The 72,089-nt window shown below is 41.6% G+C and overlaps 1 protein-coding gene across 1 annotated transcript; it reads right to left on the reverse strand.

The window, feature by feature from the left end:
• Nucleotides 1-14,611: 14,611 nt before the first annotated feature.
• Nucleotides 14,612-15,562, reverse strand: LOC311195706 (transcription factor SOX-3-like; the record flags this gene model as incomplete). The annotated part of the gene is made up of 1 exon (XM_084269132.1): nt 14,612-15,562. The coding sequence occupies one exon, from the start codon at nt 15,560-15,562 to the stop codon at nt 14,612-14,614; it is 951 nt and encodes a 316-aa protein (XP_084125258.1).
• Between the last annotated feature and the right edge of the window lie 56,527 nt (nt 15,563-72,089).

Raw genomic sequence — 72,089 nt, forward strand, 5'->3', positions numbered from 1 at the left:
TTGAAGATGAACTTTTAAGTTACATAAATCAGTTCAGGGATGCCTCCATCAGTTGCCCAGCTCTCAGGGATGAGAAAAAAAAAGACACATAGCAACTGTAGAAAAAGAGGGAAAAAAATAAGTTCAGTGACTGGCTTTGGTGAAACAGAACCCAAACAGGTTTTTTTTTGTGTTCTAACACTTTGGCTTCACCACCTGTAGGCCTGTGCACATTTCTAATCTCTAGCCAACCCAGGATGTTGTAAGATGGCTAGGAACCCGGGCACCAGGGTGTATTTGTACCTGAACTAACCGAAGCCTACACAGTGATTTGAGGTCATTCCTGGGTGGAATGTGGTGTGGGAAACCAAAGCCTGTTAAGATATGAATGCAGATGCAGGATGCTCCCGGTAGTCTCCAGTCCCTGGGTGGCTCGATCGTTTACTATGACTGATGGGGCACTCTGGCACCCTCGAGGTTAACTGGGTGATAAATAGGGCATTGTGCATTTCTATCACCTTGTGTGATCTGCCATTTTAACCCAGAAATGTTAAAAATTCATATAGGGATGAAAAACAGCTAATCTCACAAGGTCTCTTCTGAGCCTACTTCATGTTGCAAAGGTGCTCTTCAACGCTGTACCATGAGCCAGGCTGACCACCAACTAGTATAGGATTGAAGTATTAGAAAAGAGTAACTTCAAAACACGTGTCCAGAGTTCCCTTTAGCTTAATGGAGGGGGTGGTGGTGGTGTTACAGCACTGTTGGCCCTGTGCTGTTCCTTTTCCCCCTTTCAGCTACAGCTAATTGTCTCTGATGGACCATTAACACTGTTCTTTACACCCCTGGGATCAGAAGACTGGGAAGGATGTATGGTGCTGTGTGGCAGCATTCAGGAAGCCTTGGACACGAACAAGCCTTTCTATATGGCACATTGTGCAATATTCTAGTTTTCTCAAGCCAGCGAGCACACCCTCACATGGAGTATGGGTAACTGTGAGCAATCCATCACAGAGGCTTCAGACTGAGCCTGAAGGGTTAAAGGTGCTCTTTTTAACGAGGAATTTGGATCCATTGACACCAACATAATACTTTTCTCTGTTGTGTTGGCTACCAGAGTAGTTACAGAGCTGTTCAACTGTCCTACTAGAGACCTAAGCCAAGCTCTCCTTGCCATTCTCCACCCATGTACTACACAGCAGCCATTGCTCACTGGGACACACATACTGCTTCTTCAGCTAACTGGCACAATCACTTTTCACCTTCTCCAAATTAAGTCAGCAACAACTGGTATAGGATGAGCTTTACTTCTCTGGGAATGAATGAATGGATGAATAAATAAATAAATAAATACATAAAATCAGACTTCATTTAAGAAAGAAAACCTAGTTTCCAGACAACTTTTTTCTACCTTTAATAAGAGCAGCATTTTAAGGTACTCTTTCCCCCCTTCTTTCCTGAAAAAACCTACAACAACTTTAATTCTCAAGTATAAAAGATGCTCTTGGTGGTCTCTTAGAGTTCTCCTGGATGATACTGCAGTTTTAAACCTGACAGGCTACAGACCTCGGAAGTGAAACCTACAGTAATTTTTTATTTCAGCCACACCTTTGTAAAACTAGTTATTCCACACCAAAGCCAACACCAGAGATTGAAATCTTGACCATTAGTGCTCCAAGCAACAGCTCTCACACAGATGATAACCTCTGGTTAGGCCTCCAGTTGTGACCCGCTGCTTAAAGCTGCCTTACTAAAGATGTGCATCGTGCATGGGGAAGCATTCCAAAACCATATAATGGAAATTACATAAATTACATATATATTTCCAATATATGTTCTGCCTCCATTCCCACCAGTGCCTATCGGTGCAGCAGCTGACCTCCCCCCACTGATCTTTTCCAGGCACATCAGCACTCAAGTTAGCAACTCCAAACACAGCAGAGGGGAGATGAAGAGATAAGCACCCAATCCTGCATTCCTCCCACACCCAGAGCTCCCAGCCAGAGGGCAGATAAAGACAATCCGGCTCCCAAGAGTATGTTTGAAACTGCTCAAATAGAGTTGCTAAAATGCTTAAGTCACAGTATTTTAAGACTTCTGCGGGATGGGGGCCAAGTATGTGCTTGACACGTGCTTGTGTCCACTCCTGATGGTCAGTTTAACAACTGGCTTGCAGAAATATCTGATGGTGGCAGCACCCAAAGCAGCACCCAAAGCAGATGCAGAGAACAAATCCAATACCCTTTGCTGACAGAGGCCCTGTTCTGTATCTTTTAAAGCCAGGATGTGTAGTTCCAGCTGTAACAACGATGCAGACAAGCAGGCAGTCATTATTATGATATTTTATCTGGATATATATGCAAGGAAGATGATAGATTCTAAACAGTGAGCCGTGTTCATTCAGAATGCAGGACGTGAAGCCACAGCATTTAACCGGGACGTTTGGGTAGGATGCTGTACGGAAGGGTCACACAGAATGAAAGGACTGAATAAATCCCATGGCCAATTACATGGTCACTGAATCATGAAAAGGCCAGGCTCCAGGAATTTTGCAGCTGCTAGTAGATTCAACGGATGCATCAAACCAGCAGCAAACTCAGCTACAAGTTAGCTATCCACAGAATTGATGTGAAACAACATGAATTTATATAAAATCACCATAATTTTGAAATGGAATACTCATAGACTTGGATTTCCCCTGTCTTTAGGATTCACCTGTATACTCTACTGCAAAACATATAAAACATCTTTTATGTTTAATGAAAAACATGATATACATTTCAAGAGATTCTATTTTTAGTGAAGTTAAGCCCAGCATTAAAGCATGGGTTTTTATTGGGAGGAGGAAGGATATCTTTAAATTAAAATTCTTGATTTAATTTGTATCCCCTGGTTTCTGAAGTTCCTCCTTGCTTGTAGCACACAGCACCTCCTGCAAATCAGAGACACACACAGGGCCTTGTAGCACCGGGGATGGAGTACAGATCCTTCAGATCTCCAAAGCCATTACACAGAGCCTCCAAGAGGGCTCAGACAGTGGTGAATGACTGACTGGTCCTCACACACTACTAGTTTGGCTATCCCTACACAAGCTCTCACAACCCACACTGGGGAAATACAGGAAACAACTACATGACTGTTTGCTCTCCCTCTACCTGGTTGACAAGATTACCAGTCCTCTGTTACAGCTAGCCCAGCATACCTGAAAACACAGGTAGTTTAACCTAGTATGCAGTGGCTGAAGAGCTGCCCTGTATATATCCACCTCCTTCTCCAAGGCCAGTTAACCCTTCGCAGAGGTGTAAGGAGAAAATTAGGAGCAATTCCCTCCCGGGGCTGCTGGAGCTGTTCTGGAGCCATCATCAGCATAAGGAAATGTTGCAAACAGGACAATAATAAGACCAGCTCTGCGACCTAACACAAGGGGTGACTACTGGCTCTGTCACTGCCTTACTGGGTTTCTCTGGACTGTTTTCCTAACATAAGTAAACTGCACTGATTTCCCTTGCAAAGTGAGATCTAACAAGGAAAACCCAAATAAGGAATTTATTATCAAACCACGAGTTCTGTCCCAGCATAGGATGCCCGGGCTTCCGTGACATTCAGGAACGCACTTAATTGTTTATATTTCAATCAAAGCAAATCAATTCTTTTACAAATGACCGATTGCTGGAGCTCAGGCAGAGCCTGAGTTCACACGGGACAACAATACAAAGAAACTTAGTGGAAACACAAGTTAAACTGAGCAGCCTATGTTAACTGCCGGTGGTGACTCACAGGAACACAGAGAGCAGCCATGAAACATCCATCTCCCCTTGCTCCAATCCAAAATTAATCTCTGCACTTCACAAATATTTTATCCAGTCCTGCTTTAATATCTGAAACATTCTCCTGGAGAGATCCTTGTACATCTGATCTCTATTGTCGTGGCATTCCTTTCATAAAATCCTCCTTAAATCTAACCCATTTTTCTTGGCTGTGTCACAGGGCACCACCCAGCAGAACTAGTTTTTCTTTTTGCATCCTTCAGGTGTGATGCAGACTTCTTACTCCCTTCACTAGTCATCACATAGAGAATGCCTTCTAGACCTCCTGCCTCAAAGCCATTTTTTTAGCTGCAGTCTCAAACTTCTCCAACTGCTCTGCATGACAGACACTGTGGTGCAGACACACATGCTACAGCCCAGGTACTGACAGGTGGGAAGACTGCATCAACATCCTGGCCACCTTCCCTTTACCCAACTTAGCCTTCTTTAACTGAAAGCACATACTCTTTCTGCACATCTGTGCTATGCCTCTGTCATTGCGATGACACTTGAGAGGTTTCTTGACAGCAAAAGACAAACCATTTCTGGACTGTGAAATCCACCATCTCCTCTACCTGACAGCAAGGCCATAAATTCCTAGATCCCAAGGATCTCTGATATGCATGGGAATATCTACATAATCTAAATTTTCACAATAAAAATAGTTTCCTAGTCTGTTGGCTCTGAAGACACCTTGACAACACAATCATAACTAGTTCTCCAGTATTCAGCAATCAAAATCATTACCACTAGCTAGATGTTCTCTTCCCTCAGTAGCCTGTAAATGTTGAAGGAACTTGTGGTCACTGAAATGGAAACATCAAACATTTAGCAGTTGATCTTACTAACAAATATTCCAGTCTGAAGATGATGCACTTCACTGGACCAATGGAATTAGAATGTGCTCAGACAGATGTTTTGGGTGAAAAAGATGGTATTTTCAGTTTGTGATTAGTCACATTTCACCAGAGAACTATTACTGATGTCCCTCTTCAGATTAACAATGAATAGGAACAGTGCTATCAATCAAAGAAATGGGAATATGGCAGCACTATCTGTGGGACACTGGAAGGCTGCAATAAGGAGGAGTAAAGGGGGAGAATCCCCTCCCTCGACTTGCTGGTCACACTGCTTTTGATGCTATGCAGCTGTTTGCTGGTAGTATGCATCTGCTTTCTGTATTACCTGATCCAACAGTTAAGTAATGTTTATATCCTACACTTTAGCAAAAGTTCTTGCAGGGATACATGGGAATGTACACAAACATGTACACTCATCCATGATCTCCTGACACTTCCTGTGCCAATATGTTCATATATATATGCGATATGACACATCCAAGTAGCCCCAGGACCTTCTTTTAGGAGTTGCCCTATTGCCCCAAGCCATCTGTTGGGCTTCCTTAGCTTTTAGACTGCAACTTGTCAGGGAAGACACTTGTGGGGAGAATCTCTTGACTGTACTGTGGCCAGGATGCAGTCCTGCTATACACTTAGCTACTGTTATATACCTATATATTTTAAGGCCAGAAGAGACCATTATGATCCTTTACCCTGACCCCCCCCTGGGGCACAGCCACAACCATTACATGTCACTGAGCAGTTCCCATGGAAGAGAGAATTATTGTCGCCTCCTGCATAAGTGAACTCTACTGAGCCCAACAGCTTGTTATTCATACTGTAAGGCACGCAGCACCTACCACAATTTGAGTGATGAAATAAATAATAATGCAGACAACCAGAATGGGAGACAAACTAGAGAAATCCTCATCAAAATTCAGCAGATCTGGGCTAGCTCCCTCCCAAAGCTCCTCTGTCCTCCACTCCACACAGAGATTTTAAATACAAATGCCAGTAGATCTCTATTGTCCCTGTTCGTTCATTAGCTGCAGCTGATTTTTCCTGTTGTGTTCACAGTCCAAGGTAAAGATAAGGGAGACTCTGGTCATGTTGTGCTTATTGAAAAAGTAACTACGAGACACAGATGTATTTTAAGCACAAAGTAACATCACAGTGTTTTCTTCACAGTTTTAAATAATCCTCAGAAGTGAAACACACATTTGAAGGTGATAAACTCCTTTCCTCCCATCATCCTCGGGCCTTCCCCTTCCATCTCCATCAGTTTTATCATCCTCCTTTTGTTTTTTTCCATCTAACCTCCCTGCCCAGCCTTCACTAAATGGACTCAGGAAAAAAAAATCCCTTCTGGTACTATTTGTCACAATGCCTTTTCCTAGGTGTGCACATCTCATGTCCACAGCAAGGGAATGATATTTGTGATTAAATCATAAAAGCCTCCTTTTAAATTGGCACTGTGCCCCCAGTCCTCCCTTCCACATGCACCGCTGCAGATCGGGAACGCTGCCTTATAAGGCTTCAAAGAAAAGGAAAGGGCTCAGTTTAGCTGGAACAATGCATTTCACAGAGCCACAGCTTTCACTTACCTCCCATGCTGTGGGTTACTATTTGCTTTCCCACACTACCCTTTGGATCTGCCAGGCTTTGGAGCTGGAATTAAGACAGGCACAAATGGCGATTAAACCTGCTTAGGTATCTGAATGAGTGTGGTCATCAAAATCACACCTAATGCTTTAGAAATTGGAGAAAACAAGTCCTGTTCCTACAAAAAGCCTGCAGTCTAAAGCATATTAAAACGAGAAGTGTTCAAGAGTTTTTTCTGCAACAAAATTTGTGATGAAATTTATTAAAATCACCTGCTGCCCCTTTGAGTTCTTGTTTCTCCCAAATTAGGCAAGGCAAATCCACTCTCTCCCACCTGAGCTGCTCAGCCCTATGCTTATAACCCTGACTACCTCACCTCCCTGATGAAGGTCTGTTCCACTTGCTTCTTCTCTCCTCAGTGCTTCTGTGGACAAGGCAAGATAGAAACCTTAAACTCTACAACCAGTAGCTGTTCTTATTGGGAACTGGTCAGGAAGTTCTCTCATTGGTTGGTAACAATCTCAGCCATCACAGTTTTGGACCTCACCAGGGAGGTTACATCATGGACTGCTTCTCATTCAAAAACCACATTCACCCACTTCCTCATCACAAATCAAAGCAGACAATCTGGGGCTATAACTAAAAGAATTTTCAGAAAGGGTTAATATGCCCTTACTTCAGCATCATGTCGTCCTCCTGGCTTTCATCCAGAAACTCTGGTTTCACTTAGCAGTATGTTCAACCCAGACAGGCTCACCCATGGGGGACACAGACAGAAGAACATTGGCTACTCATCTACCTACCTTGCACCGAAGGGGAAGCAGATCAAGCACTGATGTCTGCCAGTTGCCTTCCCAACATGAATCCTGGGCAATACTTTCTCTTAGGTCCCCTTCCTCCTCTTGAAGCCCTCTACTGAGCCAGGTAGAGAGGAGCTCAACACCCACCTCTTCCAATATAACAATGTCAGCAATATCTTCCTGTCTTGTCAGCAACTGGCTGGGGCTACCAACAACCTTCTGGTGTGAAGCTGTTCGGAACTAGAATTTGAAGAAAACTGGAGGTCAGTAGTTCTGCTGGAAAGGAGAGATTTTCCCATGCTGAAACCTCAGTGTGAGGAGAAACAAATAATTGTGTGTAGCAGAGCAGCGTCTGAACTGACATTCTGACTGCCCAGTGAAAAAGTATTTGTCAAAAAAACAACAGGTCCATGTAGTCTGTACTGTCTTAGATGTAGAGGTTATGCTCATATCCAGGTTATGAATCTTGGCAGGATCAAAGAGGGAGGTAGAGACAAGAGGAACTGAAGCACAGGAATCAGAAATGGGACTGCAAGGTGTCTTCTAATGTTTATTTAGTGCTACTGAAATCTGCTCAGGCTGGCCTAAATTCTACTCCTCTCTTGAGTAATTAAAGAGAAAATGATTGTGGAGAAGTTTAATCTAACAGGAAATCCAAATGATCTGACAGATTTTGGCAGTGCCATGCTTCTCTCATTGAGTATCCTCCTATTCTTAATTGGACTGTCAGTCACTGAACAGCAAAGTCACTCCAGAGCACGGATGGACCAGTCCTCTGCTACAGGCCAAAACAATCCAGTTTCCAACTCCAGAATCTCCAGCAGATCTTTCAATGACAGCCTAAAGTCTTAAGTGGTCTTTTTGTTATACTACTGTCAAAACAAAACAAAAACCAAACAAGCCAACAAAAAAAAATCCTTATTTCCTGTAACAATTAATCTAAAATTATTAGTACCCACTTACATGGGACTTTTAAATGAAAACATCTTGTTCTTGGCTAGAATTGCTCCCCTGTAATGCAAGTACAGGCTGAAATCTATTGAGAGATGAAGACCAGAAAAGTTACTGGAAAAGGAAGCAAAATACTTCCAAGAAGTTAGTCGTCTTACTTTGAGAACAGTTTAAAATCCCCTTTTGTTATAACATTATTTGCTCTACACAAAATTGGCCAAGTCAGAAAAACTTCAACTAATCTTAGGATGCTCCTGGAGAGAACAGGCAGACAGGGTCAATCCTCACTGCGGGAACTCCAGCAGACCCTCTCAATGCCTGCAAAACCACACAGAATTACCTTGATGCATACAGCTGTTTGCATATGCAGCTCCTCTACTTCCTTTTACTTTAGGGGCATGACAATTAATTCAGTTGCTATCCCAGTAGCTATCTGGTACACTCATTTAAAAAAAAAAAAACCCAAACACTCCAGTTTCACAAATTTTCACCTGTTTACCAGCCTGCAGTTTAAAATTCAGGAACTTTTTCCTCAATAATGAGAGTATAACTTGCTTTTTAGAAGGAATTTGTATTATGACACTTGTGTTTACAAGCTGGGAAATTAAAACTGTCTGGTGATTCTTAAAGAAAAAAAAACAAAGAGAGGAAAAAAAAAGGAGGAAAAAGAATTATTTGGATTAAAATATCTTTTCTCAGCTTCGTGGAAGAGAAGCTTTTCTGGCTAGGCAGCACAGTACAATGAAAATGAAATCAATGCCAAGTGCCTTATCCTGAACTCTGAATGGGCAACGTTCCCATTGACTTTCAAGATTTCTTCCCTTGCAAATGGCATTCAAGAACAGTTGTTACATGCACCTAAGGCACGTCCACCACTATGTTCTGTCTCTCCCCTTTGTGTGAAGTAGATGTATAGAATTTTTGAAATCAGCACAGCAAGCTGTGAATGATGATGCATGAAATGAATAAGCTGAGTCTAGTACAAAGGGGAAATCCTGAAGGCTTGGTGCAATCACTGCTATACTATTTCCTATGGCCTGTATAGAAAAGATGCATAATATTCTTCATGGAGACAAAGAGAAAAGCTCGGCAAGGCCAGAAGTCTCAATCAGAAGCCCCAGAAGAGATAAATGACAGAAGCTCACAAGTTTTTAACATTGCTTAATTTCCCCCTTATTCCTGGGCCCTTCTCCCCATACTCCTGACTCCTTCCCAGCTCTGGGCCGCTGTGCACGTGATCCACACATCACAATCTGGGGCTCCGAGGACCTGGGTCACTTAGCATTTCTTTGGAAGCAGCACAGCTTATGCAGCAGTTTATGTTTCACACTTCTCCCCATCAGCCGAGGTGAGTTTGCACCAAGACACCAGCATGGGAACTGTGATGGCCAAAGCATAGAAAAAGCTGCAGTGATTTCCAGAAGATCAACTGAGCAAACAGCTCTGGGGCAGTAATGTGTTAACACCCCACAACTGCTTCATCATGTGGACAGGAATTGGAGACTTCAGCTACATTAGCACGAATATTTTTAAACCAGGGCAAATAATGCTCAAATTAATTTACTTTAATTTGATGAACTACTGAGTAAAAGTAACCTGGCATAAATATGGTGTAAGTGACCTCAGCTATGAGCATCCTGACCATAATGCTGAATTAAATGACACTTAAGTGGTGCAGACTTTTTTTTTTTCTAAATCACAGAGGAGGCATAAATGCATCTCTCTGGATTTACTGTGCTGTCCCCCTCACATCTTGCTCTCATACACACTCACAGGCACTGCAACCTCCCCTGCTGCATTAAGTAGGCATAGATCTCAAAGTAGAAACTGAAAAACTGAGGTATAAAATGGATAAAGAGCTTCTGAGAACGTATTTGGCTGAGGCAAATCTAAAAATCCTGTTTACTTGACTAGCAGCACAAAGAAGTTGGCTCTGAATGGCATTGACAGCAAAAAGAATTATTAATTCCTCATCCTGAGGACATTCTCTTGTGAAATAAGTCACTGTGTTGCAATTATTACTGCATCCAGTGGCATCAGTAAAAAGTCATGATAGAGAAGCATATGGGAAACTATTTTGGAAGACTTAATCAGCATTAACCACTAAATTAGCCCTTGCAAACAGGTCTGCAATAAGAGCTCTCCTCTCCTTCGTTGAGAAATCTTACAAGAAATCCATTCAAATTTTCTTGCTTTCCCTTTAAGACTGGTTTTATCACTCCAGGTTTACCAGGGAAATAATCTGAATCTGCACCATTTCCATTAACTGAACCTGACTACAGCTGATCTGGGATAAAGGGTGTGTGTGTGTGTGTGTGTGGAAAGGAATCCCTATGATCTTCTCACTTTTGCACAGTGAATAGCAGCAGCGTTTCAGTCCTGAACATCCCCTAACTTCATCCCTTCTGCTGCCTTCATCCCTATGAAAGAATTCTTTCTATTAATACAGAGAGAAAGACAAGTTCTTATCTCTCCAACGCCCCTGGAAAGTGTACTTGCTTAGTCTCATGTTTGATATGGGAAAGCGCTGATTTTATAGACACTTTCATAAAGTGTTTCTGCCAATCATACCCCTTTTTCTGAATTTCATAGCAACACGTCCCTCTTTAGCAGGAAATAGCAGAAATACAAACCCACACAGTTCAAAACCAGTCTTAAAACACCCATGATCCGATTAACCTGCTAATTACTAGAATTTAGTCCCCAAGCAGAGTGTCTCAAAAAATCAACTCAAAATATTCACACTTAATTTTTGTAGAAAATAAAAATCAACTCTGCAGCTCGTTGCTAAAGGAACCATCGAAATGTAACCCGGTGTGCTCCTTTCTAACTAACAGTAGCACCAAGTGTGATCTTCCACTCCTCCATTCAAAAACGTGTTAACACAAAAGCCTAAATATTGTCATTACACTTAAATGCTAACATGAACCTCCCCACAGCCTGCCCTTCAGCCTTTCTAAAGAGGATGAATTCACTCACATATATTCTAGATGTTCTGGAATAGGTGGTAAGTTTTTTAACTGCCTAAACAGTTGCTAACGATTTTGCAGAGGCAACAACTCAGCATTTCAGGTCCAGCCCTTCCTTGCAAAGTCCTGCGGAGTTCTGAGTGAAGGATCCTGTGCAGACGCATTTTCCACGGAGTCAACCCATCTCCTACATAACCATTTGCAACTTCACCTGCTCTCCCTGAGAATGTTAATGACTCGATTCTCATCCCTCCCACACAAGGGGGAGTGGGAAATCCTGCACAGGGCATTGCTGGAAAGGCGTTGAGATTGAATGCATGCAGGCCCAGAATAAACTGAAAACGTCAAAATAAACCATTCCTTCATCAATTCTAGGGAAACGGGTTTCTGTGTTTGTTCTTGAGGCAAATTTCTTGAGTAAAAGGCTAGGTTCGTTGCTTTCAGCTTGCAATGAGTCTCTCCCCCATCCAGAGGTGTGTGCCTGTTCACAACCCCTTCCACAGAGAAGACTTTAACTTCAGCATAAAGTTCAGACCCAGGAAGCTGAAAACTCTGTGGAGGATTTTGTCTGGGCATCTCCAAATCAATACCTCAGGAAAAGCATCCACAAGATCATCTCACTGCTATGAGCTTTCAGAGAGAACAAAGTAGTTCATAATCTCTCTGTGACCCCTCAGGAACTTGCTCACAAACGTTTCTCAGCTCGTGGCTAAGGGCAAACGAGGATAACTGGAACCTAAATCCTACAGACCTTTGAAGGACAGCATCTCTCTCCTTTCATGGCAGAGAATCCACTTCCAGAGAACTGAGATGGAGAGAACAGCTACTTATAAAGATTCAGATGCAATTCAGCTCTGAAGATACCAAAACACAATTCCAGAGCTGGCACCAGCTCACCTGCTTAGGAGCACTTTCATGCCTGACTGGGAGGGCTGAGGGAGACCTGTTCCAGGGAACAGGATTGTCATGCTTAGGGGAAGCTGTCCTGGCACGGCCCGTTCTGGAGAGCACTGGGGAACAGTTTGACCCCCAGCTGGGATGAAAGGTGACCAGCTGCTCCATGTACTTACTGTACCAACAAAACTACTCCTTTCACCTTCTCTCAGACCTCTGGCTATGGGTGTGCTGCTCCTCACAGAGCTGCTAACCGGCATGCTCCTACCTGTTGTAACAGCGCAGGCAGGAGAAAACACCACAGGTTTGCCAGATTTCACCAGAAATGTTATGGAAGGAGTTGACCTGAGAGTCACCGGTTCTCACTGCAAAGTGGTGATACATCCCAGTTGTGCCATGGCTGCTCCTGAGCGGAGGGCAGCATTTACGGTACCAGAGGCTTACCCCACAGACTGGAGTGGATGTCCCCAAAGGCTTGTCTGTGCAGGGCTCTGGGGTCTCTCCCCGGCTTGAGAACCTGCAGTAGCTTCTCCCGGCACTGCCCCTTTCCCAGGTGTCCGGGAGCCAGGCGCCCCGCACCACCAGACTTACCAGTGTGGTTTGCAAAACACCAACTTTCCTCTTGGAAGAGCCGGAGGAAGGCCCGGACCGCGTCGGGACGTGCTTCCTAGCCGAGAACGGGGCAGGTGCCGCCACCGTGGCATCCGCGCTGCTGGAGGAGGGACCGGGAGGCAGCGCGGGGCCGCAGCCCCGGCTGGCGGGGAGAGCGGGAAGGGGAAGGAAAGCGGCTGCCGTCCCCGGCAACGGAGGGGCACGAGGTGTCCCCGAAGTCCCTGTTCATAGAGGGCGAGCAAAGTAGTCCCCTTTAACCAAAACCAAACCAAACTAGAACAGAACCAACCAAAAAAGCATCCTCTCTGTTCCCTTCCCTACGAAGGCAAACAGCAAGAAGCTCACTGGAAGCAGACGAAAGGCAGAGGCTTAAAGGTGGGGAGGGAGGGTTACGCTGCGTAGCGCACTGACCGGCTGGAAGGGCGTTCCGGCTGCGGAGCGACCGCCCGGCTCGGCGTGAGCCCGGCCCGCGGTCCCCTTGGGCCGCCTCTCGAAGCCCGGAGGACCAGAGGGCACGCTTAGCCCATGGCGGGGGGGCGGGGGGGGAAGTTCGGCCGAGAAATCGACTTTTGTCGCCGAGGGGAGAGAGGAGGAGGGAGGGATAAGCAGTGTCCCACTCGGCCGGCGGCCCCGGGGGTCTGCACCTCGGGGATATTCCGCAGCGCACAGAAACACAGCCAGGAATAAGGCACAGCCCTCGAAATAAAGAGAAAGAAAGAAAAAAAAAATTAAAGAAAAGTTGCCCAGACTAAAACCACTGTCGTCAAACGTCCTGAAAAGATTGAATTATTTATTTCCTCGGGGGACTCCTGTAACCATTCATTTTTAATTGAGTCTAATTAAGAGTTCCCCAACGGGTTTTACTTTAGTAAATATTTCATTTGAGGTCGAGTTTCTACGCAAACCACCCACAGGGAAAAAAATAAACCAAAACAAAAACCCCCAAAGCACGGAGACACACACACACGTGTAACCCCTTTCCCTTCCCGTCGGGCGGACAGGCAACAAGTGGCCGGCGGCTCGGAGAGGAGCGGAGTCCCGAAGCAGTAGTACCGCGGCGCTCCGCCGGCCCCGGCCCCGCTTGTCTTTAGAAGAAAAATAATTAAAAATAGCCTATATCCATCCCCTCTCCCCCCGCCCTCCTAAACCAAAAGACATCATCACAGATGCAGCGCTGCAGCTGTAGAGACCCGGCCGAAAAGCGAGGGCAGCTCTCGGGCTCCGCTGCCGGGCGGCGGGGACGCGGCTGCTCCGGGAAGACGCCCGCTGCCCCCGTTCCCCCGCGCCCGCGGAGGGGTCGGCTGTGCATCCGCCCCCGCACAAACCGCCCGGAGACTGCCGACGTGCCCGATATAAAATTTATTGATCTCTTTCCGTTTGGAAGAAGGAATAAACGAGGACGAGGTACAAGGAGAGGGAAGGGGTATTTCGATTTTTTTTTTTAAAGAAATCCGGTAAACAAAACTAAAACGTTTCTTCATCTGATATGTCAAAACATAGTTCACAGTAAAATTCACAAACCAATTTACACAAGTTTACAGCTTAAGAAAAAAAACAAGACACACAACTTACTATAAATAAAACAAAACGCGTTTGCGACCCGCACAGCTCTCTCCCTCCTCCTCCCCCTTTTTGTATTTTTTAAGTAACAAAACCCTAAAGTTAAAAACTCGTGAAAGCTACAGCTCGTGAACAGTAACCAAGCGATGCTCGGTAAGGTGGGAAGAACAAAACACGTAAGAAACAGGAACGATAACGTGAACAACCGAATGTAAAAACAAAAACCCGCCGGTTTTTTTTTTTTTTAAGTGTCATTGCAACTCTAGAAATCAAACTGGAAGATGCAAGATCTTTAAAAACTTTCAAGCGAATAAAACATTGCCCAACCTAGCAGAAACCAGGAAAGAAGTTGCCGTGGTTTAAAAAAACCGTCACAGCGGCTTCTAGGAGGCAGGAGTTGTGCTCTATTAAAATAACAGCTTGTTCGGTGTTGTTTTGTAAAAAGAAAAAGACACAGCTAACGGATTTCCTTTTTAAAATCTCTCCGAAGTTAGTATTAAGTCTGCTAAGCCGAGCAACACTGCCGTACGTCCCGGTGTAGTCAGGGAGCGGTGGTGGGGTTAGGGATTAAGACGGGGAGCCGTCCGGAGCAGCCAAGTTTATATGTGAGTTAGTGGTACGGTACCATTCACGCCAGTCCCGGCACTCTGGTAGTGCTGGTGGACGCTGTGTAACCTGCTGCCCTGCAAGGCGGAAGGGTCTGTGGCATCCCCCCCCGGGGGCAGGTACATGCTGATCATATCCCGCAGGTCTCCCAGGCAGGCCCTCTGCGAGTGGGAAGTGATGGCGGGAGGCGGCGAGCTGGGCTCGGATTTCACCACCGAGCCCATGGAGCCCAGGCTCATGGCCGTGGAAGGCTGCTGGCCGTAAGCGGCGGGGGACATGCTGTAGGTGGAAGCGGCGTTCATATAGGTCTGGGCCGTGGACATCATGGGGCTGTACTGAAGGCCCGTCATGTCGTAGCGGTGCATCTGCTGCAGCTGGGGGCTGTTCATGCCCGGGTGCTGGCTGTAGCCCAGCTGGTCTTGCATCAGTGAGTAAGCCCCGTTGGTCCAGCCGTTCATGTGGGCATAAGTGTCAATCCTCTGCCCCACCCCGACGGGGCTACTCACCGAGTTGCCCCCTCCCGGGGCCAGCAGATTGCCGGGCAGCGAATATTTGTCCTTTTTCAGCAAGGTCTTAGTCTTCCTTCGGGGCCGGTATTTGTAATCCGGATACTCCTTCATGTGGACGGCACGCAGCCGCTTGGCCTCGTCGATGAAGGGCCGCTTCTCCGCGTCGCTCAGCAGCTTCCAGTCGGCCCCGAGGCGCTTGCTGATCTCCGAGTTGTGCATCTTGGGGTTCTCCTGGGCCATCTTCCGCCGCTGGCCCCGCGACCATACCATGAAGGCGTTCATGGGGCGCTTCACCCGGTCCTGGTCCGAGCCAGCTCCCGCTCCGTTGCTGGCCCCGCCGCCTCCGCCGCCTTTGCTGCCGGGTGCGGAGTTGCCCCCGGCGCTGCCCGGTGCGGGCTGCGGCGTCTTAATCTCAGCCTCCAGCATGCTGTACATGGCCGGAGCCGGCAAGAGGTGCGCCAGGGTGGCTGGCAGGCGGGTACCAGGTCGGGGAGAGGAAGTTTTTTTGCTTTGTTAAGAAAAAACAAAAAACAAACCCAAACCTGCCCGGGCGGCTGCTGAGAGAGTAGGAAGTTTCTCTTCCCGGCGGGCGGAGGCGCGGCGCCGCTCCCCGAGGTACTGCTGCTTGTTGCGGCGGTGGCCGCGCCAGCGGAGCGGTGCGGAGCGCTTCCCGCAGGCAGCGCCAAACGATGCACACACCAATCCCGGGGGCATTTGATTGACGGGCTATAAATGAGCGGGCGGCAGCCAATCAGCGAGCGGTTCCCGACAGCCCCGACACCGGTAACTGACCAGCTGGGGGTGGGGGGAACCGAAAAGTTGGCGTTTCGGTGGTGCTGGTACCCACCCGCAGCGTTCCTGGACCCTGCACCCACTGCGGGCTCTGCACTAGCGGCCCGAGCGGCGGGACGGGGCAGGGCCGGGGCTCCCGCGCGGCGCTGAGAGGCCGGCGAGGCTCCCGCAGCTGCCGTACCGCGCCGCGGGGGAAAGGAGCGGGCCCGGGGGTCGGGGCTGCCATCCGGGGGCGCGGGAGGAGGGGCGGAGCGCTGTGCCGTGAGCGGGAGCCGTGCGTTTACCGGCCACAAGGAGATTTGGGGCTCCCGGGTGGATGGGCAGTCCTGTGCTGAGCTCGGAGAAGCTGCCTAGAGATGGAGCGAGCCCGCGCTGCACGGACACCCCCTGGAGCGGATGACGGAGTGTGGGACGGACTAAACTCTTCTACTTCTGAGCCCTCTCCCGGGGGACAACCCGCGTTGCCCTGCCGGGACCGGCCGTGGTGGCTGGGCGCTCCGTGCCGGTGGGACAGGGGCTGCCCCGTGGCGGCACGCCGGCGCAGCCCGGGGGGAGGCGGCGTGCGGATGCGAGCCGGGGCCGGGCTGGCAGGGGCAGGGCGCTCCCGGCCGTCCCCACCTACGCTCACCCCGTTGCCACTTGAGTTTTTCCACTCGGCTGCCCCTTAGAGAGGGGAGGGGACGGCGTTCGCGAAACTCCCGAGTATCATGGCAACACCAAAGTTCGCTCCGTGCGAAAGAAAACTTCGGTGGAGGGTGTGCGAGCGGAGCGGAGCTCACTGGAGGTGTCAATCATGGGCTTCCCTTCCCGTCCCTCCCCTCGCATCTTTCTTCCTTCCCTCTTTCCCCAGAGGCACGGACATCTGCTCGGACAGGGCTGGCAGCTCCTTTAAACTACCGCGGGCACTGAGCTACCGAGCCTGCCTCGCCCTACCTGCGGGGCCGGGGCGCGCTGCCCTGTCCCTGCTTTTCCTCGTCTTCCCCCTGCGCGTCAGCTCCGCCTGGGGAAGCCGGACGGTTCTCCCAGCCGAGGGGCGCTGGGGAAGGAGAGGCAAACCGAGCCTGGAGCCTGCTCGGAGCCGCGCTGGGAGAGTCCCGGTGCCGGAGGAGGTGGGCAGTACCGTCGGTTCGGCTGGTGTAGCTCTGAGGAAACTGTCCCGGGAGCGTGTGGGGCGCAGGGGAGGGGCTGGGGGCTCGAGATGGGAACGTGTCTGAGCATCACGTCCCGGACTGAGGGCCCGGCGAGGAGGGATGTGCAGGCGTAGGTTCCGCAGCTTGGCAGCCGTTGGTGTTGCTCTAAAGTGAAGACCAGGAGGATGACGACGGTAATCGGTACAGGGAGGGAGAACACTTCTAGGCTGGACCCAAGCTGATGCCGCCAGCTCCGATGGGATGCCAGGGAGGGAGTTTCGGGCTGGGGGAGGGCACCGCTCCGCCCGGCACCGCGCAGCCTCGCCCAGCGCTTCCCGCGGGCAGGGCAGCCAAACGAACCGGCTCAAAACCGGCCGTGGTGGTAATCTGGAAACACTACGGTGTCGTGTTGGGATTTTTATTTGAGCTGATCTGACCACTACTGTAATCTACGAGTTTAAGGTGCCACTCGTTTTGTGTATATTTCTTTTTTTTTTGTCGTTGAACAAAGTCGAAAGGGATGTAAATCCCACTGCCGGCGAGCTATGGAGTAGTCAGCATTTTGTCTTTGCTTGTCTTTTTGGCTTGCTGTCGGGGTGTTCTTGGGTGAAGCAGAAAACTTGCAGCCCGACATGACAGGGTAACAGCGGGGAAATGTTTCAGGCGGTGTCACACACCTTCGGCGTAGTTTGCTTGCAACTTTTGGAAAAGCTTCAGACAGCTGTATTTAACCTCAGACCCCTCCAAAGATTTTGACCGCTCCAATTGAGGTTTAAGGGGTGCTACGCTGAAACGCGGACTTTGATATATTCTTAGAAAAGACTTTATACAGGCGTTTGTTGGAGTGAGTGAGCACGCTCGCATGCAATGAAAAATGTGGCGGTATACGGGATTTAAGGACATGCTGAAGCGAGTTGGGTTTCCTCCCATGCTTAAATAAACGTTTATAACTTTAGATTTCTGAGTCTTTGTCTTTTAATTTGTCTTTGCGCAGTCTGGGACTCCAAGTATACATCTTATTCCCCAGGGTCACGCCGTTTATCACCTTTAGATCTATACTCATTAAAACCAAGGCACTTCCCTTTTGAAAGTGTATTCCCACACTTCCCAGGTCCCCGTGACGGACCCGCCGCATCGCACTAGGGTTTCCATGCCGCACGGGCTCTGAGAAATACTTAAAAATTCGGCCGATTTCTATTTCCAGGAGAAGGGGTGAGAGGGACACGCCGCCCAATCTCCCCCGCCTCGGCTTTCGTGATGAGTGCGCAGGAAACTCAGCAGCGATTTCCGCACCCGGGAGGCGAGCCAGGAGCCAGCTCCTCTCCCCGGCTCTGGCGGAGCCCCTCGCTCCCCGCTTCATCTCGGAGCCGCATCTCCCAGCCCGGCGGGTGAGCCCCCTCCCCCCGCCCGGGCGCGGACGGCCCCGCAGGCGCTGAGCCCCGGGGCTCGGAGATCACGGGTCACCCGCGCTCGGGCGGGCCGGCTCCTCCCCACGCCGCACACCCCACGGCGGCGAGGCGGCACCTGCGGTCCGGTACCCCCCGGAGGGGCCGGAACTGTGCTCGGGAGAGGGCGTGAAACAAAAGCACGGGGCAGGGGAGGGAGGCTCGGAGCTGCCTCCAGCGCTGGCTCCCCAAACGTGAGCGGGGCCGGAGGAAGGAGAAGTACTTCCTTCCTCCTCCTCCGGCCTGGAAACTACAGAGCACCGGTGAGGCGGGATGGGGAAGAGGAGGAAGCGAGGCACGGCTCGCTATACCAAGCGCTGCTTCCTAAAGTTACCTGCGGAGCGCTTTAAAAGGTTCGAGCCCGCTACGCCCTTGGCAGCCACATGCCGGTTCGACCGTCCACCTGGCTCGTCGGTCCTGCCCGTCCCATGTCCCGGGAAAGCGGATGGAGCCTGAGGAGTTGAAGTAGGGAGGGAGCAGAAGCGAGGAGAGGACCCAGCCAGCGCAATAAACGGCGCGGGGGCTCCTGCCTGGAGCCATTTTCTTAAATTCACTCCCCAGCGGTAGCCGGGATTAGGGGAGAAGCCTTCCGGAGCCGGAGAGCCCCATGTTTCTGGCGGGAGCCGGGGAACACTCGAGGTCGTGTAAATACAGTTCTCAAAAGGCAGAGAAGCTCACTATTTTTTTTGTTGTTTGGGTTTTTTTTTCTTTTGGTGACAAAGGACCAAGCGGTGAAATCAGGAGGTTACAGCGCAGCCCAACTGAACACAAAAGTAACCCCCCTGTGGAAAAGGATCGCCTGCTTCTTACGCAATCAGCGCTTAATAAGCAGCAGCCATTAATATATGTTAATTCCCGCTCCAGCGCAGCTTAGGGGAATCTTAGAGTCACGTCAGGCAGGATCGCTGGCTTTTTAAGAATAACGCTCTGCACCAAACCGGCCCCATTTAATCCTATTATTAAAATATTCCCTCTGGTCCCCAGCCTAACTCCCGACCGTGATCAGCGAGGGCTGGTCCTCGGAACTTGCCCGGACAAGGGAGCTGAACGCTCTTTTCGTTTGGACCCTGCTGACCCTCTGAAATGCCCGGGCTTTTAGCGATGCTTAAGAAAAAAGTTCACGTGCTTTTTCTGCTTTTTCTGTTTTTCATCTCTGTTTTAGGCTCGAATCCCAAAAGGGTTCCAGCACGGTAACGTGGCTACTAAATGTATCATTTCAAGCTCGTTCAGAGATCTTTTATTGCACATCTAACAGCGTCATGTCAAAAAAAGAAAAATCAAAAACAAACCCCCAACCAACCAACTAAAAAGAAGAAAAAAACCCCCAACCACCAAAACCAAACCAAAAAAAGAAAAAGCAAAAAAGAAAAAGCACCCCAGTTTGAGATTGCCCGCGGGGCTGCCATGGCTGGACAGACCTTCCAGCCTAGCCAGAGGGAGAACAAATCATTAGTTCCGATAAACGACATACAACTCCTTTCTGTGACTTCCCCAGTAGCTCGCCACATGGGTAACGATGCTGTGCGAGAGACCACGGTTGTCCCTGCTGCTCACTTATACGGGAAAGCAAGGGGTACTTCTGATGACATCATTAAAAAAAGCAACATTTAAGAACAAAAATCTTACTTGCGGGAGTAAAACCCGGGCAACGTCGTTTGGATACAGATCGAGTCCTATAAACTGAGCCACCCATCGCATTCAGGGGGCAGCGGGGAATGTTGTTTTTAATCACTTCCCCCCCCCCCCCCCCCCCCCCGCCCCATCCTCCCCCGACTGAACTTTTATTTGGCTTCTGACAACAATAGCGGGCTGCAAACAGACCTCTCGGAGCGCCCGCTGAATAGACCCTTTTCGAGCCCGGATTGTTTCCACCATCACAAAAAACAACCAGTAGCTTCGTTTCTTAATTGGGTTGTTCCTGGCCCTAGTTCATTCAGGTGTTCGCAAGGAATTTGTTTATTAGCCTTTGACAAACAGCTCCTCCTGGCAATCGCCTCATGGGGTTGGCTTCAGCTGGAGCGCAGGGATGCGGAGGGAAGGGGGGAGTGGGGGGGGGGGGCTTTGCTAATAAGGACTCTCTCCATCTCCAAGTTACCAATTAACAGAGTTGTAGAGGGGACCACCAGCACAGGACAGCTCTCCAGGGCTCGCTGCGGAGCCCGGAGGAAACGATAGGCTTGGCTCATGTGTTTTAACTCGAAAACTCTAAGGTAAAAGGGAGCACGAAGCGATGCTAAAGAGCCCACCCGCTGCTGTAGGGCAGCCTGTTCTGAGCCCGGCAGGAATCTCTTCTCCAAGGGACGAGACAGTAACTGGAACTTTCTGCAACTGCCCTCCGCTGTTCCAGTGCCCCCGGGAGAGTTACCAAGCGCTCAGACAGACTTGCCCAGGGAAGCGGTTGAGTCACCGCCCCTGGAGACATGTAGATGCGGTGCTTAGGGACATCGTTTAGCGGCGGACTTGGCAACGTTGGGTTAACGGTTGAACTCGATAAGGGTCTTTTCCAACCGAAATGGTTCTATGATGCTATCGCTCTAACGTCTCAGCTCCTGCAGGGTTTATTCTTCCTGCCCCCCGCTGAGCAGAGGACACCGAGCAGAGTTTTTGGTCTCCCTTGAGGCCCCGGTGTCCGCCCCCTACCCCCCCGGGGGGGGGGAGGGAGGGGGGGAAGAGCGCTTACAGATAAAGCATCCCTGCGTGGTCTGCCCCACACCCCCCCGCTGCCCCCTTCTCCCGCCGTGGCCCGGGCACACAGCCCCGCAGCGGGCTGGAACGAGCACGCCGGCTGGATCGCGGTGCGGGGACACGCGTGGGGCAGGGCCGGTCCCCCTGCCGCGGAGACCGGCTGCCGTGGAGACCGGCTGCGCTCCCAAGGCGCCTTGGCGGGGCAGTGGGGGTGCCGGGAAGAAGAGTCCTTCCCGCGTCCCGGGAACCGGCCCGTCCCCACCGGTCGCGGTGCTTTAGCGACGTTCCCTGGTGCTGGTGACAGCTGAGACGTCGCTGCACTCCTTCAGAAAACAAAACAAAACCCAACAACAACAAACAACCCCACCACCAAACCGAATCATCGCTGTTTCGCTCATTTAAAACTTCGCGAATCCTTCCTACAATGTTTTCTATACAGACCCAGTAACCCACCTTATTTACCGGTAATGACGGCTGGGCTCCTCTTTAGGAGTTAGATTAGAAACGAGACATTAATTGTAAAACTCTAACTTGCTAATTAGCCGCAAATAAACTATTCATTAGCGGCAAATTAAAATCAAAACACACCTTATTCCGACTCCCTGACACACAATTTTAAAGGCGCATATTGTTTCAAACTACAGCCTGTATCACTGGCACAGCAAATTGAGACCCTGAAAGGTTTCTCTCCAGTATAAATAATTAAAATATATTCTACTTTAATTGACATTATAGAGGACACAAATGAGGTTTTCCTTTTAGAAAGAAATAGCAGTTTCTAAATAAAGCTTTGCAGGCTGCAGAATGGAGGTTTCAACCAAATGAATAGTCATTACTACCTTTTCAATGATGTGGGCCTTTTGATCAGGAAAGAAATTAGCTCTAAAGGACAGACAATAGGAAGCCTGCCCTGCAATAGGAAGAAAATTAGATGGCTAAGGCTCTTAACAACACCTATTTCTATAAACCATGGAGCTTCTTGCTTTTCAATTACAGCTGTTCATTTCATATAAGGAAAGTGGAAAAACACAGGGGGGAATATAAACTCTGTTGCACCGAAAACCAAGATAGGGCAGGCAGCCTTCTTATTTCACTTTGTTTTTATTATTATCGGTTAGCTAATGTTACATTTTATAACAGCAAGGGTATCCAGTATAACGTTTCTAGGTGAATATTCAGTAAAGGAACTCATAATACAAGAGAAACTTGAAATTAGGTAGTTGGCTGCTTCCACAGTGCATCAAATGATATATTTTGCACAAGCATCTCAATCTTTTCTGCATTTTTCAGAGCAAACACAAGACTGAAGAATTCTGTTGTCTTTTGGTTGTAGTAAAAAACCCAAATTCTAGTTCTTCCAAATGTAATGCTCTTTCATTATACTCAGGAGTGAAAGACTATTTTAGATATGTTCTCCCCATATTGCTTTTAATTCTTACATCTCAATTGTTTTAGAAATCCTCCTCTTACTTTTAGAACTTAAATTCTTGTGCAATAACTTTAAAGCATGTGTCCCCTTTCCAATTATTTCATTTGGACATTATTTCTAAATAACAGTGTTTCTCCTGAATATAAAACTCAACTAAGCTTTCTTGTGAATCTGAGACATGATAATAAAAGTACACCCTTCTTCCTCCACCATTTCTCCCTAGCTGTACTTTCAGGATTAGATGTAACAAGTAGATGATAATCTGTTATAAGCCATGCAATAGACTATAATTGAAATAATGTTTTGGTGATGATTTTAATGTTTCATAGTCACAAAGCTTTGTTGTAAATGAGTCCTGTTCTCATATTGACTCAGTTGGACTACAGAGATTTCTTTAACAAGTAACAAAAAATCATAGAGGTTCCCCTCACCTTATTTTTTAAATCCTTCCTACTTATCTTTTATCCTTTTCCTTTCTCTTTCTCTCTCTCTTTTTCTCCCTCTCCCCTCTCCCTATTGTAATACTAATTTAGAAGTAAGTTCACATGGCTAATTCAAAGGGGTGATGGAATCTATATATGTATAAATAGTTTTTGCTGAGATAAGGTATCTCATAATTATCCTTTTCTCTAGAAAACAAGTAAGTTTTCAATAAAAAATACACTCCTTGTTCAGAAAACTAAATCATATTTGTCTTTGACCTAGAAGTGATTTTAATATGAAATATGAATGACAATGCCTGTATCCCACTTCACTCCTGCTTTGGCCTTGCCCAGCGTTGCAGTAAAGAATACCTGCTTAATAGTCACCAATACTATTGAGTTTTGATTCCAGCTTTTTGAGGCATCAGTTTAGGAATAAACAACAACAATAATAGTTTAATCCATTAAAATTGTTCTCCTAAATCAAAAATTCATGTCACCAATGTCAGTGTTTGAAGTAATCTCCCTCCCTGAGAGTAGTTGGAAGATTATGGCCTCACTTTTTACTGGGATGAAACTTAAATTTGTTTTGTAAGACTTAATTAAAAATTCCTTTTATTTGGAATTAATTTGTCTGAGAAAAGTTACATGTATTAGCTAGTGGGAAAAACTTCCCTCCATGCAAACGGGCAGCTCACGCGCCATTGAGACTTGTGCAATTCACAATGCAAAACCTACACAAAGATCTACATCAGTGAGGACATGAAGAACCTGGGGAGACCCAGTACTGGTGCTGTAATTCTCAGCACAGACCTCACCGCTGTGTTTTGCTTCTGATAGTACCTTCAGTCCCTGTAAAAAAAGTGGAAGGTAAAGAATCACCTGAAAAGAACAACAAACTGACCTAGACTCTCAAAATCTGGAAATCTCACCTAAAATTGTTGAAGTATCAGAGCAGTGAGATTTTCAGAGCCATGTTCCATTAATAGAGAAACAGGGAACCTAAAAAGCTTTGACAGCTGGAGTGAGCAGCTTGTGAGTGGGGTTGTGTTGGAGGCTTTGGATATAATGGGATCTAAAAGACATCAATACAAGCTCAGTGTTATGAGGGCAAAGTTTCGTTTCCTTTAGGTTTCCCAGTCCACCATGGAGAAGACACATCTGTCTGTGAGAGCAACTCACTAGACTGGAAGATCCTTCCCGCTTCCTTTTCTTCTTTAAGATATATTGATAAATGAGGGCAATATGTTCTCCACAGCCTTTTGCAAAGCAAATGTATGCATATACATACGCAGTAGGTATGAAATAACAGAAATGGAATAATCCACCATTATTATATGGCCTGTTTTCATGACACAAACACATCTCTGACCTGAACATGAGTCACAAATAACTACACCATTTAAATTAATGCTCAGCACTCATCCTCTATGTCTACAATAGCTCAAATCAATTACCTGATATTGAAGGCATCTCCAAGAATTGCTCAATTCCCAGACTCACTGAACAGTGCAAAGACTCACAACTATTCACCACCAGAATTCTCTATTTCTGCTTATTTGCGGAAAGGAACTTTAACATGCCTAAAGTCATATTGAATTCTAAACTGGAAGAGTTGGTGTTAACACAACTATCACTGGGCTGCCAAAATGCAGACTAGATTATATATTTTAATTGCAAACTGGAGGAAGCTTGCTATCACCTCACATACCGTGGATGAACAAATGGGGTACGATGTATAACTGCAAAGTTTAATAGCAATACTAGGAAAATTCAAAGATGCATTCTGCCCGGATGATGAATTTAACCTTGTTTGTTATGTAAATTATCCTTTTTGTTGTTTATCTCAGAGAGAAATACCCTAGTTTTAGGACATTTCTCACGTAGTCAAAATCAAATGCACCAGAACAATTATATGTGCAGGAACATCATCCAGTTTTGTGAAAAAACATGAACTGGACTGTAGCCTCTTGACAAACACAATTTTTGAGTGCTAATTGAGATCAAGGAGCAACCAGTAACTAATCTGAAATCTAGTAATGTTTGCACGTGTTATGTTGTTAAAGACTAATGGATACAAATTAAGTTTAAATGCCTGAAGTGTTTTGTGGGAATTTGACACACAGTTTCCATGAATTTCAGGCTCTGGCAGGAGGTAATAAGCACAGGATATTCAGTTGTAGCAGCAGATTGCGTAAAAGAACTCAAGATAATCAGAATTATCCTTAGTTCTGAAAAAGAAATTAAAAAGGCCATCCTGAATTCTTCCCACTTTTCATTTTTTACTGGTTCCTAATTAATTTCACTCTTGCACTGAACATCTTCCATTGCATTTTCTGCTTTTATCTAAGGCAGCTCAGGGTCCTGCTCTACTCTTTTTAGTTAAATTTAAGTAAGTTGCTGGGTGACAAGTGTGTCAGAGTAGTGGGTGTCACATTACCAACAGTTTGATAAGCAGTCATCTCTCTTTTTATTAATTAGATTATCTCTGCTCATGTAGTCTGGGGTATGTTCCTATTGCTCTGTCACATGGGAATTTTAACATCCCCAGTTTTATGGCACCTGTTTTCTTAGAAACATTTAGTGATCTTTCATTCTGATATCAGGATACCAACTGCTAGATTAAAAGTGTTCTGAGATGCATGTAAAACCCATGGTACAGTATGACCACTGCTGAATAACCTTATGTTTATCACAGTGCCACTGAAATCCAACCAGAAGCGGGGTTGTTTTTTTTTACTTTGACTAGGATTGTTGCTCTAAACTACAGCAGCTTTTAAGTCTGGCCTTTCAGGATTTTAGATATCACGAATCAGTAGCAGAAATCCAAGTAGGGGAACATGCAGACTGTTATTTGAAAAGATCCAGTCCAGGCAATTCAGGTCTATGAACCTTTTCCCCAAATTAATGCTGCAGACACACACAGAAGCACATATGTCCCAGCTCTGGTCCTGGTCCTGTCTCTAACACAAACTCAAGCTCCAGTAAGGTATACAGAAGATGTGTTACTGAAGGATCAGACCCTTATGACTGTTATTATGCATTGATTTAAAAAGATGTCCATTAATAAATTGCCTTTAAATAATAATAATTTAAAAAGTCATAATCCTCCTTAACGCTCATCAAGCTGTAAATGAAGCTTAACAGCAAAATTCAACTAAAAAAAGTACAACAGTAATCCTTCATTTTCCTCAGAAGTTACAGTCATTTTAAAGTCAGCACGCTGTGGCAAGGTCTCTAAAGCCACCAGTTATCTATATGAAAAGAGTAACTAAATTATCGGCATTTCTTTATTCCACCATAAATTGACATGTTCTAACAAGACAGTTTGTTTGCTTTTATTGTTCCAAAGCCCCAAAGTCTTTGCTGTCTGCTTCTCCATTTGTCTTAAATGTTTGATTAAGAGCTGTGAGAATTGTCAGTATTGATAAACTTCCTTCCAGTACATTAAGCACTCTAATCCTTTACATTCCTACTCTATCTCCATTGCCAAGTCAGGCAGCTTCCTTAGCACTTGATTTTAGGCCAATATTTGCATTAGAAATGGTCTATAAATAAAAATTACTGCAATAGCAGGAAAAATTGTTTCCCTGCATCTGAAGAATTCTGACAGAACCAGCACGTGAAAGGTGCTGCTTGTTCCATAGTCACGGGAATTAAATAGCTATTTAGTGAGCTAATGAAAAGGGGTGACCTGGCACATTTTTCCCCCCCAGTTTTCTAAAAATCATTATTTTTATGAGTGGCCATGCTATTTATCTTTCCTTCGTGAGCCTGAACTGAGCAGGAGTTTTTTGGTGGTTGTACTGTATTTGGGATTAGACTATGTGTTTATTGTAATAATTTAATAGAAAGAGGTTCAGATCAAGACATTCAGAACTCAGGATGAACTCTGTCCATTTTTGGCACTGTTAGGGTCAGCATTCTGTTTTTATTTTTGATTGCATTCCTGTCTTCATACCATTCTACCATTGAAGTTTATACCTCAAATACAGAATGCATCAAAAACTATTTTTCAATGCGTAAGATATTTACTTTAGAACACAATATTGAGCAACGTTTCATTTTATCTCCTTTTTTCTCTTTGAATTTCACTTGGGTGAGTTCTGAGGCTGGAAGCACATTTCAGGGCAGCAGGGACATGCTGTAGGCAGTGTCCATTTGTATCAGAGTCACACAAACAGCTATGTTTGGGATTTGTTTCTGTACAGATCATCAGCTATGTCAGCTGGCTGTGTTAGCTACACAGTGCTTGTGTAGCATATCTGTGTGTGACTTCAAATTCAGACTCAACTAACTTCATCAGAATCAGGAATTTTTACTGTCATTCGTCTCTGGCCACACTTAGGAGCTATGAGAAACAGCACAGGTCCGTTGTCCCTGCTGGTGCCTGAAAAATTCCAGCCAGCCAGGAGTTTGCCTGCCCATCCGTAGGACACTGACAGAAAACTTCAGTGTCACCTTTTCTGTCTTTTATGAACATAAAACTTCTGTAAAGTCAAATAGGTAATTCGGATGCAAAAATATTTGGTATTTCAACATTTGTACCACCTTAGCAAGTGCTTAACATGTCTATAGCTTTTCACAACTGCCATAGAACCACACCATTTCTAAATGGAAGCACTGTGCGGAGATTTGCTCTTACCGAAGGCTAAGCAAGTTCAGCACATCATTTGAATGTTTCCCTCTTTAAAAGATGATTTGGGAACGCCACATGCAACACAGAAAGAGTAACAGTAGTTAGCCACTGCAAAAGTGTAAACACCAGGTCCTAACCCTGAAGTCTTGACATAGACATTGTTTCCAGGGACAGTATTTTGCCTGAGCAAAGGCAGGAGGATCAGGCTCCACAGTGCAATTTTATATGAAAATGAAGTGGATGAGATACTTCTATCAGGCTCATTTAAAATAAAATAGGAGGGCTGCCTTTTGTCTGCACTGCTAATAAGAAAAATATGCTAGAATAGAAGGTAATTGTAATAAGGTATGTCCCCATTTTTCTCAATTTTGCCCGGTTTTCTTTTATATGATTATGGATGTCATATATAAATGGTATTTCTTCAGGATGGATTTATTAATTTTGGAGATCTACATGCTTCTAGTACACATATAAGAATTGACCATTTATAAATGGGGGAAGAGAAAGGGTAGAGAGACATACAGAAAACAGACAGTGTAGCAAAGAACATTGTGCCTGCGGCATTCTTCATAAATAACAGGAATCACACAGAATTGCTAGAGATTATTTTAATGGCTCGACCCTTATGCTGTTATGGTAATTACAGGGAGAGTTTTAAGCCCCTCCACCAGGGAAATTATGCATCGAAATAGTAAAATTTTGTAATGAATTTCAATTGTTATTCAAAATTCTTTATCAGAACTTTGAGGATTAATAGTTCCAGCACTTTTTTCCTTCTGGAGAACCATAAACACTGCTTAAAAAATAAAACCAACCCAAAAAAACCCCCAAACCCACCAGCAGAAAACATGGAGTGTATCTAAAATTGATGCAAATCTTACTGATTTTAGTGAAATGGTGCCGATTTACCCTGAATGAATTCCTGGCTCATCTTTTCTCTATGTGGGAGAAAGCTAATTTAGGATGAAAGGCCCCTGGGTAGGCAGGGACATACTTTACAACAGTGAAGTCCGTTTAAGTCCACTGTTTACCTGCTGGGTGAGGGTTAGGTTAGTCAAGGTTACATATACCCAGAGTTTCTCAGTCTGCCCTTTCTTTCCTTGTAGAAATTCTGTCCAGGTAGAATTTATGGAGTTCACTTCTTTGATTGCTGCATCCACCAGTTAAGTCAGGGGAGCAGCAGATGCCTGAGTAAGCACACTGCACTTTGTGCCCAGGCACTGATTTCTGTCTGGAGAATCAGGGACATTTCTTTGGCAATGCTGGTGACTCATAATGCCATTGTAGATTTTCTGGTTCAGAGAGAGGTACTGAGCAACAAGTTTGCAGAATTATTTTGACCTTCTTATCTCCTGCAACAGGACCGAGGAAGTAGAAATAGTGACTGCTCCCTCTGTGTTTGCTATGAAGTAGCTGCTCCATCAGAATGGAGCTTGCCTTCACTACATCAACACCAAAGACTAAACTCACTTGGACTTTTTTTGCCCCCATCAGTTAATAACTCACTGTGATGCATCCTGAATCATTTCAGCATAAAACCTCAGTGCTACGTATCTAAGGGGGACAGGGCCTGGCTGTGTATAGCTGAATACATATATAGCTGAATGCATAAGATATTTACCTTACAACACAATATTGAACAATGTTTCACTTTCTCTCCTTTATCTAACAGAAATAAAAGGTCTGTTGGCAGAGCAAGTGTGCTAGCATGCAAGGTACTCTGAATGGTCAGACCATAGGTATAGATCTTCCGTGGTTGAGACATTAAGGCATTGCCTACGTGTAGAGTTGATACCTTCTGGTTCTCTGTACATTCTTACCCTAGCTTAATGCCCACTCTTGCAGACAAGCCCCCAAGGTAACTGTCCATATTAAAAAAGCTATTCTTTCTTCAACAGGAATCTCTAAGGCAGTATGTTAAAGACAGATCAGAGGGAAACTCAGAAGCTGCTAAATGTGTAAAAAAAAAAAAAAGGCCACTGGTGTATTTTATACACATGGAAATCACAACACAAGAGTTTTCCAAGTACGATAACATCACTCCTTGTATCATACTAAATTAATAACATCTCTCAAGCACCTGCCTAAACCAGAAGTCTTTCCAAGAGACTAAGCATAACCTCTCTCATTAAATCAGCATTCAGAGGGCTAACTAGCAGATGCTGCTGACATGAACCCAAATGTAATCTCTTTAACCTTGTCCTGTGGGGAGCAGACAAGTCATGACCGAGTAATTCCAGCTAAATTAGATTTTATGTGAAAGTGTATAATCTAAATTAAATTTGACTAAAATGATTCACTGATTTGTGTTTGCTTTTAAAGGTCCTAATGTAGCCAAGGTGACCAGTTTTCAGTTATCTGTATAATCAAATCAATTTGGTTTTACATACTTGAATCAAGATTTTTTTTTTAATCCAGTAGATTTTTCTATATTAATCATATCCCTTTTGAATATCCACAGAGAGATTACATATTTTTTACTCAGAGGCTCACTAATTCAGTTTTCATCATGTCACTGAAGAAAATGGTAAACTCTGTGGTGACTATAAAGATGTGCAATGTAAAATATCAAAAACTAACTGCAAGGAGAGAATCACCTGGTCATCAGCTGATCCAAGGGGAGTATCAAAAGCAAAAGATTCTAAGACAGGTGAATCACAAAAGGTTAAGGGAAAGGTTGAGGTTTTTTTCCTGCTCTCCTATCCCCAGACCCCTGTTCAGTGGGAGGCTTTGCTCAGCATAGACTTGCTACAGCAATGGGAGTGGAATTCTGCAGCTGCCTGTTTTTGTAGTGATAAATTTCCTGGGCTTAACCCCTTCCCATCCTCAATGCCTAACGGGAATTTATGAAAATGGGATGAATCTTGGTCACTGATGTTATTACATTTTTAAATCCTAATTGAATACTGCTAGTACTCCTTACAGACTGCATTCTCAACACTGATCACAGTCCAACAACATAGAGGTGCTAATTAAAGTACTTATTGAATGAGCATGACAGTGATATTTAATGTATAAACTAAGGGATTGCTGTGCACTGAGTGCAACTTCTTTAATTTCAGTGGGAAGAAGATCACAGGCTCTATAGAAGAATTTCCATTATCTAAGAAGCTGCTGTTATCACTTTTTCAGATATCATTTCTCTCTGGTATCTGGCAACTTTTTTTCTTCTGCTTCCTTGACCAATGTATATTTCCATAGTTTGAAGGCCCTGCTACAAATCCACAATTCTGAAGGTCACAGGTTATTTAGTGGCACCAATACATCTGAAACAGTGCCTGGTTATGGTAGTACGAAAAGGCTTGAAGTTGCAGAAGGAAATTAAGACATATTATTGGTGATGTTAACCAGGTGACACTGTTTATAACATTCATGTTAGATTTTGGGTTATGCACATTAAACTGCTAAATGCTTCAGGTAGCTATGGGGGAATACTGGAATAAATCAAAGAGAATGAGCTGCCCTATGTTTACCTGGGATCTTATTTTTTTAGATTGCTCAGATTGTTTTCACACCCTTAATTACCACAACTACAGCTCTTTGCTCATTCTTCCTTATCAACTCCACCGACCCTGTGTAGACCAGATAGCTCCTTGCCTATGGAAGCAAATGTTCCTTGCCTTTAGTGCATGTTTAATGTTCCTTGCCTTTAGTGCATGTTTAATTTTAAGTATGGGAATATCTTCACAGATTTAAATGGGATTCTTCACAGGTTTAAAATTCGACATGAGTTTCTGCCCTTTTCTGGAGTGAAGGAAAACTCCTCTCTTCTTCTAAACCTATATCTGAAATCTATTCTGTGGTGCTTATCAACTTGTTTAGCATGTTCTCTGTCCAGATATCTGTGGTGTTAAAACTCTTATGGAGAGAACAAAAGCATGAGTCCGTAAACTACTTCCTTCTCTACATTCTCCACTGGAAACAATGTAATGCTCGTTCCACTTCATCTGCGCAGCTTCTGAGCAAAGAGTTTTCTTTTTCCTTCTAGTTTTTATTGCACTGGAGAATAGAGAACAGCATAAACTGTTTTTACTCTCTGGAGAATCACTCCTTATTTTATTCTTAGCATAATAAAAAAACCCAACACACTGTACTTCACTGATACTTTTTAATCTTTGTGTTGTCACCCTAACTACAAATTTACCTAAACCTTTTGTTGAACATCTGAGAAAACAAAAAAGTTTAAATTTTTGGATTTATTTTTACTAGACACAGAGTTGGTGGAAACTATCTACTCCAAAAGATCAGACATTCAAAATGACCAAAACATGAAGAGAACTAAATTGAAACTATTCAATTTGTAGACTTCTGTACTTTCTACTGATAATTTTGTTGTGCATGGAGCATTCATACTGGATTATTAAATAGCCAGGCTGCATTCTGCCTTTTTTTGCCCATACCTTGAGGCAGCTGTCCTTCTTTTCAATTAAAGCAACAGGATTATGAATGTCAGTGCTAGGATTTAGTAAAACTCTTACCTATGTGCTAAATTTTACATACATTGGGAAGATTTAACTCAGTGAATGGAACTTCATCAAACATGCGTGAAGTCACTGGAGCAGCTCTACTTGGAGCATCCTGCCTGGATGCATTCCTGTGTGATTTAGTCTGGGTGATCCTGCTCTGGCAGGGGAGTTGGACTAGATGGTCTTCCAAGGTCCCTTCCAACTCCTAACGTTCTGTGATTCTGTGATGGTGACATAGACAACCTCTTTGGGGAGTGTGGATACAAGATCAGATAAGTGTTGTTCCAAGAAAGCTTGTAATATCCTTTCAATCACATTCTCTACGTTTTGTCTATGACAAATGCTCTTTCACTGGATCTTGAATAACTACCCCAAACCAACAGTAAAGTAGCGCGAACCTGTAGCTCCGAAAAGCAAGCCTGGGCTAGCCTACTAATCTCACTTATATTCATTTGCAACAAAAGTATGTTTAGGAATTTTGTGACCAGAAAAGTCCTTTGCAGAATTGTCTTAAATTTTAAAAAATGACTAGTCATTGTTACTGTAAAGAATAGCTCCTTATTTTTCATATCTAAAAGATGGAACCCTTCACCATGATTAATAAAGTCTGGTTGTTATCTACTTTTGTCATAAAAATTGATATACAAAAGAAACTGTGTGAAAAAACACAAAGGTAAAATGCTAGCATGAACATTTGTACCTACACTGCTAATTAAAAGACTTAACTTATTAGTCTTTAAGTAGCAAAAAAAGAGAAACAAACAAGTATAATTTGCTTGATTAATTTTGTGGTCTGTTCTACTTAATCAAACTATACCTATAGTGAAAATGACAAATCTGAGTTGTCATAGTATGGATGATAAGAAAGATAAAGGTCATATATTTTAATGTCATAGAAGGTCTTATTAAAGGAACCCTAATTACATTAGGTATCCATGAAACATTAATTAAATACTGTCTGAAATAATTAGGTCCAAGTTACTGATGATTTAATTAAACTCAGTTTTTTATTTTATAAGAAAACTACAGGTCCAGTATCAGTTTGTTGGCAGGATAATTGATAATGTGTCAGAAGGGCAAAATAGTAACCTTGACCAGCTGTATTGGAAGGACACCACGGTGAGCAGATTGTCCTGCTTACCACACCTCATGGCCATGGAAACACACGGTGCGTTTGGTTTGTTTCAGAAGGTTGCAAGCTTCAGAAGAAAGAACAGGAAAGGTTTTGGCTCCTACTCTCAACTTATGTAAAGTCTCCTTGTGTATCAGATGGTCGTTCCTGACCTCATGCTTCTACTGAGAGTTCTGGCAAATTGTAGCAAGGATTCTTTGCCTTATCAAGCACTAGGACTTGTACAATGTAAAGAAGATGTGCATCTACAAGCATCAATTTACACATCTACTGCCTGCTCCCCAAAGTTTCAAACCCTTTTCCTATTCCCATCTCCAAGGAAAACATTATTGTGCAAGCAAGGTAATGTTTACATTAGGCCTACAGGAAGCCCTGCTAACTCTGTGGTATATATGGATAAAGAAAGCATGCCTGGATGCAAATCAGCTGGCACAATGCCTACCTTGATCTTTTAGAATGAGGGGAATATTGCAAGAGTGAAACATCGTCCCCTATCAAAACTGCAACAGAGTGTATGTGAGATTGTAAGGGGAAAAATAAAATATAAATAAAAATCTAAAAAAAGTGCTGGAAAAGCAAGAAATATGTTTAGTAAACTTGCATGTGGAGTGAGACAGTGAAATAATTTTGAGGAGAAAAGAGCCTTTTGCTTGTCTATCCCACGACTGGTAACGCAGACTACGTACCTGGTATTACAGACACAAACTCTATGACTCTATGATCACTGAGATCCACTGGTAAGGGAGATATAAAATCTGTTTTGCGAAGCTGATGTTAGACAAGTAAACCTGATGCTTAATTTTCTCCTCTTGTAAAATGAAAAGGAGTATCTTTATTTGCCCCATAATTATAAAAATATTACTGTAAGTACTAATGCCTGTGATACTTATATAGAAAATTACTATAGAAATGCAACATATTAACTTAAAAGTTGTAAGAATCAGAGGCAGTCTCATGCCTGCAATGAAGACCCAAACTTCTTCAAGATCAGCAGTCAAGGCAGCTTAAACAGTGTTCCTGTCTAATTAAGAAAAATGCTCCAGTATATCATCTGGACAACTAACGCTGGCTACATGGAGTGTTCAGGATAAACAGAAAAGGAGAATTTCTTTGTCGTTACAACTTGCATGGCTCCAAAACATCATTTCCACAGAGAGATTTTTATTTTTGAAAGAGAATTAACTTATCAGTACAACAAAGGAGGTTTTTAAAAATAAAAAAAAAACAAACTAGAAGCCTCTCATAATTTATATTGTAGAAAGGGAAATTTATTTTAATCCTCTTGATAAAGTTCTAGGAGTTCTAGCATCCACTGAAATAAAAATATAATTGAAGAACGTAATATTTCATCATGGAAAAGTCCTATGTTCTTAAATTCTTAACAACCCAAAGTGTCACCACAACTGTCATTGGCAGGATAGGGGTGTTTTGTGACATCATTATAACACCTAATGAATATCTGTATTTCACAGAAGAGATGTGAATGATTCCAAAGTGTTAAGGAAATGCTAAGATATCAACTCAGTAACTAATAAAACTCTTAATTATATCCAGAAATACAGTTTTTCAATACATTTGTCAACTGACTCAATGTCTGGACACTTCTGGAAAGATAGAATGTTTTATATTTTGTATATGAAAAACATGACAGCTGTCCTGGACACTGTACCTTTTTGCTTTCTGCTGCTTTCACATCTCCCTCAAGGTGTTCATGAAACTTTTATCTTAGACTTTCACAGCCTTGAATCTCCTTTCATTGAAGATGATGACTGAAATAGAAAGAAAGTCTGTTTTTAAAAATGGAATTGCTGTTTTGTTTGCTTTTAAATAAAGCTTTGTTCAAGTAATACAAAAGACAATACCCAGGAGTTAAAGTTTCATTATTTTCCTCTGAAAACTCTGCATGCCACTGAATCCTAACTTATGATGTGAAATAGTCTCACATTTTACTCTACCTGATTGCTTGTGCCATTTATGTAACACTGCCTGTACAAAAGTCCTTAACCCCTTCAGGTAAAAGCAAAATTTTACTGTGATTTTTTTAATTAAACCCTCTGACAGGCATTGTTATAGTAATCAATATAACATTGGCATGAATTAGCATCTGCATAACATTTCAAAACTATTAAAACTATAGACATACTAGGTACCCACGAGCAATGTAGGAAGCAGACCTTCACTGTTAGAATACTGTTAAAATAAAATTACATTGTCACTGTTCAGGATCACAGAGCAGGTACAGAAATGGCAGGGTTTAGTCCTGAAGTTTTAATTTCCACTAAAATAAATTGCTTTTCAAGATAGCTTTTATTCACTTTTATAAAACACAGAAATCTTTCATGTGCTTGACAGGAGTATCATTGTGTAAAGACCTCTAAATAAGGAGCACGGTACACAGCAGCTAAAGAGGTTGCAATAATCTGTTACTACATGCTGCTTTTCTGCTTATGCACATACACACACACATATTCTGTAAGGTATTTAGTGGTCATTGTCTGTCTGCAGACAGAATACAGACAGAGCAGACAGGGGCACTGAAAAGAGTCCAGGGTCTGGGACAAAGAGACAAGCAGATGAATTAACAGGAAACTGCTAACACTATGTCAAACCAGGATGCTGTTCAGTATCTAGATATTCTACCCAGAAAGATACTCCACATTTAAGTCTCACCGTGACTGGTGTGCAATCCCAGTCTACCCACAGCACACATTCTCTGGTCTCTGATAATGTAAGGTCTTTTCTCACATTCAGTAGCATCAGTTTGCTCCATGACCACTGCCTCTCAGAGCACCAGTTCAAATCAGTGCTGTTTGAGTCCTTAGTGATATTTGTTGCCTTTGTGATTTTGTTTTTACCTTTTACCATGAAAAAAAACCCTAAAAGATTTATGTAAAGAATATGATACAAGGAGAAGGCATTTATTATTTTTAATGCAAGATGATGGACCAGATTCTTCTCTCATAATCTAGGCAAAATACAGGCTGTAATGGCAATACTGCTTCAGTTTCTCCAACAGGATCAAGTACTGTACAGTCATTGTGGCATTCAAAACATTTAGAAAACTGATCTCTCAAATTAATCCTTTACAACGTGACATTAACTGTCAGAAAATGAGGTGGAGAATGAAAGGAAAACAGCTGTTTGCATTCTACCTGTTTTGCCACCTGTTAACTGAAACGAATGAATAATCTGAATACTGTTATGGAATGTTTGGATTTCCCAAAAAAAAGCTGTCTAGAAAATCAGCTTCCAGTCAAAGCTACATCGGTGACTGTATGTAAGTTAAATTACAATTATTGCAAATGCAAAATAAAATCATATCAGACAGTGAAGGCTAACAACCAGTTAAAAAGAAAGATGTTTTAAACCATCCTAGTTCAACAAATTCTAGCCAGAAACAAGCTTGCATATTGACAATAACATTGGCAACATCTGTTATTTGAAAATCCATAAGCTGTGCACACATTTACAACATTTTTTCCCCAGATATTTCTAAATACTGCTTTTACACTTTAAAAGCAATGCAGAACCAGTATAAACTTATTTATATGAGCAGAGATGTTCTGCTAGAGATGTCTTAGGGCACACAGCTACCTACCAAATTGCAAAACAACCTAGCAGAAGCAGATTGACAATTGACAAACAAATTTGACGAGGCAGTTGCTGGATCTTGACTTATTTTTATGTTACAAGCACTTACCTGATGTCTCGTGCAATATGCTATAAAGATATTTCCTAAAAGATTTTGGCAAATGAATTATGTAGCTGAAATGTAATAACGAAGGTAGAAATTTGTCCTGTTATCAGTCACACACATTCAAGCAGAAACCCAGTGCAGCACAGTAGATAGAACTATAAGCTCTGGGATCTTCTCATTCAACCAAGATTGCTTCATACAAAAGTTGACAATACACTACTGAAAGCCATTGTTGATATTCAACATTTTTTAAATTGCTGAACAGAATAGACAATAAGGCATGAAGGAAAACTTGGATAGGAGGCTGGCCTGGAGTCTGGGTTCAGAAAGGAAAAACTATTAAAAATGGACAATAAAGATGTGATTCTCATTTTTAATTGCCCCGCGTCAATTAACTGGTATTTACTATGCTGAAATTCCACTAGTTTTAAAGGGAAAATAAGATATGAATCAACTTTCCCTCCCCCGTCTATTAAAGTCCAGGTGCAGTTTAAAATGTTGGCACTGAAAGAGATTTTCTCCCATGGTTCATATACACCATCAACTGATGTAAATTGAGGAATTTGCAGAATCACGGAAAGATCCACCCATTAATTGTCAGACACCTCTGCCTAGGCTGAGGAGATCATGTGTTTCAGTCATTATATAGTAAAAAAAAAAAAAAAGATTAATATGAAATACTTTAAAATTATGAAAAATCAAGTATTTATATATCCTGTTATCATCTCCTACCCTCCATTTCCTCAATTAAAAGAGATCAGACCACTCTTCAATATGGCCCTTGAATAACTTCATAAAATTTTAGAGATCTTATACATCTCAAATAATGGCTTATTTTAACAATTGTTAGTATTGTATTTTTATTGTCTAAGGCTTCAATGCCAATAGGGTAAAATTCTATCTTGTATAACTCAAATACTGAATCAGAACAAGATCTTTTTCTTTTCTACCTGAAGCACCTCATCTTGTGTAGATCATATTAAAAACATTATGGTTAGCAGCCAACCAAGGGCAAGTTTAAACAATTTTATTTCTTAATAATCTAGATACTCCACAAAAACATTATTTCACATTTCACTCTGTGGCTAAGAATGTTGGTTGTCTCCAGCTCTGTTTTGAATTTCACTGTATTCTGCTTCGTCCATGTTATAGTCAATACTCCTGAATTTTTCTTTTTTTTTTTGTTTAATGGAGAATACTGTCAGATTATTTCAAGTCAGACCAAGAGGTTTATGATTAATGCTGGTAGAGTAATTTAGCAGGGTTGCTTAGTTTGTTTGGGTTAACCCTGTTGTATTATCCACTAATTTTGATGTTGAATTTGGAATGTGAAAGGTAACTTTCCCTCATGCTTTCTGCTAGTCCTATTAGTTGTGCTACTGGATTTTAGATGCCACCTGCACTATTTAGACTTCCTTGAAGAAAGACTATTACTTGGTTTGTCTATCCTATATCTGAGCTGCTTGCTGCAGGAAAAGCCCAGATGTGTCCAACATGTGGCACTGAGCATGTTGTCCTCTCTGTTAGTCTGAATTCAACTTGAAATCAGGCTACCTACAAATACTGCCCCCTGCAGCAAAACCATATTTTCCAGTGAGTATGACTAATGTAAAAACTACTCAACATGCAACTCTGAGCAGAGTGCCAGGGAAGGCACTCTGAGTAGGGAAGAGTAGGCTTGAATAAATACTTCTAAAGGACAATTACCTGGGTCCCCCCTAAAGTATTTTCCCTAAAGGCAAGGCTTGAAACAAGCTGATGAATACTTTGTACTCCTGCTAAGTGACTTGGGTACAGCCCTTCCAGTTTGTGAGTCATGTTCACTATCAGACATCAAAGTGACATATATTGAATTTAAGCCACTTTGAACCCAAGTCCATTATATGGCATCACTATAAGCCAGGTTGTCTCTGACCTTGCAAACAGAAGGTGTGAACAGTAGTTCAAATGACTTAACCACAGAAAGCCAAGAGAGTGAGAATAAAAGCTATCAGGCCTTATAACATTGCAGCTAGAAGTGTCCCAGCAGCTCATCTGCTAGATGCTTGGATATTGGAATTTACAGACTAAGAACACAGAACAGACATAATCATATTGGTCTTCATTAGGCTACCTCGTTCTAGACAATAAAATCTAAGTTAAAAATGATTCCTTTGCATTGTGATTTGCAATCCAAACTATTAAATAAACCTCGAAGTTTTGTCAGGGCAGGAAGTCTAAATAGCTGTAACAAGATCTTTTTCTGCAGTAGTGCTAATATGAAAACCCTGCTCTAAATGCACTATAGGCTGCACTCGACAGGTATGTGGGAAGAAATCATAATATGAACCTGGGCTTTTTTTACATCTTATCCAAAGCTATGAATCACAGAGCACCTTAGCTTTCAAGCAGGCAGAGTATTCAAATAAGGAAAGGAATCGCTACCACTAGTTTTCCAGGTCAGGTTCCTCCTGTGTATAGCATCACACAGATGCTATAGTTACACTGTCTGTTTAAATTTTTTTCTGTTCTTCAAAGAATAAGAAATTCTGTTCTCAAACCCCCACTGTTTCACCCAGTGGAATTCTAAAATTGTCAGTAATAATTCTGTAAATTATGTCTATAAGAAAATTGCCGTTTTATCCGTCTGAAGGAAAGGATTATTTTACTACAGAGTTCAGTGTTCATCTCTGAAAACCACTTACCAGGTTGCTCTTGGCAAATTCACAAACCGCAGTTGTCAGGACTATCATAAAGTTGTATGCAACATCAATTTAACGATAACATTACACTGGTTTTCTCTCCAGGCTTACATGGAGCCTGTGAATTTGTGGGAAAGAGATATTCAATACCAATGTATTCACGAACAATGTAGAAAATGACAGATCTGCGTTCTGAGGACATAACATACACGTTGTCCACATTTCACTTGGATCCTTTCAAATGACTGCCAATCCTGCTTCCAGATAAGTATAGAACATTACATGTATTCAGTAACTGTTTAAGTTATTTTAAAGTTTTAGGTTACTACTTTAATTGCAAAGTCTTAATTTTCCTCTCTTACTAAAGCAATGATATGAATTCTTGTCTCTTTTATAATTTTCTGTGATATAAGCCTGCTACAATTTAGCACTCAGCTGCATTGTATCCCATTATGAAGTCTCATCTTATATCACACAGAGTATATCTGAGTATAAAACATAAAATGCTTAGCTTGTAAGGATAGAGAGCTTGTCATCTCTTTAATTTGATCACTAAAGTGAAAATTTTGATTAAAAAAAAACCCCTCCTTGGACTATAATGGCAAGATAATACTAAATATCCAGATTTTTAAATGAGTGGCACACTATGCATTTCAGAGATAGAGATATGTGTGACCTTCACAGAAGTTAATTAAAATAAGGAAAAAAAAAATCAATCCTCTTTTCCTAGGAAACACGTATTTCAAATGTCCCTGACCCTAACTAATAGATGGGATAACCAATATGTCTGCTACTCGCCATACAAGGTACCCTTGAATAATTTCCTTCCAGAGACTGGCATAGTGAGGGTATCCTCTGTTGCTCAGATTTTTACATGTTTAAAGGTAACTCTCTTTTTCTGGTCCAGATGTGACATTGATTTAGACATTGAACATTTTGTCTGTTTTCACTAAATCCTGGTTAGATCTTAATGGGACAATTGTGTTGACCTCACAATACTATCTAATGATTTGTTTCCTTAATGTTACTATTTTTAATTTGCAGTGATAAGTAAATGGACTCTTTGGTTTACTGAATGCTGTTATGTCAGTAAGGGCAAAGGTCAGAAATAGTGTCATGCACAAATTGAAATGTTGTTTCCTTGATGAAACAACAGTAACTATAAGAAATCAGGGACTTAAAAATTCACTAAGAGTCTTAAAGTAATGTTAAAGAAATGGTCATGAACAAGCTACTAAATCCACCTAAATCAGAGCAATGTCTTTTCACACTTGAAGCAAATTGATCTTGTACATTCATGGCTCACTAAATGTTCAAAAGCTAACATAAGTTACTTGAAAAGGCACATATGTATAAGGAATATGGAAGCTATCAAAGCGAGATAGAGGAAATAACCTTCTCTTTTGACAAAGTGTTTCGGTATTTCCCCAAATTTCATGTTCTAGACTGGGGTGGAACAAAGGTAAATTCCTCCTCCACTCACTCCACAATCCCAGAAATTTGAAGTCTACTGCAAAAGCAACACTGGTATTAGAGCACTCACCTAGAAGACCTAGTCCAAGTCTTTGTTTTTCTAGTCCATTCCACCAGAGCTAGTTACTATAAGCACCATGTTACTAAACCATCAAGAGACTCCATGCTTTCATCATCTTTCCTATTTGAGCTGTTCTGCTATGCAAAAATAATTACATATCCTTTCTATAGGAACTGGAATGTAGACATAGTACAATTCAGGAGAATCATCTAGGTACGGCATGAAAGATTCTGCAAAGGATGATGTAACTCTCTTCACTCTCACAAATCTAGACCTCTGCTTGTTTCTTTTCATGTTGTCCATCCACAGTTGGCTATTTAATCTGGATTATAAAGTGTGCAACACTTTCAACAGGGTACACTAGGGGAAATCTGTGATAATATAAGCAACAGTTTCATGGTTAGGCTCTAATTGTCTGGGTGGTGAAAGGTCAGTTATAAAAGAGGTTTGGGTCATAAGTGTGACTACGTAATCTTAAATTTGAGAAGCATTTTCCAGTGGAAGTCTTACAGAAGTGTTATGATCCCAAGAAAAGTTTTTGTTTCAATGATCTGACGCTTCTTGATGAAAAAACACTTTGCCCAAATGTTCCTTGATAGTGCTAATGGTATATATATATATATATATAGGTTAAATAAAACATTTTCTGTCTTTAGAAATCATAGTTATAAAAATGATTACAAATACATTTCAATTGAGGAAAAGTAGAAAATGCTAACAATGAGGGGCTAAATACTTGCTGCTCACAAGGACACACTTATTTTTTTCCCCCTAGCACAATTGTGGAGCATAAGACATGGAGGTGGGCTTGGGGGGAAAGATACAATAAACAGTAGACTTTTTTTTTTGCAATAAATTTTCATTAAAAATATCTACAAAAAGGCCAAGTTACCAGTGTTGGATATTACAATGTATTTGATTAATTTTTATTTTTTAATATAAAATTGTCAGATAATCTTGTCCTGTAAAAATACTACATTTTAAGATTCACCGTGGAGCTGTCAGGCACCCACAGCCTCTTCGAGCTGGAGCTGGTACTGAGCTTGTGCTCCTTGTCAAAATTTAATGAGACGACCAGTTCTAAAATAATTGAATTTTCATATCAGAGCGAACCAGGATTACTCAGACAATAAAAATGCTGAGTCCTGTACTGTTACTGGCAAATACCTTTTGCTTTGCTCATGAAATCAGTATGTAAATGTTCAGGGTTTTTATTTAAGGCATCTTATGCATTTAGAGTTGTAGTACTAGCAATAATTTCAAATGGTGCCGTTGATAAGTAGCTGGGTGGGTTTTTTTTTTTGTTATAATGTTCAAACTGCAATTTGTTTGGTGGATCAGGATAAGCATTTGGTTTATATTTTATATAAATGTTAATGCAGTTGCAGTTTAATTATGTTTCTTAACTTTTAGCATTTCAAAAGTAGTATTTGAAGACCACTCCATCAGATTGTTTTGCTTTCATGGAATACTTATATGAGTCCAGTCCCACTGACTTATGACTTTAAAAAGTAGAACTGTCCAGAAGTTAGTGCCTGCTACAAGTGATGAATATGTGTGGAGTAGTGAGGCATGAAGAGTAAGTAGTACAGTGTCCTATGTATTCCTCAGCTTGCAGGTTGAAAACTTAGAGACAAATGTCCCCCATCTGAGGTACAAAAGAATTAACTAACAGAACAAAACGCAATGAAAAAATGCCCCAAATGTGGGACTACTCTTCAAACAAGAATAAAATACACTTCAACAACACAGTGACTGGTGCTACAGAAATGGCCAATAGAAATAATTAAATGGATTTTCAATAAATCATTAGGCTGAACATTACTGACAAATATTTATTTTATTTTGTTGCTTTCCAGAGGCTTTTATGAGTTCTAAAACCACAGGAATAAGGATAGCCAAACTTATCAAACAGGTCAAGTGTCTGTGACTGTCTTAGAGAAGGGAATTTGGCATGACTGTGCAAAGTTGTTCTGAGCTTTAGATGACAGTAGTTATGGGTCTTGCTACCTTACTGAAGGGGCTTTTTTTATTGGCTTGGGTTTTTTGTATTGGGATTTAATATTTTTTTATATACAGAGTAATGAACAGGGATTTCTCTACTTCACATGGCGAGTTATTTAATGTTATGAACGGTAGACTAGAAACTGGAAGAGAACATTAAGAACCAAAAGAAAAAGCTCAGATAAAAAAAAAAAAGAAAACCTGGGAAATTGAAGAGACTGTTTTGGGGACAGCTAACCAAGGAGGTAAATTTATACTCAGCAAGTGCATAGAGACTATGAGCAGTCAGTCCACTGAACTTCTAACTAAATTATTCCCTAAGGTAATAGCAGGTGCAGTAGAGCTGTCCCATGTTCTAACAGGAATGCCTTTCCTAAAGCTTCACATGCCAGGGAAAGGAGACAACATGCCAGCAGCTTATTTCTCTCAGATGAGGCTTCTCCACACCTAGAGGAAGAGTGAAATAGTGTGTGTATTTTTCCAAGTCACTACAAGTTAAGTAGTCAACTTCTGCAACTTCAGGTTGTCTCTATCACAGTTGTTTGGCTCACACCATCACTTCCTCAGACTTGAAATTTAATGGTTTTGGCATCATGGCACCTGAGTTACTGTATCCTATTGATCCCTGCTTAAGAATATCATCTTTACAAGGAAATATTTACAATTCTTTTACTCTGTTCCTCCTGAAAATTTTCCTAGTCAAGTAAGACTTTAATACCTTGCATATCTCTCTTCCTTATTCATAAGCAGATTTTACAGACTGAAAAGTGCTGCTGGCAGGAACTGTCTATCAATTAATGACGTATAACATATGGGCCCTAGAGAATACTCTTAAAGATAGCAAACAGTGGGCAAAGGACAACTGCATCAGGCAACTCAGGAAAACAGCAGTCTATTGTTTTCTGAAATAAACTGAAAAAATTTGCTAGATGTAAGAGATATGCAAGAAATAAAAATCCCATAATGGTTTCTCAAAGTCTGTAAAATAAATAGGGAAATACTGCAAAGCAAGTTCAAACTATATTTCAGAACATGAGCTTCTACCCAAGTCATTCACAAGAAAAAATAAATATTAAGAACAGGTATAAGGAGATTCAAACTTCTGCTTTTTATCTTCAGGAAATCTTGGAAAGCACCTGGACCTAACAACTGAAAGCTCCAGGTTCCAAGCCAAGAGGTATTTACTACCTTGACAAAAGGATCTTGCCTTGTGACAGGAGTAGTATGTTTCTCCTCGTTTGATGGTTCTTTTCCAGGTTTACAGCAGGAAAAGCTACAGCAACTAGGCATTACTACTCTTTTCTGGGGATGAGGAATGGGATTTAAAGAAAACTTGATTTAGAGTTAAAAGCCTAGGTAGATACAGCCAGCTAGTTTCACTAGCTCTGCAACAGTGCTGCTAACATCCAGAGCAGCCAGGAGAATAGTAAATGAGCCATTTTTGTATTACATTTGTTACTTGCACAAGGTGAGTTGCTTTTGCAAACACTAGTTCTGCTAGTGTATATGAATGTATTTAATGTAATGGCTTTTGAAAGTATGACTAAGCTGTGATGGAACAGCTAAGAACAGGTAAATAAGAGCCATGAATGTATTATTAAACTCTAGAGAGTTTGAACTGTTTAAGAAAGCCACTTTCTAGCCCAAACCTAAAATTTAGTGGTGTTACTTATACTAGTGATGCATCACTATACCTTCCACTCCCCTTTTGCATTCACACTGGATTAACTTCTCTTCAAAGCACTCCATAATAATATATCATTCATACGCACTTTTATGACCTTAGAGAGGTTTTAGTGGAAGAATGCTTATTTATACGTACCAGGGGAAATAAGCATTTAGTCCTCTGACTAAAAAAAGGTAAAGAGTCACTAATATGTTCTTTTAGACCAAAAAGACTTTAATACCCCTTTGCCTTATCTTAGATCAACTTTATTATAATACAGTAATTACACAGAAAAAAGTAATGATCATAATGTCAGGCACATTTAACCTCCTTTGATCTCCCATGATTCTTTGCACCAAGGGCTCAAGGAAAGGCCTTCGCTGACTCCTTGATAACTGAATGAGTGATTATCCTCCTTGCTAATGGGCAGTGATATAGAAAACTCTTCCATATGTACAGAATATTCATGAGGGGGCTGCACAAGCTGAGATAAGACTATAAGATGCCACAAGCAATCACTTATAAGAACACTACCAAAAATATTCACACTCAGGGACACTGCTAGAGTTGAGGTTTCTGGGTGAGGGAGGGAGGAGGGCAGATCCACTGCCATCTAACCGACAGTGTAATCTGAAGAGAGGGCTTGCTTCCCTTGGGCTTCCCATGACTGAGTAATACTAGTTTAGCTAAAGTAGTCATGCTGCAAAATGCACTACCACAAGTCAGAATGAGATTTACCTTCACCTGGTATCTTAGCTCCAAACACAGGCAACCAAAAAAAGAAGGTGTGCCCATTTGTCAGAGACCAGCTGCATAGCAGGGGCTGAAGTGGCTTCCTCTGGGGAAGTTGACACTGTCTGAACACCAAAAGGGTTGTCCTTTATCTGTGGGAGCTGAAAGTGTGGCAGATGCATTTTCTTCTTCTGGGACTTCCTTTTGGGACTCAGTTTCAATGCTTGGATTTGAAACACCACCACAGTGATGAGGGGCACCACACATGCACACCTCTGAAGTGGATGCACCAGCTGATGGCATGGCAGTCTTTTCTCAGCCCATCTACAAACACCTCAATTGTGGAGGCAGTCACTTAGCACAGTTCAAGGCTTTTCAGGAGGAGAATGGCAAAACTCATTACTGTGAAATGTTAAGTGAAGACACAGTTCTCTGTAGCCAGCAGATACCATACAGGTGAATCTAAAGAAATTAGTTTTGTGCAGGTCATTTGTTGTACTGAACTAAGAGGCAACACACAGCTCAGCAGTTGCTAATTAATCAGCTAATTTACCAGCTAACTGATCAATCTGCAGGGCAAATAGTTTTAGTCTCCTAATGCAGTTTGGTATTTTAATATTTATTTTTCCCCAAGTGAGAGAAATTTTAACACTTGTAAACCTTTCCACATCAGTAATGTGAAAAATACAGTTTTATTTATCAAATCTTTAGGTGATTTTGGGATATTTTATTATTTTATGTTAGCATTTTACAATTTTTTACAAAGTATAGTATTTCTTAAGAAGGGAAAATAAGTAATTGATTGAACTAAATGGCATGTTGATAATTGTGAAGTGTCTTACTTAAGTGTTCTGTGCTGGGTCTAGTGGATGCTCCATTCTCTACTGTGGATCTTTCTGTTTTCTGCTAGGACCAGTCATTATCCACTCTGGTTTGACAAAAAGTTCACTGTCTTGGAAGAACTTTTCAGCAGAAAATAGGGTTTTTATAACACATACTTCTGTTGGTTAAAAAGGTCTTCCATTAAAGAAATGATTTACCATACATTGTTTTCACCAAAGCTATCTTTTTGGAAGGAAAAAAAAAAAAAAAAGAAACACCCCCCCAAATGGTTTCATTTCTCTAACCTTCTATCCTCCTAAAGTAAAGCATCAAAGTCGCTTGACAGTTTTTTTTCCTACCATGATGATTCTGTTAGCTTCCTGAAAATCAAAGCAAACCTGAACCAGCATAACCACACAAACCCCAGTTTCAATCTTCAGGGTGGTTTTATTTTGTTCCAGCCTAAAGCTAAATCTTTACTGATGACCTGAAGTTCTGTTGAACTCGTACCAGACCTGAACCAAACCAACATTTGTCACAGTCTAATCGGAAACAAACTGACAAGTGCACTAGTCTGACTTTCCAGCAGCTACAGATTGGGAGGAATTAATGAGGAACTTCAGGTGTACAGGCAAGGCAGTCTATTTGCTCTCTGTGAGCCTGAAGCCCAGATCAAAAAATATGTAGTCATCAAATTGAAAAGCAGCTGCTTTTGCTTTGGAAAGTCACTGGGAGAGTGTCAGTCTGTTGTAGAGGCATTGTGTAGTGGTAGCTATATCTGTATAATTCGTATCACAAATATCTTTCTTCTAGTGCTGCCACCAAAAGCAAACCACAAATTGGTACAGAAACCTTATATCCATACTTGTGCATCATATGGATGTTCTAAAGAACATGATTATGTAGTTCATATATGTATACAGCTTGGTCATGAAAAAGGCTGTGGATCTCTCCGTATACCAGCCACCAAACACTCCATGACCCAGGCACCCTGTTAAAGCATTTCTGCAGAGGTTTCAACTACACAATTCAAGTGGTACTGTACCAGGGGCTGTACACATCTGCACTGGCTGCATGCACCTGAAGCAGGACCCAATGGCTTTCAGTGCAGCACCAAATAATGTTTAGCTTTCTTTACATATGACTAATATATTTTATTCTTCCCCCCCCGTATCAATAGAAACATAATTTTTGTAATTTCAAAAAAAAAAAATTACTAGATTTGAAAACTGTTTCTGCAAAAATCCTTTATCTGCCTCCCTTCAGAAGTGCAGCAAATCCTAATATGATTTACTGAATGTCCTTGCTTCCGAAAGGCATTGTGGCTACTGAAATAATGAACTACTTGAAAGTCACATTTAATTTACTTCCAAAGAAACAACCTAGCATTGCTCAAGGTTGCTGGGGAAACAGGAAAGCTGGTTTAGATCAGTCCACAGCAGAGAAGACTTGCTGATATTTTGCAATTTGCACATGTTCACCATAACTTTAACAATCTCTTATTTTCAGAAACCTATTTCTGGGTTTCTGTTAAATATTCGTCTTCATTCCCACAGCACGGCCTTGTTTTCGGTTGTGGATTTAGATTCATAAATCTGACTTAAAAATAAGCTGGTTTATCAGAGCCATGTATGTATTTCTTCTTCTGGGACCCATTTGGCCAAAGAATGCATCCAATTTCAGCCCAAGGGAAGACCACAGAAGGCATAAAAATGTAATTTCTTGGCTTTCTACTGCACCAAAGTTGTATGCAATTTCAGCTGATCAGACCCTTTCCAAAAATCTTTTGTTGGCCACTCTTAGACTTTCCTGCTTTTAAAAAAAAAAGTTCTAATAATTTCCAGAGTTGTAGAATTCAGTTACTGTGTCACTCATTGCTATAAAGAAAAAGAAAGTCACATTTGAAAGCACCGTGCATGGGTCTGTTGAATTCAGCTATTCCTCCTACTGGAAATAAATCAGAACCCCTTTCCCCCCCACACACTAAATGGCAATATACAGATGTGATTTAACATGCATGTAGCCAGTGCTATCAAATTAATTACCAATATACTGAAAGTTGCAGTGGTAAAATGAATGGATGACAGAGACTCATGAAGAAGCCTGTTGGACGGTTAAGAGAAGCCAATATACATATAAATCAGTTACCTTTTGGTCCTGATAACCTTGTACAATTAATTTAGGTATAAAACTATGCCATGCCTTGTACAGTGGGGTTCAGTATTTACAATGAGCCTGGATTTTACCAAGCACATGGTGCAGCCAGAATTAAATCTCAGTATCTTCAATGCTGTGGTTATTCCTAAGAGACTGTCCTGTCACAATACTTAGTTTGTACAAGAAGTCAGTTTGCTAAAATCATTCCAGTAATATGAATTTCATGCATGGGAATAAAAGCATTATCTGTGCATTACTGTTTAATTATTACATTGTTTACATTTTAGAATCCCAGATTTATAATCAAACCCAAATTAAGTTAAAAACTAACAAAGAAAAATACTAAACAAAACTAAGTGCTTAAAAGAGTTGATGGTATTGGATCCAAATTGATCTCAATTAGTTTCATAGAAACACAACTCAGAACACAGCATAAACGGAAAGATACCTAATATCTCTAATGTCGTTGAAGTAAGCATATGCCTTGGGTTGGGTTTTTTTTTTTACAGATACTTAGGTAATAAGTGACATGTTTTGAAATATCAATCAAATAATTCCCCAATTTTCCTATCAAAATACTTTGGTTCAGATATTTGATGGAGAATTTCATCACTACCACGTTGGCTTTGCTTTGTTCATTAACTTCCCTTCATCTATCTCATGAAAGTGCTTTTTGCATTCCTCACCTAATTACATATTTTGAGACTTCTGGTGACATTCTACCAAGTCTTCAACAAGTTTTAGTCTATTTTAGACTCACTGCGCTTCACAGTTACTGCAGCAATGCTTTCAATTGAGTACTCTATTTCCTAAGTTCATAGTGCTATCATCACTAGGGCAAACTGGAGAGAGGAGAAAGGTAAGGTGAGTAACCCGAAGGAAGAACAGGGACAAGGGGATATTTTGGACCATGATACCTTTGAATACAACATGGACAATAACTAATAGAAGTAATTATGGAGGACAGGAAAAGTCTGGAGCAGCTGAAGAGAAGGTAAAGGGCTCATGTCAAAGAGGCTAATCTTAGAAGAGAGAGCTTTGCTTTCCACTGAAGTCCTGCCTGTAACCTTAACACAAGAATGCTGCTGTCCCTGGAAGGAAAGAGGCCTGGGACTCAGCAGGAAATCTCGCTGCAGGGCATGCATACTTCTTCCTGCTGCCGGGAAGGACAGGTAGACTGGCTGCCTCCTCCGAAAATGTGCCAGTGATGGGGAGTCCTGGAAACCTGTTGCCTGCTACTCGAGCTCATTGATGGTTCTCTTGCAAATGTAAATGCTGCTGTCGCCCAGCCTTGTGACAAAAGACGTGTTGCTGACATAATCGGCTACAAAACTGGAAGGTAAGTGGGTAGAAAAGCCAAATTTCAGAAGGAACCCTTGATGGCCGTTTGCTGAACAGCAATGACAAAATACAAAGTAAAACTGTGAGGCCTTGGAATCAACTCAGGAGTTATTTACTAAAAATTCACTAAGAAGCATTTTACAACATAATTCAAAGAATTCAGTTCTTGATATTGTAGCCTTTGGTGTCATAATCTCAGAGAAGGAAGCAGGTTGTGACAGCAACAACCTATAATGTGATGCCACTCTTCACTAGTATTAAACTTTTACACCCGAGTAATTATTATAAACCGGATTTGGAGGGGTAGCGATGTGGCAGGGAGAAGATATGTCAATTAAAGAGAATAAGACCAGGAGCTAACTAGGTCCAGTCAGTCCCAGAGTTGACTGAGGTCCAGCAAGTCCCAGAGAGTCAACAGTGGCACACCTAGATTTATTACACAGTAAAACCAATGTGCCTTTTACTGGTTGTGATTTTACCTCAAGATATCTGATTGTGTAGGTACTGCAGGTAGAAACAGTAAATGTAGGGAAATGGCCCCAGGGAGCACCAACATCCAACCTCCAGCACAACCACTTTTCATTCATTTATCACCAGACAAAACAAGCTTCTCCTGAGCCAGAACAGAGCGTTGGACTGGTGGCTGCAATGCAGATACCACAGTGAACAGGAATGACCATTTGACATGCCTGCTCTGAACAGCAGCTATAGCCTTATTAAAGGTGATGAGCACATTTGTTTGCAGACATATGAAAAACTGTGTAGATTAACAGTACTAATCCATTGACTTTTGTCAGGTGCCAGTTACTTTGTTTATGATGGATTAGAACATGATACATCCTAGCAGAAACATAAAGCACAGGAAAGTTTAGCTGAAATGCCATCTTAAGAGTGGAAAGCTTGCAATCAGCTCTGTTAACCATCTTATGTTTCATCTTCTCCCTCCTATTTTCACTGCTCCTCTTTACTTCTCTGTTGTTTCTGAATGAGGACCATGGTCTAATTTGAATGAGCAATTCAAACCTGGCTTGTGTTTTAATAATCTGGCTACATATCTCAACTAGCTGCATGTAATTCTTGAAAGAACTGAAGGGAGTAGTGCAAAAAATGGATTGGTTTTTTGGCCACAACAGCAAGCAGTTTCATTGAAAAAAAGTATCACTCTGTCATCTTCAAGATAATATTATCATGAATATCTGGAAGATAACCTTCCTTTCTTGAAGCAAACCCTCCTACAGCTGCCATTACTCAGAAAAAAACGTCTGAGGATTTGGGAAAATACATGTGTGAACAGCTAGTTCGGATTCCTAACACAACCAGAAGTGGGTAGCTAATCTTTCACAACTCATCTGGAATACTGAGATATATTAGACTGTATAACGTTGCAGTTTGGTTGATTCTGGAGTCTTTTAATGGCAGACTATGTACAAGCATGTAGCAAAAGAAATCCTCATCCACAGAATTACCAATAGAAATGAAACTAGAGAGGTACTAGAGAAGGACACTAGATAGACACTAAATCTTAATTCCTACACTTCCTACTGCCTAGACCACACAGCCTCACAAAATTATTTTGTATATTCAGAATAATTTGGACCTAAAACTTCAGGAGTTGAGAATCTCCACCAGATTTTAATCTAGAAAGAGAGACACAGAATAAAAAGAGACTCATCAGAGGTCACAGACAGCTAAAAGACCTCAGTGGTTGCTTTCTGGGAGCCTTTTTTTTTTTTTTTTTTACCAGCATGGTCTTGATCATCCAGAGAGTGCTCTAAGAAATGAAACAAAAATGGAGAGGGGAAAGGATGTTCTAGGATGAAAAAAAAAAGGAGTCAAGGTTTATAGTTATAGACTGGTTATTAACTGATAGCTAATTGAGAGCACAATTATCTAATCCCACCTCAAGAGTAAACACACTATGATTGGGAAACATTAACTACTGGAATAAATACATACTAGAACTATACTAAGAGATTTCTGAGAAATTGGGATTTTGTACCATGAACACTCCACTTACCTATAGAATATTGTTAGAACACATCTGTGAAGTGCAGATTCCTTCATAAAGTTAAGACTATAGCCCTAAGAACTGTATGACTATGAACGATCACACTCAGGACAGGATAAAAATAGGTAATTTCAACCTTTATATAATGCTATTGTATAAATTGGCATATCCCACATCTCTCTGGAAAGAAAACCAGGCATATGTCTTTTTTGCTGTGTTGTAGAGTTAAGAGACAATAGACAGACCTATCACGAGAACAGAGCAATGCAAAATGTTGCTTGTGCCAAGAACAAAAAGAAGAAAAAGGACATAACGATCAGGGGAAGCACAAAATTAAAAGGAGAAAGTGATTTAATTGCATTAAAAATAATATTAATATGGGAAAAAATGCTCTTTCATGGAATTAAGAGGGTCTAACAGATAACAGAAAATATTTAAAAGCCAGAAATTCTACTTGATAATGTCAGTTTAATTTAAAATGCTGGTAAATCTCCCTGTATACATTAGTGTGTATGTTAAGATTGGTGTGTACATAAAGGCACTCCAACAGAAACACACAATGCAATGCTAATAGGGTTAGGTGCTCAGAATATAAGGTAACATAAGTGCCATTTGATGCAAGAGTTGCTAGGGAAGGCTATTTTTTCCTGTCTGTTAATTAAGTGAATTTAGTGCTTTTGAAAGGTGCCAGATTGACAGTCCTGAGACTGAAGTCCTCTATTCATGGAGCAGCTAGAGCCCAGGCAATAGCAGCAAAGCTTCCTCACACTGCCCCTCAACCTTGACCTGGAGGGCTCACCTCTAGCGATGAGCCACGCTGGCGGCTCAGTTTCCAAGCCTGTTCATTCTCTGGCCTCTCTGGGGAGGCTGCTGATAAAGGTGCTAATTAGGGCCAATTGTAATGGAGGGTTTTGTGCTGTGAACACCTGTCCATTAAGAACTGAACTGGGAACACCAGCTTTTTTCAGAGGGCAGAGCACAGCCTCTAACAAGTGAGGATTTTTTCAAGCACTACTGACCTCGGGCCAGAGCTGAGGTAATATGCAAGGGAAAGGAAGCTTAAGGACCACACTAAATTTCACCCAACTCTATTTTTTTGCAGAGACTAACGGGGGAAAAATAGTGTTTTAAAGATGATGCCCATCCAATGCTTTGATGGCTCCTTTTCTAGGCAGTTGACTCTCATTCTTCCTGACTTTTGCCCTTGAGATGGGTTTTCTTACACACCTATCAAACTATTTTAAGAAAACATGAATGACTCCGGGCAAGACCAAAGAAAGGCAGTAACAAAATCAGCAAAGCAATTCACGCTCAATCTCCTGTAAATCTGGGTTATGAGAGTACTTACACCACCTCCCTTTCTGTCTGCCACGGTACTAAGGGGAATGGGTTGAAAGATGGAGAGATGGGGTGGGACTGTTGACTAGGAAAACACTTCAAATGACCAAGCTGACTTCTGCTCGTTTGATGGGTTGAGGGCAGAGAGTAGAATAGAGCTTAGTTTCTGTGTAGGAATACTGGCTTTCCTAGAATCAGAGTACCTAAGTAATCAGATGATCTGGTGCACATAATGACATTTCAGATAATTTCTTGTCATTCCACTTTGATGCACGTTTTACTCCCAACTGATGACAACCACTACCAATCCAGAAGCAAAACCTCCTTGAAGCCCTGAGCCACCTAGCATTTAGTAAGTTCTTTTCTTTACTAGATTTTGCACAGGAAAATCAAATAAAAATCCCACTGTAAATAAACAGAGAGCAAAGTTGAGGCATGTGGAGTGACTAATACAGTACAATCAATTTTAAAGTAAAAGGCTCTTTTAATGTGTATGCTTTGGTGGTTTTCTTTTTTTTTTTTTCAGAAAGGGCTGACTTCAAGCTTTTATTGTCTTTCACCTCCTTCAAGGTGCCATAGAAAGATATAGCAGGTTAGTGTTCTTGACATCAGCAAAGAGGCTGAAAAAAACATTATCAGAAAGGAGTCGATCTATAGCAGTTGAATGGTACTCACACTGATGATAAAGGTTTGGGTGAAAGATGAAATGAAAAACGTGGCTATAGCTGTTTGTAGCAAAATACACTTTTCTCTAGCACTTTTGCCCTCTGCCTGAAGTGTTTCTATTGAATGAATAGTTGGTGCTTTAGGTGACTTTGTTGTTGAATGGAGCAGTCTTCTTCGCATGAACTTTTTGATGGCCTTACTTTCTGAAATGATCTGCAAAGGTTTCATGGATTATGTATTAGTCTCATTAACTTTCCACTTGAAGAGAACATGGGCAGTAGCAGGGCTGATGAAACCCGAACAGAGTGAGACAGCCCAGCACCAGAACCCCTACATTTTTGATTTCAGAAATAATTTCAAGTGTCACCCACATTAATGTGCTTCACATCAGTGTAATGTATGGGCATCATGTCTGATGAGGTAGCTATTAAGTCACATTGGTGATATTTCTCCCAATTTTCTCAACTCTTCTGTGAAAACCAGGGAATCTCCTCTTAATTCCTCTCCAGTGGTTTTAGTCTGCAACACGTGAACACTTGTACCTACATAATCAAATGCAGACAATCACACACTAGGTCCACTTGCTCTCTTGGCTGATACAGCTCAAATCAGGCTGGCTCTTGTAGGGCTTTGGGATAGAATTATGGGTTAACATGTAAGCTTCTGGTTTGAAATAGGTTTGTAGTTTGGAGGTTACATTCAAAGGTTTACACCTAACCAGGGACAAACCAATAGGTGTCTTCTATAGGAAAAAGGCCAAGATTTCAAAAGAAACATAAAAAACCATGACACCCACATTAAAATTGCTTTAAAACACACCCCACTCCCAGCTCTGATCACCGTAAAAGTTAGTATTAACACCTGTTCTATCTTCTGCACTGAGGTCACACTGGGGCATCATTCCAAGTTTTGGCTTATTTTCACTAAACAGACAGCCTCCAGCGCTTTTGGAGTACTTCAAGATTATAACTTTCATATGAAAACTCAGCTAGAATCTTTTCTGGTGTGCTCACATCCTTCTGTTCTGGCACTCTAACAAGGAGTCAAATGCTACAGCCTTAGTAGCCTTTGGGAATTAAATAAAGTTAAAAATATTTAAATTTTTTAAAAGTAAGAAACTGTGGGACAGAAAGCCAGGAGAATACCAGTCTTTCTCCAGAAGTTAAAACTCAAGACAGGAATCACAGAACAGAAGGGGTTGGAAGCGTCTTCTGAAGTTCCTCTAGTCTGACACCCCTTCTAAAGCAGGATCACCTAGATTAGTCACACAGGAAGCCATCCAGGTGGGTTTTGAATATCTCCAGAGGAGGAGACTCCACAATACCTCCGTGCAGCCTGTCCCAGTGCTCCATCAAAGTAAAGAAGCAGAGTGGAGGGGGAGGAGAATCTCCCTCAACCAGCTGGCCAGTCTTCTTGATGCTCCCCAGGATACCATTGGCCCTCTAGGCTACAGGGACACATTGCTGGCTCATGGATCACTTGTCCATCAAGACTTCCAGGTCCTTCTCTGCAGAGCTGCTTCCTCACAGGTCAGTCCCTAACCTGAACTAGTGTGAGGGTTATTCCTTCCTAGGTGCCAGACCCTGGACTTGCCTTGGTTGAATTTCATTAGGTTCCTCTCTGCCCAACTCTCTGCCTGTCCTCATCTCCCTGAGTGGCAGCGCAGCCTTCTGCTGTGTCAGCCACTCCTCCCAGCTACTTATCACCAGCAAACTTGCTGAGGATACACTCCGTCCCCTCATCTAGGTTGTTGATAGATGTGTTGAAAACAAAGCCAAGTAATGGCCCCTGGGTACACCACTCACTACAGGCATCCACCTAGACTCTGAAGCACTTGTCACAACCCTGTGAGCTCTGACATTCAGCTGCTTCTCAGTCTATCTCACCATCCACTCATCTAACCCCCACTTCCTAAGTTTATGCAGATGTTTTGGGAGACCATGTCAAAAAGCTTACTCAAGTCAAGGTAAAAGACATCTACTGCTCTACCCTCATCCACCCAACCAGCCATGACATCATGGAGGCTATCAGATTGGTCAGGCATGACCTGCCCTTGGTGAATTCATGTTATCACTCCAAATAAACTTGGTTTTCCATATGCTTAGAGATGCCCCCCAGAATGAGCTGTTCCATCACCTCTCCAGGGATGGAAATGAAATTGACTGGCCTCATTTCCTGGGTCCTCCTTCTTGCCTTTTGTGAAGGCCAGAGTGACACTGGTTTTTCTCTAGTCCTCAGACACATCTCCTTTTCCCATGACCTTCCAAAGTGATTGAGTGTGGCTTAGCAATAACATCTGCCACCTCCCTAACTATCAGGGTCCATGGATTTGTGGATGCTTAGATGCTCTCTAAGCCAATCCTCTTCAACCAAAGGAATGTCTTCCTTTCTCCAGACTTTCTCTCTTACCTCCAGGGTCTATACCCTGAGGGCTGGCCTTGGCACTAAAGACTGAAGCCAAAAAGGCATATGGTAACTCCACCTTCTTTGTATCCTCCATCACCAGATCGTTTAACTCATTCAGCAGCAGGCCCACATTTTAAATATGAAGCTGAAACAGAAGATGCATGCTGCTGTTGCACAAAGACAGCCCAGCCACTGATGCTCATCTTAGGAATCATCTAAGGGTAATTTCACCCTACTATATCCTAGGAATTCCTGGTCATGGGTTAAATTCTAGAGGAAGCTGGCACACAAAGTTTTGGACAGTGCCAAGAGATAATGAAGTGTTCATCACAGTAAATGGTCTTCCTACAAAAGCTGAGTAGTTTGGCGACAATTAACAGCTCTAGTGAAAATTAAGAGAGGCATTAAAGGATATCAATCCTATGAATGCTGACATTGATATTTCTGCTGTCAGCTGACAAAAAAGTAATTGTTATAGTAGATGAGGTGATGAAGATAGACACAGACACAGTCATGGTTTAACCTCAGCCAGCAGGTGAGCCTCACACAACCTTTCACTTGCTCCTCCCATTGGGATGGGGAGAGAATCAGAAGAGTTAAAGTGAGAAAACTCCATAGGTTGAGATAAAGACAGTTAAAACAGTAAAGCAGAAGCCATGCACACAAGCAAAATAAACCAAGGGATTCATTCCCCACTTCCCCATCAGCAGACAGGTGTTCAGCCATCCCCGGGAAAGCAGGGCTCCATCATATCTTAAAGTGACTTGGGAAACGATATACTATCACTCCAAAGATCATACCTTCCTCATCCTTCTCCCAGCTTTTTATATGCTGAGCATAACATCAAATGATATGGGATATTCTTTTGGACAGTTAGGGTCAGCTGTCCCAGCTGTGTCCCTTCCCAACTCCTTGTGCACTTCCAGCCTATTACTGGTGGTGTGGAGTGAGGAGCAGAAGAGTCCTCTGGGCAAACACCACTCAGCAGGAACAAAACCAGTGTTGATAAGACTGGTGTTTTCAGCACAAATCCAGAACACAGCCCCATACTACAGATAAAATTAACCCCATGCCAGCCAAGATCAATACACATACACAACCCACTGACAGCTTGGAGCGGAAAAAAACCCCACATGCAGGATGTGTCCTCTCTTTAAGGAGTCATTCTCAATACTAAAACTGATTTGTTGAGGACAAAAGGAATAGCACAGATGAAGCAAGGTCAGAAAGGTGAGTAAAAATAAGACAGTTATTATGTCTTTCCTGAAAGCAGCAGCAGATTATAGAATAGGTCAGGGAGCACAGGAACAACATTATTTGTGTTCTGTGAATTTCCAAAGGACATTCATATCTGAACGTAATGAATTTGTAGTTACCTCCTCTTCTAGTCCTAGGGAATGATGCATCCTATGTTATTTCTTGTTATTACTATAGATTTTTAAACAGATTTTCCTACAAAAATCAAATCCTATTGTGATGGATGCTGCACAATCAAAGAGCAGGATAAAGGTTCTGTTGTGAAGAGCCTGTGGGCTCTGGAAGACAGTCACTGGAGGGGCACTGGCACGAGGAGGTGATGTGGTTTGTCAGGTGTCACATACCAAAACAGGACACATGGTTGTCTCCACACCCCAAACCAGTACCTTACCCAAGACAGACATACACACTACATTTTTCATTTTTCTCTGATGTCTCAAAACAATGCCTGACAACAGAATCCCTACTTTTCCAAACAACTAAAAGAAATTCTTGATCCTACCCACCTCCTGCTATCTTGGTTTTAGCCTGTTTTCCTCAAGAAATACATCTTAGGGTCAAATGTGCTGCCTGGGGAGGTGTGCCTGAAAGGGAAAAGGCTCCAGAAAAATAGTTTCTCAGTTGATTTCCTGCTCTTGAAGCTCAGAAAAATTGGACACACTAGCAGAGTTCTCAGATTTTCTAAGTTTCTAAACTTTCATCAATGAAAACAGTCAGTGAATAAAGACCACATCTTCATCCTCAGTGAAAAGCCAGTCATCATTTGCCATCATCCCTTTCAACTTTTACAGATATCAACGACTGAAACTACTTGTTGAGAATAATTCTTGCAGCATATTGCACAGCTACATTTGTTTCACAGCTTCTGATAAGGGACAACTACTTCCAAATAAGCCTTAAGCCAAAGTCTCCACTTAACGTAGAAAGACAGCAAACTATGGAGAAACAATTGCTGTTACTAACATTACCTCTTATTCCAAACAGATACACAGGGATGAGCCAGCCCTAAAGGTCACTGCTGACCCTTCATGCTCTCCAATGTGGTATGTTCAAGCAAATCACTGCTCTGACCCTACTCTGCTTCCAAATACCTTTATGCAAACTGGTGTGACCGCACCTCCCTGAGGAACCTATGAGCATCCTACCAGGTGAGCAGCTGGGATGAATAATGTCATCAGGCTTCCCAAGCAGAACCCTCAGAGAACACCCAAAGCTTAAATCCACACTATTCCCTTTCTACCCATTTAAAGGTATTTTTGTTTATTTACTTTTTTCTGCTCTAGTGTTAATGCAGAAATTGGACAGAAATGCAGAGACAACAACTGCTTCTAACAAGGAGAAGAAAACCAGGTAATGAATGCAAACTCTCAAAAACATGGTTGTAAATATATTTTCAGAGCGAGAACACCTCTTGTACAAGGTGGATTAATTAAACAGAAGGACAAACAAATTTAATTGTTTTAAAATTTCAATCCATATGTTTTCCTTAAGATTAAGTAATGCATTTTAGGTATGTATGTAAGAATTATAAAAATGAGTGAATTTAAAGTGTTTTTTTCCTCCAAAATAATAGTAAATGTATTTTAATTTGAGTTTTTGTGTGTTGACATTGGAAAGCAAAATATTTCTGTAGTAAGAGACATGACCATGATCTAATTTTGAAAGCCATGCAAGGTTGCCTTTAACTCTCTTCAATTATATAAGAGAAATATATATGCCACTAGCCACTTTTTTTTACATACACAAAAAAAGGCATTAGAAGTCTTAATTTTATTGCTTAGCTTTCAAGGACATTTAAAAGAAGTTTAGGTTTTAAGAGCTTATTGCCTTTCCCACATACTTTGTTTAAATTCCTGTAGTGTGGAAGGGAAATGCTCTCTAGAATGAAGATTTCCTTATGTATGTGTGGATTATTCTTCCTTAGTCTCAAATATCAATGACCGAAATATTATCCTAAATTAAAAATTAATACATGTAACTAATTTTCAAAGGAACCTTCTTAGAGTGTGGGCTGTTTTCATTCTTCAGATTTCACCAATATAAAGGTAATTCTTTTATTACCTGGAATAAACCCCTTTATTACCCTTTAAACAAGCCAAAAATGTAAGTTCACAAAAACAGCTTCAGTGTTTTATCACTCTATTTATAGTAAACATATATTGTGAAAAAATGTAGGAAAGACTTTCTAGTATGTTGTATATATCATTAGACACATTGAAAGTAACAGTTTCTCTTATCAGCAACATAATACACCTGATGTCAGACTTGTACTAATATATTTATTGTAATCACAATCCCGAATTCTTAAGCTTCAGCTGTGTAGATTTGGCTTTTCATTTTTATTGCTATCCTGGGCTTCTAACCTCTTCACGTGAGCTTTCAAAGGAGATGATCAAAGCAGCAGAAAACTCATCAAGATTGTAGCAGAACACATGCATAGGCATGGTGTTGAGAATTTAACAGACTTAGCAATTAAAAAAGTTCTGCTTGTGCAGTGATTTGTTTCCATTGGATACACAGCTCTCAGGATCATTTCTGAGGACAATAATATATAAGTTTAATATTTAACATAGTGTCAAAATTAATTTTGCTCCCCTCAATACTTGTTGGCATTTAGTTTTCATGTGACTGTTTTACTGAGCTGAGGTACCACAATGACACCTTAGAAATTTTGAGGTGGCTGCCTGTCTTTGCACTGCTTTGCCCAGAAATACTGCAGTGAAAGGGAAATAGCAAGTCCTCTAAAATATAAACTGCTCCTGGACAATGAAGTTATTAAAACTGTAGATACACAGCCCTCAAGTTAAGCTGCTCTATAATAACTGTAGCTGTATTCAGCAACTACAAAGGGCCAGTATAATTTCTTTTGGAGGCAAAGACATTCCTGGGTGGAAATGAACGCAGAAAAATTCTCAGGAGTAACACAGGGCAGCGTATGAAGAGAATCCTGGCAGAACATTAATCTGGGTAGGAAAATTAGTTTCAATACTTGAGGATATTTATTATTATTCTCTGCTCCCTCGTTTTGGTTGGGAATAGCATTCTGTGAAGGATAATGCAGACTGAATTGTTTCCATAGAATGGTTTGTGTTCGAAGGGACCTTTAAAGGTCATCTTGGCCAGCCTTCTGCAAGGAGCAGGGACATCTGCAACTAGATAGGGATGTTTAGACACCCATCCAACCTGATCTTGAATGTTTCAAGGGATGGAGCTTCTACCACCTCTCTGGGCAACTTGTTCCAGTGCCTCACCACCCTCAATCATAAGAAATCTCATTCTTACATCTAGTTTAAATCTACTTTATTTCAGTTTAAAGCAATTACCTCTTTTCCTATCAACACAGGCTTTGTTAAAAAGTTTGTCCCCATCTTTCTGGTAAGTACCCTTTAAGTACTGGAAGGCTGCTACAAGGTGTCCCTGGAGCCTTCTCTTCTCCAGACTGAATAAACCCAACTCTCTCAGCCTGTCTTCAGAGGAAAGGTGTTCCCTTCTGTTACACCTTAACATAATGATTTTATTTCTTTATGTGGGAAAAAGCTTTCCTATGCCACATAAAAGAAAAAGAAAGTAACAAGAAAACAATGAGTAACCAGAACAAGATTTGGACAGAAGGTGTAGATTGGAATAAAATTGTTTAGGACAAAAAGGCTGGGAAGTACTGGTGTTAGTTACTTTACTATTTGTGCCTTGAACCAAAATGGGTGGAATTATGTACTTGGCTTTGCAGCTCAGCCATTTGACAGTAGTTCTGTTTTACCTTGACTCTTTCCAGAAGCAAAATTGATGATTACATTGCAGTTTGTGATAAAAAGTAGAAGATAGCCTGATTTCTGCCTTTCCTTCCCTCCCTCCCTCCCCCTGACCAGTTACATTGGAGTTGTTTACAGTTTCAGACCAGAATATGAGAAGACATAGGGAGTGCAGCTTCTGGAATCTTGATTAACTGCTGCGTATGAAGTCCATTGCTCATGGAAGCCCTGTAAATGTTTCTTGCTGCCATCATCTAGGCAGGGCCATCAGTGAGGTTAGTACTGCAATTTAGAAGGTTTGGGAGATCTTTTAATTTAGTCTCTGGTGTACTGCAATCACTAATTGAAACATCTAGATGGTAGGAATCCACATAACCAAAAAAACCTCAGGACTTCACCTCACATGAGAAAATATTCAAAGCTGTGGGAAGGTAGCAAGGAATTTGCCTGAAAACTCATGCCATTGACCTTGGCAACCCTTTCTCTTTACTTGTTTGAGGCTCTTCTATGGCAATCAGCACTGAATTTTTGAGAAGCCATACAAAGCTATGAGAGTCACCGGGGAAGTGGTTGACCAGTAACAAACAGAACACGTATCAGTAGCTGGGTTGTTTGAGGTAAACTATTATTTTCTCAACTTAAATATATTTATGCAAACAATGTTCAAACCTGAACCCTCTCCTTTGTTGTCGACCAGAGATCAGCTTGCTCCTAATTTAAAATGCATGGCTAAGTTTAAAACTTTAGTAAGGGCCAATCTCTGAATAATCCTTTAAGGATTATTGTAATTAAGGGACTAATCCTTAGATGCTTCTTAATTTGTGTCCATTTTAAAATCGAGTGCCACTTCTTGCATCACAAAAGAAAGAAGAAGAGGTGAAAATGACAAAGGTTTAAACATTAACAGCCCTTCCTGTCACCTCATGCATCTGGGGAATACAAACAGGTGGAATACTTAAGACCAGGAGGCCCCTAAACCAAAACCCACCCACGAAACCTTAGCCCCGCGAAAAAGAAAACCCCACACCCATCAAACCCCAGCAAGATTTCAAACACGGAGACAACAGTTGATGGTAAGAAACATTGTGTGTGCAGTTAAGGTAAACAAACCTCAAGGTCATACATTTTAAGCTGCCCACTTGTGAACCTTCTTTGCATGAACCCTTAAAAGCCTCTCTGCATAAACCCTCCCTGACAAGACGTTGCCCTTCTCTCCTTTAGAAGCTGTTTTAAGAAAACATCAGTGACACCAGTTTTTCTAATCACTCTGGTGTTAATAGAGCCTTGTTTATCTCATTAACATAGAAAGAATGAATTGGACAACCAGCCCAACCTGAGTTTTAAAACTCCACAGGAAGGGAGGTGTTAAAGTGACAGAACTAGTGATGCAGGTGAGTGATGAATCTCAAAACTTTTTAAAATCAGATGAAGCAAGACAGGTGCCATACTTACGGTGCACGGTCAGTGAAATGAAGCATCAAGGTAGCACTGCAGGGCTAAAAGACCTATCAGCAGTATACTGCCTCTATCTCTTGGTCAGCTGTCAAAGAGTGGTCGTTCTCTCTGCTTGCAGCACTACTAAACAATGTAAGGAAGGAAGAAGGAAAACCAAGACACTGAACACCACAAGCTCAGACACTTTGCCCCTCTTTCCAATTTTGCTACTACCAATTTACATCTAGGGCAAGACACAGACATGGATGCCCCTGTTTCTGCGTCCTATTTACAAATATTTACAAGGGAGGTATGGAACAATCCACTCTAAGGTTTACTATTATTTTGAGTAGAAAAAGGTGGAAAAAAACAGTCCATGCAAGCAGTGCTGTGTTACAACTGCGTGAGCCCACAGCACTGGGAGGTGTAAGAGTCAAATGGGAGCAGAGCAAGGTGAGAAATCATTAGGAGGCATGTGAAAAGAGGCTCACGCTCGTTTATAGCCCTTGGAAAGAGCACATACTCTTTTTTTTCCTTCTTCTTGAAACATATAACTGTTACAAAGATACCATACTGGATGATTTGGCAAGCCTTCAGAGGCAGGTGCTCAGCATGTAATTATCCTACGAACTCCGTGAGAATGATTGCTCCACGATACACATTTATCTTTAATCTAATATAGTTTACGGAGGTGGGGTTTTTTATTATTATTATTTTTTTCCCCTGTGACAAATTACACCGTGCTTTATGGAAATGTAACATTTTGTATGAATGGCTGGGAGCAGCCATGTTGCATAGCAATGAGCAAGACAAAGTAGCTCCGCTCTTATTTGCAACTGTCTCAGACCTTTCCATTAGCAAATTAAAATCTGTTCAAATTTATTTACTAATATATTAGGAGAAGCTTCAGGCTAACCCCCGCTGACCTGTATTATATAGCAAACAACTGTAGCAGTGAAAATAATTAATACAACGTATTGCACCTCCTGCTTGTTTCTCAATCACACCCTGGGGTCGGCTGGATAGTGAGTTTCCCATCTGTATTCTATTACAAGGCCACATTTACTTAAAAATTATCAATTATATTTTGAAATTACTTCCTTTAATTGAGCTCCTTTTATTCAAGGCATCCTCTGTTTTTTAAAGCTTCTGAAAGCGTGTACATGAGAACCTTTTCAAAACCTCAAAGTAACTTTTCCCTCTTACCTGCTCATGCAGAATGAGGAATACACAACAGCAACTAGTAGTTACATGAGTTAACATACTATTGTTGTGCAGGTGGAAGTATTGCCATAAACTTCCCCTTGTCTACCATGCTAGTATAATGAACATGAAACATGACTGGTGCCCATGAAGAAGTTTGGTCTGTTACACTCAGAGAAACTCAGGGTGCCAGTGAGAACACTGTGTGATAGGTGGGAGTGCATTCTCCACGAACAGAAAAGAACGCTGCCCGTTGCTGACATCTGCTTCTCCGTCACAAATGACCATGGTGTGCCTTTTCGTGTTTAAAAATTAGATTAAAACCTCAGAAATCACTGTTTTCAAAGACAATTATGAGACACAGAAAGATTAAAAAAAGGTTATGAGGAAAAAATGCAGTTTCCAATTATACATACAGGGAAAAACTGAAGTTTCAGAGTCACAGACTGGTTTGGGTTGGAAACAGCCTTAAAGATCACCTAGTTTCAACCACCTTACCATGGGCAGGAACACCCTCAATAGCCCAGGGTGCCCCAAACCCCATCCAACCTGGCCTTGAACACTGCCAGAGATCCAGGGGCAGCCACAGCTTCTCTGAGCACCCTGTGCCAGGGCCTCACCACTTCATAGCAAAGCCTTTTTCCCTAACACCTAATCTAAACCCTCTTTCAGTTCAAACCCATTATGCCTTGTCCTGTCACTCCATGCCCTTGCAAACAGCCCCTCTCCATTTTTCCTGTAGCCCCTTTAGGTACTGTAAGTTGGACACTTGTACATATGTTTCCTTTAAATCTATACAAACTGCTACAGTAAAACATGTCATATGGTGATCAGCTGGTAAGCCTTAGCCCTCCACAACAGGTGCAGATTTTAGGAAGGAAGTCAACACTTAAATATGTCAGGACATAAAGGAGTCCCAGGGCTAAGTGGAACTGAAGGTGCCAAGTAACACTGGCACAAGGCACACACCACAGACACAGGTTGTGCTGGCTGAAGTCAGAAACAGGTACATAGACAGCTGCAGCCTAAGCCACAGGAGAACACATCTGGGGATGTGCAGAGCTGCACTGGCAGAAAATACAAGGTCAGTGCAGTGCCTGGGTCTGTGTGTGAGTTGACACATTCCTGGATGTGTGAACACATTTCCCACGAGGAAAGCAGATTGGGAAGACATACATTGCTAAACAGTTTCCTTTGGGATTGGTAACTTTTTTGTTTAAAAGCAAACAACAGGTTATTGTTCTCAAAATGGTACTAATAACAATTCACATACGTATAGAAAAAGAGATTTCCAACGATTTTCTTATAATTATATATGTAAAAATGAGGAAATCTACTCTAAAGTAACCAGAAAATCTGCCTGACTCCTGATTTCTATTAGGATGTCTCACACAGGCCAATACAGGCACAGGGGCGATCACGTACCACTGCGGACCTCTTGTGGGCACGTTGCATGGCTGCAGGCAAACGCTGAGAGAGGCGGGGGGGAGGGGGGGGCTGCAAGGCTCCCTTTAGTCATAGAAGGAGCGAATCCGATGTCAGACCTGCAGCGTAGCTGGTGGAGAAGTTCTACGTTCTTAACGAGAGCGTTTACACTAGCTTAAGTAGTTCAATATTAAAAACGAATCAACCCTTGAGAGTCAAATTGTTCTAGTCAGCAGGGATTTGGACTGGAATACCCAGTTCGGTCATTCCCAGCATTTGTGGGCTGTACGTGTTTGTCAAGCTTTAACATTTGTTGAGGATAATGGGGAATATGATGAGCTTAATTTGCAAAGGAAGGAAGGAAAAACAAAGCAGCCAAGAACATCTTGTGACCAGCAGGAGTAGGGAAGTGATTATCCCATTATACTCAGCTCTGTTGAGGTCACACTTTGAATACTATGTTCAGTTTTGGGCCCCTCACTATGAGAAGGATGTTGAGGTGCTGGAGTGTGCCCAGAGAAGAGCAACCAAGCTGGTGAAGGGTCTGGAGCACAAAGCAGCTGAGGGAACCCGGGCTTTTTACTCTTAAGAAAAGGAAGGTAAGGGGAGACTGATCACCCTCTACAAGTACCTGCAAAGAGGGTGTAGAGGGGTGGGTCAGTCTCTTCTCTCAGCTAACAAGCAATAGGAGGAAAGGAAGTTGCTTCAAATTGCACCAGGAGAGATTTAGGTTAGATACCAGGAACATCCTTACTGAAAGGGTGGTCAAGTACTGGAACAGGCTGCCCAGGGAAGTGGTGGAGTCACCACCTCTGGAGGTATTTAAAAAGCACGTGCTTGAGGATGTGGTCTAGAGATTTAGGCTGTGGTTGGACTCCATGATCTTGAAAGCCTCTTCCAACCCAAGTGATTCTATGATCTCCTCAACTGAGGAGAGCAGAGATGGGTACAGAAGGCAGGTGTTTGGGAATAGCTGCACAGACAGGCAAGGCATCCCTGGCAGACACCACTCATAGCTGGTCTCTAACAGAGTGCCTGTAAGACTTCATGAGATAGTTATACCATGGGCATGAAAGTAAATTTCTGCTGCCACATCCACGGAGTCTTAATTCAGTGCATGGCTTTATACACGAACTCAGCTACATACAGGTGTGTTCTTACAGGGGAGCAGAGCTTTGGGGCCAGTGCAGCTGCACTGGCTGAGGCCTCTTATGGAAACACAGCACATATAAGCAGAAAAAACCCCAATCTGTTCATGGATCTACACTTCTTTCCTGAACTACATTTGGAAAGCTTTAGTTGTTAGCACATATTAACATCATATCAGTTTTTCATGCCATCTTACATCAGTCGGAGCACATGATTTCCTATACTATGCAACTGCACAGCTATTCCCAGCAGACCTTGCTTCCTTAGATGTGACATTAGAAATCTCACTGCCAAAAGCCAGGTCCTTTTTAACCCCTAAAGGATACAAACAATAACAAGATATAAAAAAAGGGGTAGAATACAACAGGACGTTGTTCTTCTCTAATAAATATTCAGCTAATGAAGAAGTAACAATTAGCAGCAGGAGAAAAGGCAGTCAGTGATGTGGTATGTAATTACAGTGCCAGAGGCCTCATATGGAGAGCAGTGAAACCAATAGTGATCTGTCCACTGATTCCAGCAGTTTAAGTTGAGTCCTATTGTGTTAACTTATTTACATGGCAGTCTTCACTCTCCCAGAATGGTAAACAGATAATCATTTACTTACCATTAGTATTATTATTGTGTATGAACATGTTAATTTCCTGAAACAAAGCTTGTGAGGTTCAGTGATTTGTTTTGAAGGGGAAAGAGGAGAGAAAGAATATTAGAAATAAAAAGAAGGAAGATTAGAAATAAAAGTAGGAAGAAAGATTACTTTCAGCAGTGATGAATTCAGCATTTAGGCTCCTCCACAGGAGAGAGAACCACAAGACACTTCTTAAGAAATCTTCCCCTCTGGAAGCTCTACATGCTCTAACTTCTTGTGCTGATGATCACTCAGAATGTCACTACTAAGATAATTTCCTTGCCTGAGGATTTGATCACAGAGTCCTTTAGGAGGAACACATTTTGGTTGCTCTTCTTTTTAGCTCACACAACATTTTTCCATCATTTCAGATCAAGGTGTTCTAAGTCTCTTCTAGACCAATGCCCTGAATGAGAGCATTTCATCATTCCCTTCACAGCCTCAATGACCATACAGCTTTAAGCTAATGTTTATGGCCACTTCCTGTAGAAGTCTGTTCACTTTACAATTTTAAAGCTCACCTTTACCTCTGCAACACTGAGGTCTCCAACCATTATGCTGGATACCTTCAGTATCCCAGTCCCTAAGTTAAGGGAGCTGAAACACTGAGAATATATGACGCTTCGCCAACCTCATAGAAGATTAAGGTACCTTGAGTGATACTGCTAAGACTTGACATGTGGATTGTCACCTGCCCAGCAGTCCCTTCCTATTTTGGTTTGGGCAGGTTCCATTGATTTTCTTGTTCTTTTCCTTTTTTGAAAGCTTCCTTCTCTCTTTTCTTTTGTCTTTCTTCTTCTTGGGCTTAAAAACTAAAACTTAACATTGGTTAAGACCCAAGGAGGTATGGTAAAGCAAACAGGAAGAACTAGATGGGTCTAATTGTCCTTCTCAGAAGTAGGAAGCATTATTGGGTTCTTGGGCTATCTGGTGAACTGATGTTCATTCAATTATTTACTTCAATAAGGTTCAGGAAATTATCATAACTACCTTACAATACCAAACGTACCTTTTTCAGCATGATACAAAAGAGACAATTTCTCTGCTTGAAATTTACAGCCTGCTTACAGGCAGACAGTTGGGACCTGATCCTACGGTGCCAGTGCCAGTTATAATGACAGAAATCCTCTGGCTCTTATGTGCAATCCAATGAACACTTCCAATGCTATGAGGTTTTATGCCAACATGCTGGTGCACTGATGAAGACATTATAAAGACACAGAGAAGCAAAAAATATGCCTGCTTGTGATTACATAAACTATTCAGTTTTGAAAAATACATTGAGATGAACCTGTTCAAGGGGAAGTTTGCATGCATTTTTAGCAGTTCACCCTTCAGCACCTGATTTATAAAGCCCACTCAGGAACTTCAGAGAAAAAGTGAATCTCCTGATTGATCAGGCAGTAAGTCACACCTGAAAGACTAAATTATTTGAACTTTCCAACAGCCCATCAATAAGCTTTGTGTTTCTCACTGCCACTCCAGCTTCCAAGCCTCTGGATCCATTTAAAACTGAAGTCACTTCTTCTGAAAGAAGGGACTTTCAGATGAAACATCAACTTTACTTTCTTCATCAGTGTAATTGCACAAGAACAAGCTTCATCCTGAGTAAGTCAACAGCTAGCACCAACATAGGAGTGGAAGAGAGAACACTTAGCACTAGAATTCCTAAACAGGTTTTATTTTTTTTGGTTTTTTTTTTGGTGGTTTTTTTTTTTTTAAAGAACTTCAGTCATTATAATTTAGATTCAAAATTGTAGTGTTAAACGAAGCATTACTCCGTGAACAGGATGGAACAGATTTGCAGAACAGAACATTTTACATTTAGGGATCAAAAGTGGACAGATTTTCAAAGAAGTTAAAAATAATGGCTACCTTTTGAAGGCGATTCCCATCGAAAATTGACTGTAAATTTCACAGTGGGGCTACTGGATGACAAGGCTTTTAAAAAGTTAGCGGCCCTCAAGCACAAGAAAAATATATAAATTGTTTAACAGAGGTGGTTTTGACTCTGGATTGAATGGAATTTCTACTTAACACAACTGTATTCAAACATTCACTCCTGGCAGAGTCCTTACTCAGACATACAGTGGCAGGAATGTGTTCTGGCTTTACACAACTGTCATATAACATATATATATTTAAAATAAGGTACTTTGGAAAACATATCTGCTTGCTTCTTTAAAAAGACAGCTGAACTCACAGGTATTTTAACCTCTTCCCTCCAACCAATTTTACTCTGGCTTAAAGCATTCAGATGCTATTACATCTATCATTATATCATTTGTATGTTTTGGTGAAACAGTATCTACCTAAATTGCTTCAAGAAGCACAACTTCCACTCTGAAGTTTTACTTAGAAATGAATTCAGGCTGGACAGATCTGTCATAACCCACCAAATGGAGATTTAATCACTTTGACTCATGCATTACATTAGCATTGCTTTAAGTATCAGAGTGTAAAAAAAATATCCTGAAAACAAAATGCATTTCTGCATTCTCTTCTGATGTATTTTCATATACATTAGGAGTAAGTGAAATGGCACTTGATTGATAAAAGCTGCGATAAAAACATAAATGAATTGATATAAGCTCATTGATATCAATTGATATAAGCTGATGTATCATCAGGCTCAGTAATTTGAATGTTGATGAAAAACTTTCAAATTGTATATTCAAGTGAAAGCAAACTACAGCTGGAATACAAGTCCAGCAGAACCCAGGGCTGAACAGACATTTAGAAACTTGTCTTGGCATGCTATCTACTTTCTCCCCAGAGAAGTCAAAGCCTTATATGTTAAGTGAACAGGTGAAAGAAAGAAGCAATATTCTTTTTACTATTATTAAAACAAATACACAAAGCAGAAGTCCCCTCCATCTCAATAATAGCAATTGGAATATCACTGAGAAAGTAAAATTCTGCTGAGTTCCATATATTTGCTAAAAAGCTTTAAGAAGAAACAACACAAGCCAACTCCACACAGCAGTGAAAGAATGATTTTCATAAAGCCAGTAACAAAAACCTTTGCTATGCCAAGCTGGTCTTGGATATATGAAAAAAAACATTTCCAGCTGACCAAGTGAATGAAATTGGAGCTCTCAGGAACATCGAGGTTATTACTGAAAATAAAATAAACCCATATACATTTGCTTTTAAGGAAATATCCTTAAGAAAGACTTTAACTCAAACCACATCTATGTGTGTTATTTTAAGTTTCTTAGTAGTACTGTTAGGTTTGTAAGCTGGGGTTTAAACATGCCTACATATTACATATCTCTATATACACATATGTAAGATGTGTACAAGTACCATCCTCTTCATGTCTTTTGACTGGGTTGATTCACTTCAGATGCTTTTAATGTTGCAGGGTTCCCCCCCCTGCAGTAAGAAGTGTAACTACATACTGATAAATGAAGAGCCAGAGCACTGAAAAGACTAATCATTAGAAGATTCATTGTAGACTGGAGGGAACTGGCAATGTTCCATGTATTCAGCAGTACTGGGAACATGCCTATTGTGCAGTTTTAGGAATATCTGCAACGGCAAACTCAAAAAAGCAGGAAATAGATTGTTATCCACTTAAATTCAAGCAGTATAGTGTAAGTCAAGACCAAAAAAATGACTGAGTTTGGAGCAGGTGTGTGAAGGTTACTGCTATATAGGCAAAGCTTATGACATAGTCTTCACCTAATGACTAATCGACTCAGGGACAGTATTCAAATACCTATTACATGCTTTTGAGGTACACTCAAGGCTCCTAAACTTGACCAGAAGCGTTCAGCTAAGTTATCATTTCCTTACATTTAAGCTATACCCTTGGTAGAATTAAAGCCTGGCCACATGGTTTAAAATATTAAAAATATTAAAAATACTCCCTTTCCTACTTCTTCCCTCCCCACAAAAGAAGCAGCTAAGTTTAATATGATAAAGCCAAAATCATAGAATGTCTAGGGTTGGAAGGGAACTTCGGATGTCATTTAGTCCAAGCCTCTGCAGTAGGCAGGGGCATCTTCACTAGATGGGGTCGCTCAGAACCCTGTCAAGTCTGTCAAGTCATAGGACTTTCCTTAGTATGAAGTTACAATTAGGAGTCCTTAAGTGACATGACTTCAGATGCTGTTATATCTATCTACAGTCTAGTAATATGTGGTGTCTTTAAACATCTGAAAACACACCTGTGTGGTTAACTATCTGAAGTTACTAATTCTTGAAAAGCTAGGTGTTTTCAGTCTCGACAGTGCCCAGTTTTAACAGCTTGTTAAAATAGATTCAACTGATCGTATTATTTTTTTTCAAAGGCCCTGCAACACAATATAAACATGTGCACATCAGCAGTACTGCCTTTTGGGCCTTCTTAGAAATGCTGGCTTTGCGTTCCTGACACATTGTATTAACAAGGTCTCACAAACCATGGGCACAAGTCATTATTATAGTGAGAACTCGGGACAAGTGAGTGCACATTTTCATTTGAAGAGATGACAAAAAGGCTGTGGATTCCCTGCAACAGAAAAAAAATCCTTTTCTACTCCATGGGAGACAGTAACTTATTTTGAGCAAAGATGACATTGTTCCTAGCTCATCATATGCAAATTCAAATGCTTTGTTTGAGATACTCGCCCAATGGTAAATAATTTCAGAACATTTCTTGTAAGTACCCTTTGCCTTCCTGTTTGCAAACTACCTTCTTCCACTGTTGTCACAGGAATTAATTATATAGAGGTAACACAGTAACTTACAACACAACCAGCATTGTTGCAGGTGTATGAAAACTAAGGCATTACTCCAAAAGCAAAGGAATATCCTACACAGTATGGCAAAACTACTACTAAGTAAGAAAAATTAAAACTATGACTGCAATTCTGAGGCTGTATTTGCTATCCCAGCTTTATCTATTGACATGTCTCATGTTTTCTCTGGTACATCAC

Source organism: Gallinula chloropus (genome assembly GCF_964237585.1).
Source record: "Gallinula chloropus genome assembly, chromosome: 11".
Taxonomy (NCBI): Eukaryota; Metazoa; Chordata; class Aves; order Gruiformes; family Rallidae; genus Gallinula; species Gallinula chloropus.